Source organism: Capra hircus, chromosome 15 (genome assembly GCF_001704415.2).
Source record: "Capra hircus breed San Clemente chromosome 15, ASM170441v1, whole genome shotgun sequence".
NCBI classification, from domain to species: Eukaryota; Metazoa; Chordata; class Mammalia; order Artiodactyla; family Bovidae; genus Capra; species Capra hircus.
In genome coordinates this window covers 1,350,691-1,409,785 of record NC_030822.1, presented here as the reverse complement: position 1 = coordinate 1,409,785, position 59,095 = coordinate 1,350,691, and the positions used below count along the sequence as shown (strand labels likewise).

Genomic DNA, 59,095 nt, shown 5'->3' with positions numbered 1-59,095 from the left:
CAGCCCCGGCCGCCCCAACGCCCGCACCGGCGCCCAGGCCTGCCCCTCGTCCTTCTTCCCGCTGACCCTCCTGGGTGACCTCAAGGTGTGCGTCAGCAGTGACTGGGAGCTGGGCGCGGCCCACGCGGTCCCCTTCGGGGGTTTCTTCAGCTGCAGGTGGGCAACCCCTTGGCGGCCCGGGCGAGGGGCCAGGACCCCGAATTGAAGGAAGTCTTCAACCTGAACGTCGCCACGGATTACCCCATGACCTGCCCGGAAGGCTACAGCCAACACCCAGCTTACCTCAGCAGCGGCTGCCAGGTCCAATACTGCCTCCGGGCTGGGTTCCTCTTGAACCCGCAGCAGCTCATGGTCCGGTTGCCGCCCTTTGTGGCCCGCCCCAGCCTGCTGGGCAACAGCAGCGGCCTCAGGGCCTCGGTCCTGGTGGACGCCAGCGGGCAGCGGGCCTGGGTGAAGCTGCAGGGCTCCAGCCTCTGGCGGCAGACCGATATCCACGACCCATCCGTGGCAGCCCAGCTCCTGGATAAGGGGGGTTCCCGGCCCAGTGCTGGGACCATCGCGAGCGCCTGCCTGGGGGCCGTCTTGGGCGTGATTGCTCTGGCTCTGGGGGTAACTTGGGGCTTCAGGCGCTACCAGAAGCGGGGTTACAGGAGATTGCCGGAGGGCATCCTGGCAGAGGAGCAGACAGTCTATGGGACTGCAGAAACCGCTGAGAGCCCCACTCCGTCTGGCTGCTCAGAGAATGCCAACAATTCCGTCTAGACTTGGCCCAAGCGGCAGCACCCTTCGCCCCTGGTCAGGGCTTCAGTCCACTCTGTGTCCCCGTGAACTGGGTAACCAGATGTCTGATACCTCCTCGCAGAATGGGCCCCCTTTCTCAAGGTACAGGGACTGAACGGTGCTTTCTCAAGTCATGCCCCAAATCACCTAATTCAAGCTCAATTCCTGGAACAATCTCTTTCCCTAAAGCCTTCTTGAGAGCAACCCCACTCCCCTCCCCGCCATTCTTCTTGCCATATTCTTATGTTGGGCACTTTCTTTGTTGCAAAGAGCCAATAAACCCAACTTTGCTCAAATGCAGGTGTGTTCCTGGTATTCTTTGGTGGGGGCTGGGATGGGGTAGGAGGGGAAGCAACAGAGAAGGTAGAATCAGTATTGACCCCAGGATATATGGCGTAGCTTCGTGTTAGATTTTTTTTTTTGTAATTGTTATAAAATTCATTTTGTCCATTCATTTCCCCAGAATCATTGCCTTGAACCCCAAAAGTTCCATCTTGGACTCGTTTTAAGTTAGGTCTGTTATTTTTGTTTTCCAAATAGGGGCTGACCTACTTGTGGATGATGGAATGAATTAGGTTGTTTTTTAATCACATTTTTAAAGCAATTTTTTAAAAGAAATCACAGTATATTGCATGAAACAGATACAATGTTTATATAATGTTATATTTTATAATGTTATATTTTGTGAAATAAGTTAATCACATAAAATTGCCCAGATCCAACCATTTTGACTCACCCTAAAATGGCAGGTATGTATACACGCACATACGTATGGGATCCCAATGTAAACTATGATACAAGCTATGATCACCGTGGGAGAACTCTTCCATCTCATCCTCTGTTCTGAGAAACTCAGCTTTGGAGAGCTGAGAGTCCTCACCCACGGTGGAAGACGTCTCCGCTTGCATATTCTGTTTATCTCCGGTACACCAAAGTCTCCCGGGGCCAGTGTTCCATTCGTGATGTGCTTGCAGCGAAAGGCGCATCGCGATTTAAGCCCAGAGTGTGGGTGGGTCTGCAGCTGTCACAAGGACAAACTCAGAGTGTCCCAGTAAACCGTCGGACCTGCAGGACCAAGTCCAGATGGTTCCCTCATGTGGGAATTTTAGAGCCAAATCTGAAGGCACTTGGAGAGGCCCTAGGTAGCAGCAAGTGTTGCCCCCCTAGGGCGGACAAGACCTGTATTTCCATGGTCTGAGTGACCTAGGTGAGTCGTCTTACTTCTTGCCGTTTCACCAACTCTAGCTACACAGTGGACTATTCCAGGGTCCTGATGGGGTGGTATTGGCACAAAGTCTTGAGTCCCGAGAGAGCAGACAACAGAAATCCAAGTGATTCCGGGATGTTCGAGCTATTTCCGCTGCTCCTATACATGCACATTGGAATAGGCTGTCAGCTAAGAACTGACTGACCGGTGGCTCTACTGATCTTTCTCCAGACTTGTGGTCATTACCATTTATAGAGGCTTTCTTTACATGAACATTACCTTTATGATAGCATCTTACTTTGTCTTCACAAACCTTAAGTAGGTAAGTAGTTCTCATGATATGAGTGAGGAAACTGAGGTTCAGATGTTGACCTGCCCAAAGTTACATGACTCAAATATTAAGAACAATAATTGTGGGACATTGCTGGCTGCCCAGAGGTTAAGACTCTATGCCACTAAAGCAGGAGGCATGGGGTCAATCCTTTGTTGGGAATCTAAGATCCCACATGCCTCATGGCATGGTCTGAAAATTAAAGAAAAGAAGGAAAAAAAAAAAAGGCTCATGCCTTCTGAGTATTTAGAATGTGCCCTTTGGAAAGATTATTTCATTTAATTATTTGCTGAGGACCACAATAAATCCACTGGCTTGGTCTGGGGCTGATATGCGCCTCTGGAAATTCCCTATACCTCAGTTTGGTCTTCTGTTCAATGTAGATAGCATGTTAAATTCTCAGGTTACTTGAGAAGATTAAATCAGCGAATGGATGCAGTCCCTTGAAATAGCTTGTTGTTTTTCAGCCTCTCAGTTGTGTCTGACTCTTTGCAACCCCATGGACTCCAGCACGCCAGGCCTCCCTGTCCATCACCAACTCGTGAAGCTTACTCAAACTCACGTCCATTGAGTCGGTGATGCCATCCAACCATCTCATCTTCTGTCGTCCCCTTCTCCTCCCTTTCCCAGCTTCAGGGTCTGTTCCAGTGAGTCGGTTCTTCACATCAGGTGGCCAAAATTAAATAGCCTGGCCTTTCTCAATCTGGAACTGTTGACACCAGCATTATGGGGTCTGACTTGCCACTGCTTTAAGAGTGGCATTCCAGAATCAAATCAGACAAACTGGGTTTGAGTCCCAGCACAGCTACTTCCTAGCTCCGTGACTATGAGAAAATGGTCTCACCCCTCTGAGAACTAATCTCAGCTGGTAAATGGGGATGATCATAGACTAATGTCATACGTTGTTCCGAGAATTAAATGAGAAATGCGTGGAAGTCCCCTGGTATGGGCCTCTCATCCAGCAGCTCCCAGTGAGCTGTCTCATCATGAGGCCTCAGGACACAAAGGTGTATGTTTGGGGCTCAGTTGAGTGGATAAGACACTGACGAAACAGATCACCTGCAGTAAAATGTCATAGAGCTTCCATCGAAATATTATGGGAGGACGTATGAGGGTCACAAATTCTAGTTAGGGGGTGGTGGTGGTGGAGCGCTCATAGGAATTCTGGCACGGGACTGGACTCTTGGGTCAACTTGGCATATTTTTGGGTTAGTTCTGTTCTACTGACCTGGGAAGATCCTTTCAACAGAAGGTGAATGCCCATTTCTGACGGTCTCAATTCATTTCCTGCAACCATCCTCCAGACTTCAAAACCTGAGCTCTCTCCAAGCAGGGCGGGGGTTGGGGTGTAATAAAAGGATTTGGTGTGGAATAAATAGTAAGGGGGCAAATGGACCACCCTTTAAGACTGACTATGTGAGGGATCATCCAAATCTGGACCCTTGTGGAGACCAAAACGAAGCTCTATAAATAACTACACGAAAGTGAAAGGGTTAGTCGCTCAGGCTTGTCCAGCTCTTTGTGACCCCATAGACTGTATAGCCCATCAGCCTCCACTGTCCATGGAATTCTCCAGGCCAGAATACTGGAGTGGGCTGCCATTCCCTTCTCCTGGGGATCTTCCTGACCCAGCGATCAAACCTGAGTCTCCTGCATTGCAGGCGGATACTTTACCATCTGAGCCACCAGGGAAGGCCAAATAATAATTACCTAGAGCCTCTTGATTGAAAGACGCATCACTCTAGTTTTTTAAGTTATTTGTTGATTTGTTTTTGGCTGCACTGGGTCTTCGCTGGGCTTGGGCTGTCCCTAGATACGGTGAGAGGGCCTACTCTAGCGGCGGTGTGGGGCGTCTCGCGGAATGACGCTCGTGGAGGCTGGCTCGCAGGGACGACGTTCTGGGGGCGAGCTCCAGGCCCTCCGGCTTCAGTCGTGGTGCACAGGTCCAGCTGCCCCACGGCCTGTGGCATCATCCTGCCCCAGGGAGCGAGCCTGTGTCCCCTGCGTGGGCAGGTGGACGCCCAACCCTTGGGCCAGCTGGGAAGTCCTCACTCCGCTTTTGGAGGTGACTGTATCAGCCAGCCGGAGAAGGCAGTGGCACCCCACTCCGGTACTCTTGCCTGGAAAATCCCATGGAGGGAGGAGCCTGGTAGGCCGCAGTCCATGGGGTCGCCAAGAGTCGGGCACGACTGAGCAACTTCACTTTCACTTTTCACTTTCATGCATTGGAGAAGAAAACGTCAACCCACTCCAGCGTTCTTGCCTGGAGAATCCAGGGAGGGCGGAGCCTGGTGGGCTGCCGTCTATGGGGTCGCACAGAGTCGGACACGACTGAAGCGGCTTAGCAGCAGCAGCAGCAGTATCAGCGGCACAGGCGGCTCTGTCACCCTGAGCCTCTGCCGTGTCGCACACTCTCTCTGCTGCACACGCTGCCTTCCATGGCATGTCCAGTGATGACGGATGGAATCCTGCTCATCAATCCAGACTGGGCTCAGGGCCCAAGAGCCCAGGCTCTACAACAAGAGCAGCCGCCAGGATGAGAAGCCCGTGCCCTGCAGCTGGTCAGCAGCCCCTGCTCGGCAACTCGAGAATGCCCGTGGGCGGCAACGGAGACCCAGCACAGCCAAAAGCCAACAAAGGAAGAAAAGGACTAGGGTCAAAGGTCACCTCCCTGAGGCCGCAGGAGAATGCATTTCTGGTTGCCCTCTCTCCTCCACCCCACATCACCGTCTCATCAGGGAGTCGCTCAGTCGTGCCCGACTCTTTCCACCCCATGGTCCTCCAGGCTCCTCTGTCCATGGGATTCTCCAGGCAAGAACACTGGAGTGGGTTGCCAGTTCCTTCTCCAGGGGATCTTCCTGACCCAGGGATTGAACCCAGGTCTCCCGCATTGCAGGGCGATTCCTTACCGTCTGAGCCACCAGGAAAGCCACACACTCCTTCCATCTCCCAGGAAGAATCTGTCCTAACCTCTTTAGCATGTAATTGTAAGCCTGACCCTTGGCATGAGTTCTTCATCCAACCTGATCAGAAGCTCCCTGAATCGGGGAAGGGAAGGTGCTGTGCTCACTGGACTTGCTTCCAGAGCTCAGTGTCAGACAGAACACGCAGTGGTTGCTCTACGCGTTTGCTGGATGAAAGAAAACCAGAAGAGATCTTGGGAAGCCCCAGGTGATGAGACTCAACCGTCAAATCCTTTTAGGTTCCTTGCCCTTCTGGGATACTTACATATATTATGTCACGAAGGAATGAGATTTAAGCCTTATTTTGCCCAGTATAAGTGCTTGAATAAATACAATGATCAATATAACTCAATTTTCATTGACTCAAGATATTCAAGGCAGATAGACAAAAAATAAAAAACATGGGGAAAGGGGAGGTGCTGGCCGGGGGCCCCCGAGTCTCCAGGTTCCATTCAGAACTCTGAGGAGCAGGGTGGAGGGGCTGCTGAAACTCCATCCCAGCTGAGAATGGAACAGGGACTGAGGGACCACGTGCCACCCGGGAGGAGCTCTTGGACATCACACAGCGCCTCCTCCTGAAACAGGCTTCTCTGGGACACCGGGTGCTTTCGATCTCATGCTAAGTCCCACAGAACAAAGAGGTCTCTCTCCTTATTTTGACCTTCAGAGAGCTTTGAGCCAAATTTGGCCCTGTCTACAGCATTCTTGTTACTAAACTCCATCTTGGTTCTAATTTTTCTGCACTTCTATTTCTTCTTAGCTCACTTTTTCAAATTTTATAAGATTTATTTTTTATTTATATTAAAAAACCATATGTTATTTTAAAATATAAAGAAATGGATAACAGCTGAGCAGTCACAAGGGTGAACCTGGTCAATTCTGAGCCCCAGCTTCCACACCCACTCTTTATCTCAGCCACAATCTCATCACCTGAAGCTTTAGGCTTGGTCTGACTCATCTTGTACTGACTGACTTATACTGCACTGACTCCATAGAGATGGACTGTTGTAAATCAGATAGCTTTCTGGTTATCTCAAGGAGTTCCTGAAAATCTGACAGTGAAGACTAATTTTAAATTTAATTGTAAAGCTATGATGTTGTTTTCTAAACAGCTTAGAGGAGCAAAAAAGAAGGCTGTGTGTTTGTTGTAAAAAGAATATTTCGGCACTGAAAATCACTCAGTTGTGTCTGACTCTTTTGTGACCCCACGGACTGCAGCATGCCAGGCCTCCCTGTCCATCACTATCTCCCAGAGTTTACTCAGACTCATGTCCTTTAAGTCAGTGATGCCATCTAACCATCTCATCCTCTGTTGTCCCCTTCTCCTCCTGCCTTCAATCTTTCCCAGCATCAGGGTCTTTTCCAATGAGTTGGTTCTTAGCACCAGCTGGCCAAAGTATTGGAGCTTCAGCTTCAGCATCAGTCCTTCCAATGTACACCCAGGACTGAGCTCCTTTAGGATGGACTGGTTGGATCTCCTTGCAGTCCAAGGGACTCTCAAGACTCTTCTCCAACACCACAGTTCAAAAGCATCAATTCTTTGGTGCTCAGCTTCTTTATGGTCCAACTCTCACATCCATATATGACCACTGGAAAAACCATAGCCTTGACTAGATGGACCTTTGTTGGCAAAGTAATCTCTCTGCTTTTTAATATGTTGTCTAGGTTGGTCATAGCTTTTCTTCCAAGCAGCAAGCATCACCATCTGCAGTCACCATCTGCAGTAAGTTTGGAACCCAAGAAAATAAAGTCTGTGACTGTTTCCACAGTTCCCCCATCTATTTGCCATGAAGTGATGGGACTGGATGCCATGACCTTAGTTTTCTGAATGTTGAGCTTTAAGCCCACTTTTTCACTCTCCTCTTTCACTTTCATCAAGAGGTTCCTTAGTTCCTCTTTCGCTTTCTGCCATAAGGGTGGTGTCATCTGCATATCTGAGGTTATAGGCAATCATTAAGTTATAGGCAAACAAGTCAGCAAAATGTTGGGAAGCTCAAAAATCGGACTAGATTGTGAGGAATCTTTGCTGTGCTTCATGGCTTGGAGAGTGCAGAGTAGGGAAGCGAGTGTGTGTGTGTTAGGTACTCAGCTATTTCCACCTGTTTGTGATCCCATGCACATCCCCATGAGCTTCTTCAGCTAAGAGCACTGGGGTGGGCTGCCATGACCTTCTCCTGGGGATCTTCCTGGCCCAGGGGTTGAACCTGGGTCTCCTGAATTCCGGGCAGATTGTTTACTGCGTGAGGCCTGAGGGTAGGCAGAGTAGCAGGTAAGGAAGATGCGAAGACCTTTCACTCTTTATTTAAATCATTGCCGTGGTCATTCTTAAGGTGCTTCTAAGGTGGATGACGCTTTACCAAGTGAGGAAGATGAAAACCACTGAAGAAAACATAGGAAAGAAATCACTGCTACTTGAGCTGGGAAAAGATTTTTCCATGGGATACCAACAGCACCATTCATAAAAGAACAAATTAATAAGTTGACTTTGAAGGAAACCAAAATCTTATCCCAAATAGGCTCCTTGACATAATTATTTTTATTTAAATTCAATTACTGACTCATTTGAAAAGACCCTGATGCTGGGAAAGATTGAAGGCAGGAGGAGAAGGGGACGACAGAGGATGAGATGTTTGGATGGCATCACCGACTCAATGGACATGAGTTTGGGTAAACTCCAGGAGTTGGTGATGGACAGGGAGGCCTGGCGTGCTGCAGTCCATGGGGTGGCAAAGAGTTGGACACCACTGAGCGACTGGACTGAACTGAAGAAGCAGCAAACAGAAATTGTGTGTGTTAGTCACTGAGTCGTGTCCAACTCTTTGTGACCCCATGGATTGCAGCACGCCAAGCTCCTCCGTCTATGGGATTCTCCAGGCAAGTGTATTGGAGTGGGCTGCCATTTCCTTCTCCAGAGGATCTTTCTGACCCGCGTATCGAACCCAGATCTCCTGCACTCAGGCAGATTCTCTACCATCTGAGCTATAGGGAAGTCCCAGCAAACAGAAAAGCTCCTTTTTTTCTGCTTAAAGGCAGAATCTAAATTCTATTTTTTCTAAGCCAGATTCTTATCAGCCCAGAGGAATCTGCAAACAAACTTTGCCCCATAATTTTCCTCCCGTATATTTAACTTCTCATATTTTGCCCTCCTTGGAAGCCTAACTCTTCCTTCACCCTGTCATTTCTCTACAAATTTGTTACTCTTGCTGAAGACACTACATAAGCCAGAATTCCAGGGTACCATTTTGAGTTACTTTTGGTTTAGACTTCTCCTGAAAGATGTGCACTTCGTGTTTGAATAAACTGTGTGTTTTTCACTTTTGGGGTTAACATTCTGGTTTCCTTCAAAGTCAACTTAATAATTTGTTCTTTTATGAATGGTGCTTTTGGTGTCCCATGGAAAAACCTCTTCCCAGCTCAAGTAGCAGTGATTTCTTTCCTATATTTTCTTCAGTGGTTTTCATCTTCCTCACTTGGTAAAGCGTCATCCACCTTAGAAGCACCTAAAGAATGAACACGGCAATAATTTACAATACCAAACATCTGGTCCTCAAGAAATAGCGTGTTAGCTCTTCAGGTAGAGCCGTTGCCAAGAGGTCCTGATCCCTTCAACACTACAGTTGCTAACTGGGGACTGAGTTTGCCAGACATACGACCCTCATCCTGGTCCAGAGTGGGCTCAGATTATGCACTGTTGTCACCATCCTACCATTGTACCCCAGGGAAACTCAGTCTCTCCGCCTCCCCCCCACCTCAAGTTCGGGTTTTATTTATTTATTTTAATTGGAGGATAATTGCTTTAGAACCATGTATTGGTTTCTGCTGTACAACAACTCGAATCTCTGTATGTACCCACATATTCCCTGCCTCTTGAGCCTCCCTCTGCGCCTCCATTCCTCCCCTCCCGTCATCACAGGGCTCGGAGCTGAGCTCTCTGTGCTGAACAGCGGCTTCCTCCACCAGCTGCCCGCTTCGCGCGGCCGTGCACAAATGCCAGCGCGCCTCTCTCCCTTTGCCCCGCCGCCTTCCTCCACTGCGTCCACAAGCCTGGTATCTCAGTCTGTCTCCGTTCTTGCCCTGCGAATAGGCTCGCCAGTACCGTGTTGCTGACTCCATATGTAGGCATCACTATACTGTATTTACCTTTCTCTTCCTGACTCACTTCACTTTGTATAGCACAGCCCCTTTCCTCTATTCTCTAACATTAAAAGTCAAGAATCACACGAGGACTTTCGGTGTGTAGCAGGCGTTCTGGCATTTGAGGTTGCAGAGCAATCAAGTGGGCGACCAAGCGCCATCTCTTAGGCACAGCTGTGCCACCTGCATAGGGGTGCGTCTGACTCAGAGGCTCCTGTTTCCCACATCAGCTCCTTCCTGGGTCTGCGAGTGGAACCCCAAGGCCTTCTCCCTCCGCTCTGCCCGGGAAGCTGGCCCCTGTGTGTCACTAACTCAAGGTAGGTCCTATCCCTTTGCCGTTTCAACAGCTATCAGGATACCCAGCTTAAAAAAAGAAAAGAAAAGGATTTGCAGAGACCCCGCCGTTTCTCCTATATGTTTTCTCCTCTTCAAACACAATCGTAGTTTAAGGGCGGGGGGCGGGGGGGGCATTTTCTGTCTGTTAAATGGTTTTATGTCTGCATTTATTTCAAGGGAAAACATATTCTATTGCGGCGTAGTTGACTTACAATACTTCCATGGTTTCAGGTGTACCACACAGTGGTCCAGAGTTTCTGCAGATTGTATCCCATTTGAAGCTGTCACAAGAGAATGGCCACATTCCCTCTGCTGCGCCACACGTCCCTGCAGCTTCTTTATTTTGCACCCCGTAGTTTGTCCCTCCAACTCCCTACCCCGCCCTCCCCCTTTCCTCATCCCCATGGGTGCCCGCCAGTTTGTTCTCTGTATCTGGGATCCGTCTCCGTTTCGTTATATCTGCTCCCTTTGTTTTACGTTTAGCTTCCGCATATAAATGATTACACACAGCATTTGTCTGTCTCTTCTGACTTATTTTACTAAGCACAATACCCTCCAATTTCTTCATTTTATTTTTTAAGTTTTTTTTTTTCTTTTTTGGATGTGGACCATTTTTAAAGGGTTTTTTATTAATTTCTTACAATATTGCTCCTGTTTTATGTTTTGGGTTTTTTTTGGCCCAGAGGCACGTGACATCTTAGCTCCCTAACCAGGGATCTAACCTACACTCCTGGCATTGGAAGAAGAGGTTCCAACTACTGAACGCCAACAAGGTGCCTCCATCCGTGTAACTAGCAAGATTATTATTATTATTATTCCACGTCTGTTGCGCTCTTATTAAAGTTGTTGCCCTTATCCTATTGTACTACCACACCGCGAGCTCCTTGAGGTCAACAAGCTGTCCTATTCTTCTGGGTTTTCCTTCGCTTCCTGCAGAGCCACACCACCAGCAACTAACACACCAAGCAGAAATACACAAGAAGGTGCTTAGCAACAAAGGAGCAGGTGGTGGAGAGGAAGGAAGCCCGTCCTCCAAGGCTCCCGAGTCTGTGGAGTGAGGTTCGTGTAGTGTTTCTGGAAACAGTTGGTTCAGATGCGAACATTTTTAAATAGGTCATTTTGATGCAGAATTTCATTCACAGTTCTCTTGAAATCTCAGATCTGGCCAAAGCAGACCTTCTGCCCACAAGGCAATAATCAGCCAGAGCTCAGCAAGCTGCTGTCCCTCGGGTGGGTCACGTGTTGTCCTGAATGCTAAGGAGTGGAGGTGAGCCCACCACACTCACACCACTGCTTAGTAATTCATCCCCTGTCCGCCACCAGGAAGAATGTGAGTTTCCTTCACTCGTGCCCTGGGGGGAAGTCTGACCTGAGCCCAGGGAAGCTTTCTAAATTTACCTTCTTAAAGAAATGCTCTGCCTCTGCCAGCTTTCCTCCGTTTTTGCAATGCATCCTGCGTTGGAGAGTGAAAGTCGCTCAGTCCTGTCCGACTCTTTGTGATCCCATGGACAAACCAAAAGAGTTGAAGTAACTCTTAAGAACAGAAGACACACACATGCACTAACTTCAATAGAAAAAACAAATACATGTAAATAACCCACAACATGAACTGGTTAAAGGAGGTAACATGATCAGACTCAATAAACGAAGGAAAAGCCTTTGATGGAATGATGCTTATTTAGGGCTTCCCTGATAGCCCAGTTGGTAAAGAATCCGCCTGCAGTGCGGGAGACCTGGGCTCGATCCTGGGTCGGGAAGGCCCGCTGGGGCAGGGCACGGCTGCCCGCCCCAGTGCTCCTGGGCTTCCCTGTGGCTCAGCTCTGCTGCACAATTTGCTCACCTTGTTGTTGTTGTCTAGTCGCTCAGTCATGTCTGACCCTTCGTGACCCCGTGGACTGTAGCCCACCAGGCTCCTGTGTCTGTGGGATTTCCCAGGCAAGGAAATGGGTGTGGGCACCCATTTCCTTTTCCAGGGGATCTTCCCAACCCAGGGATCGAACCTGCGGCTCCTGCATTGGCAGGCAAGCTCCGAACCCACTGAGCTACCACACTAGACAAGGTCAATTTGTCCTTTCACTTGTTTTCCTTCTGGGAATATCCTGCTTAAACAGAGCAAAGGGTGATTTTATGTAAGTCCCCCCCGCCTCCCCCCCGCCAAAAAACGACCCAGTTTATTCCGGCATTGCAGAGGAATTACATTTCAAGACAAGCAAACTGTGGTTAACAAATAGGCAAGTCCAGAAAATGAAAGGAGAGCATTCTTTTACGGAAGAAAGGGGAAAGTTAGGAGGGGCTGCTCTGAGCAGAAATTCGTTGGAGAAAGGGACAGTTGGAAGCGGTGGAGGCCCTAACTGGCTGCAGAGCAGGGCAGCCTGCTGTTGCTGGGTGAGAGAGCAAATCCTCCTTGTCCCTGCTGATCCACGCAAGCTGCAGTGACGAGCATGGGCCTGAACGCCCTCCCTTCACGGCTTCCAGCTCCAGCTTTGAGTAAGCATTCTTTAATTCATCTTCACCCTCCTGAGGTGTCAGGGGACCTACACTGACGGCATCATGCCTGCATGTCCCACATGGAGCGATTAGCCCAGCTCAGACCCGCTGAGTCTGCGGTTCCATGGCCAATGCACTTTTCAAGAGAACAGGTGGCAGACTCAGGTCTTGCAGGAAAGCAGTTTTTATTTGATCTGAATCAGGGTCAGAGAAGGCCCAGCTCACCAGATTCTGCAGATTCAACGTGCACCAACGAAATGCCTTTCACTTGGAAAATACCTGCGAAGGCTGGAAAGCTGGACGCACACGACTCGTGCAGTTCACCCAGATCATGCTTGGAGCCCTCATGTGTGGTGACCTGAGATCCTCAGGAGAAGTGGAGTGAGGGAGGTGTGCATAGAACCTCTGCAGAGGCTGTGATGCTGTGAATCGTTGCCCAGGCCAGACTCCTGGTGCTGCAATTGTATGAGAACCACGGGCAGTTTATCCTTAGTCCCTCATCTCTCCCCTCCTCATCTCTTCAGGCTTCTCTCAAGGATCTCAGGGTCTTTATGCTGCCCATTCTGCTAAGTGTGTGCAAAGTTACAAATTCCTCCCAGAACCCTCACATTCCCTCAGAATAGCTTGTCTGGGGATAATGAAAGCAATATGGTAAAAAGAAGACTATCCTCTCAAATGCATGAGTATGGACTTCCCTGGTGGTCTTGTACCTAACTAAGACTGCTACTGCTGCTAAGTCGCTCAGTCCTGTCCGACTCTTCGCAACCCCATGGACTGTAGCCTACCAGGCTCCTCCATCCAAGGGATTTTCCAGGCAAGAGTACTGGAGTGGGGTGCCATTTCCTTCGCCAAGGAATGTTGCAGGGAGGAAGCCAATTCTGACTCCAGATTCAAAATTGTTTCTTTGACTTGATTTTCATTGTTTTATTATTATAATCATACTTAGTGGCCTCCCTGGAGGACCCTGCCCCTCTGCTTGACAGGAAAGTGCCTTTGTTCAGCTCTTGGAGAGACAGTTGTCCCTACCCACCTGTGAATAGAGATTAACACACCCCATCCAAAGGCTGATCATTCCCTTAGAGATGGTTTGCAAGACTGAAGACCCTTTCACTTTACTTCCCCACTGCCTCTCCCTAAGTGCTCCCAATTCAGGGGCCCAGGTTCGATCCCTGGTCAGAGAATGAAATTCCCCCCTGACACAGCTGGAAGATCCCGCAGGCTGCAACTAAAGACCCCAAACGCTGCAGTGAAGAACCACACAACCAAATGAATGGCTGACTGAATGAGTGAAGAAAACAAATGTATGAGTCGTGAGTGGAAATAAAGGCAGTGAAATGATCAGCAGAGGTGGAAAACGCCAAGAAGAGAAGCTGCCTTCGCCAGCGGAATCCCCTTTATGGATCTGGAGCCCCACTTAATGGTCCCAGAGAAGGAAACGGCGTTGCTGGGGGCCTGGACCATCATGCAGGGTGATCCTGAGTCTCCCTTCTCCCAGCTCTTCTCATTGCCCTGAAGTTTCTTGATCCTTTTCTAGAATAAAGCTTCAGCCAAAAGGCTTGCCTTAGACGGTATCCAGATGCTGAGAACATTGGAGAAATCCCAGAGGGGAAAGAAAGTCAAAGGCAATATCATATGTTATCTCTTATACACAGAATTTATATGAGAATTTGTATAAGAGATGTCTAAACTTTCATCCCTGGATGTCACTGGGGCTGCCTTGCTGAGTGAATTTTGGCATTTTGGTGGGGATGGGAGGAGCCTGAGATCCAACATGTACAGGGTCCAGACCTTCCGCAGCCGCTGTCTGCTGGGATTTGATGGGAATCCTGAGACCTGGACCCCGAGCGACCAGCCTGAGAGCTGTGAACGCCTGGGTACCCAGGAGCTTACCCTGGATCTTCTCCTCTCCCATGCCTTCTGCTGTATCAGATCCAGGCTTTCCCATGCATTCCCATGTGGACCAGGACACCTGCTTACACAGAATGTCTGCCAAACCTGAAGCAGATGGACGTGCTCTGTGGATAGCACCTGAGGAATTGTGTGCCCTTGGAAATTTCTCCAGGGAAAGCAGGGATGTCAGATGAGGACCTGAGGGTTGGGGAGCAGTTCCCTGGAGGCCCAGGGGTTAGGATTCGCTGCTTTCATTGCTGCGGCCTGGGTTCAATCCCTGCTTGGGGAACTAAGATTCTGCAAGAGGCATGGTGTAACCAAAACAAAATTAAAAAGCGAGCAGCGCAGACCCGGGACTGCCATGTAATTACTGGACATGTAGGTAAACGAGCCTCTCCAGTGGCTCACTGATGAAGAATCTGCCTGCCAGCGCAGGACATGCAGGTTCGACGCCTGGGTCAGGAAGCTCCCTTGGAGATCTCTTGGAGAAGGACGTGGCCACCCGCTCAGGATTCTTGCCTGAGAAATCCCATGGATAGGAGAGCCTGGTGGGCTACACTCCTTGGGTCACAAAGAGCTGGACACGACTTAGCCACTACACGACAACATATAAGTAAATATGGAAGACACTAAACTTGCTTACTTGTGTTTCTAGAGCTCCTAGCCAGTGTTTCTCATATAGCCGATGTTCAATAGATCTTCTCTAATGAAAAACATTTAATTAAAAGAAATATTTGCTTAATGTAATTTAAGAACCCTCCAAGCACTGTGGATACATATAAAAACAGCATAAGCAGAGTACGTTGATTTCCTTGAATAAATAACATCTTGGGAACACGATGGTGTGCAAGCTGTACTTAAGCCAAGATGAGATTAAAAACATCCCTGCAGGTGGAACCTGGGCCCCGGGGCCTCTGGGCCAGATAGATCACTGTGTATCCCTGGGATGTTTCAACTGTGATCAGTAAGTATTGGTTGGAAGGAACTTTCATTTATCTCTTCTGGGAAGAAGACGGTGTGTTCTATGAGTCAGAAGAAAAATAAAATGGTTTGGTAACCAAAACAATGACAGGTTATGACAGAGACGATGATCTATGTGCGCACGATTTTCTCTCTTTTAATTGTGGCAAAAATATTACCCATTTTTTAAATTTTTTACTAAAACAATGGTGAGATATTACATTTCCCAGTAACTCACATAGTTAAAGAGCCTGTGATTAATTACTTGCCAAGGAGGGACTTCCCTCCTGGTCCAGTGGCTAAAACTCCACCCTCCCAATGAAGAGGTCCCGGTTCCATCCTTTGTCCAAGGAACTGAATCCCACATGTGGCAAGTAAGAGCTCTCGTGGTGCAATGAAGATCCGGCACAGGCAAATAAACAAATATTAAAAAGAATAAATAAAAACAGAGGAAGCAAGAAGAGCCAGAGAGAGGCTGTGGGCAAGACAGTTCAGTTCAGCTCAGCCGCTCAGTCGTGTCCGACTCTCTGTGACCCCATGAACCGCAGCACGCCAGGCCTCCCTGTACACCACCAACTCCCAGAGTTCACTCAAACTCAAGTCCATTGAGTCGGTGATGCCATCCAACCATCTCATCCTCTGTCGTCCCCTTCTCCTCCTGCCCTCAATCTTTCCCAGCATCAGGGTCTTTTCCAATGAGTCAACTCTTCGCATGAGGTGGCCAAAGTATTGGAGTTTCAGCTTCAACATCAGTCCTTCCAATGAAAACCCAGCACTGATCTCCTTTAGGATGGACTGGTTGGATCTCCTTGCAGTCCAAGGGACTCTCAAGAGTCTTTTCCAACACCACAGTTCAAAAGCATCAATTCTTCGGCGCTCAGCCTCCTTCACAGTCCAACTCTCACATCCATACATGACCACAGGAAAAACCATAGCCTTGACTAGACGGACCTTTGTTGGCTAAGTAATGTCTCTGCTTTTGAATATGCTGTCTAGGTTGGTCATAACTTTCCTTCCAAGGAGTAAGCGTCTTTTAATTTCATGGCTGCAGTCACCATTTGCAGTGATTTTGGAGCCCCCCAAAACTGTCACTGTTTCCCCGCCTGCTTGCTGTGAAGTGATGGGACCAGATGCAGTGGTCTAGACATAAACCCTTACCTAGTCTTGGGAGGGACTTCCTTTCGCTCTTGCTGTGTCCTGTTCCAAAGGAATGAAGAAATGTTCACTGTGTGAAATGAACAAATGAACAAATTTTCACAGTGAAAAGCAAGCTATAAAATCAATAAACTTTATTTTAAAGTCCTTGTCAATGGGAACAGTAACACAAGTGATGGGTCACTGTGCTGCCAAGCAGTTCAGAGTGGATGTAAAGTTTTCCACACTCTGTCTCCACTCACATGGCTGAAAACAAACAAACAAACAAACAAACAAACAACTTTGCAGGAGGTGACGGCGAGCACTGGGGCCTCTGTTCCCAGCTGGAAAATGAGAACGTCTCCGGCTCACCAAACAGCCTGCCGAGTGGTGTCGCTTGCTGTCTGCACTGCCCTCTGCTGGTCGGTGGTGCCCATGGCACGGAGGAGCATTCCAGGCTTTCAGAATGGAATCCACTGGGCCATTTATTTCATTGTCACTGACTTTTAAACACCGGGAGGGGGTGGGGAGGGAAGGTGGGGCAGGAGAGGGCGGGATATTTACCATGTTGGGTGATAGCTCAGGATTCCCGTCAGATCCCAACATATGGAAGCTGGGAGGGCAGGATCCTGTCCGTCAGAAATCTCAGGCTCTCTAGCTCAGTTTGGTTCAGTCGCCCAATCATATCTGACTCTCTGTGACCCCGTGGATTGCAGCACGTCAGGCCTCCCTGTCCATCACCAACTCCTGGAGCTTGCTCAAACTCATGTCCATTGAGTCGGTGATCGGTGATGCCATCCAACCATCTCACCCTCTGTTGTCCCCTTCTCCTCCCGCCTTCAATCTTTCCCAGCATCAATCAGGGTCTTTTCAAATGAGTCAGTTCTTTGCATCAGGTGGCCAAAGCATTGGAGTTTCAGCATCAGTCCTTCAGGACTGATGTCCTTTAGGATGGACTGGTTGGATCTCCTTGCAGTCCAAGGGACTCTCAAGAGTCTTCTCCAACACCACAGATCAAAAGCATCAATTCTTCAGTGTTCAACTTTCTCTCCTTACCACCAAAATGCCAAAATTCACTCACCAAGGCAGCACAGGGATATCCAGGGATGAAAGTTTAGACACACCTTATATGAATTCAACATGTGAGAGCTAGCACACGATATTTGCCTGTCTCTGTCTGACTTACTTCATTTCATGTAATCATCTCTAGGTCTACCCGTGTTGCTGCAAATGACGTTGTCTCATACTTTCTTTATGGCTGATAAACATTCCTAACTTTATGGATGAGAAATGCTAATCTGCTTTAGCCATCCATTTGTTGTTGGACACTTAGGTTGGAGAAGCAAGATGTTTTCTTCGGCCCTGGGGCAGTTTTCAAAGGCCATTCCTGTTGACCCCTACCAAAACTCTCGAGTTCTGAGCGGAAAGAGAATGACAACATTACCATCTTTGAGATGAAGACGCTAGATGAAGAAGATGAAGAGTGATTTGGCCTAACTCCCATAATTGATAAGTGGCAGAATCAGTCCTTAAAAGACAGAATTATTGAACGCTAGTCCTGGAAAAAGCGTGCAAATCATCTGACCCACACATTTCATAATATACAGAAACAGATCTCTGGAGAAAAGAAGTAACTCTTTGTGGTCTCAGATCTAGTTTTAGAATTATTTTTTAATGGCTATTTATAGAAAATAAAATGCTACCTCCTTAGCGCCTGGCACCGAGTCTGGCTATTAGCAGGCATCGAATGAGGAGCAACTGAGCACCGATGATTCTAAAGTCTCCTCCCACGACCCCCTTAGTCCAGAGAATATTGATCGTAGCTGATGTCCGTACAGATGTCGTTTGGGAAACGCTGGTATACGATTTGGCACGTTATTTAGATAAATACCATGCCAGCATGCGCCGGGTGCTGAGTCGCTTCAGTCCTGTCCGGCTCTGCGACCCTATGGACTGCAGCCCGCCAGGCTCCTCTGTCCATGGGACTCTCCAGACAAGAACACTGGAATGGGTTGCCATGCCCTCCTCCAGGGGAACTTCCCAACCCAGGGATCAAACCAGCTTCTCTTACGTCTCCTTTGTTGGCAGGTGGGTTCTTTACCACTAGCACTTGCCTGGGAAGCCCTACCCTATCAGTATATCTTCCCTAATATCTGAGACAATAACCAAAGCTAACGTTGGACATAAGTTTGCACACTGGTTTGACTTGAGAACCTGTAAAAATCACCACTGACTTGAAATCTCATCTGAAAGAGAGGGGACTATTTCAGAGTCAGACACATGGGAATCAGGTGAGCCTCGGCTCTCCTATTTGCCAGCCTTTGCTCATCCTTTCTAGGCCTCTGTTCCTTTGCTCATAACCACTGAATATTGGCATCTCCTTCCAGGGACATTATGAGGGTAAGGCGAGTGGACGTGACCCAGGGGGTTCTGGCCCCATGGGCTGCATTAGAGGTTGAGTTTCACACTTGCCCACAGAAGGTCGCATCTCCGCCTTCATGAACTCAGGATGTTTTTGGCTTGTTTCCACTCATGGATTTCTCCCATGTCCTCAGCATCTGGATACCATCTAAAGCAAGCATTTTGGCTGAAGCTTTATAAAGGACCAAGGAACATTAGGGAAATGAGAAGAGCCGGGAGAAGGGAGACTCGGAACCACCCTGCATCATCACGTCCTTCCCTGGGACCATTTAGCAGGTCCTCAGATCCATAAAGGGGATTCCACTGGCAAGTGACAGCTTTTTCCTCTTGAGGTTTTCCCCTTCGGCCGGTCACTTCACTGCCCTCATTTCACTAGCGACTCACACATTTATTTTATTGGTTCACCTGGTCATGCTGTTCTTCGCCGCCTGCAGGGCCTTTAGCTGCAGCATGCGGAGTCTATCAGTTGCGTCGTCTGGGGTCTCGCTCTCCAACCAGGGATTGAACCTGAGCCCTCTGCTTTGGGATCCTGGAGTCTTAGGCACTGGACCACTAGGAAAGTCAACACTCATGCATTTGAAAGGTTAGAACTTTATTATTATTTTTTATATCAACGTTCCTTTCATTATCCCCAGATAAGCTATTCTGAGGGAATGTGAGGGTTCCGGGAGGAATTTGTAACTTTGCACACGCTTAGCAGAATGGGCGGCATAAAGACCCTGAGATCCTTGAGAGAAGCCTGAAGAGACGAGGAGGAGAGAGATGAGGGACTAAGGATAAACTGCCCGTGGTTCCTGTATGATTGCAGCGCCACGAGTCTGGCCTGGGCAACGATTCACAGCATCACAGCCTCTGCAGAGGTTCTATGCACACCCTCCTCGCTCCGCTTCTCCTGAGAATCTCAGGTCACCACACATGAAGGCTCCCTTTCTTTTGGCCGAGCGTGTTTTGGGCCACACTTGGCCCAGATTGTGTGAGGCATGTGTATGCAGCTTTCCAGCCTTCGTAGGCATTTTCCAAGTGAAAGGCATTTCACTGATGCACAGTGAGTCTGCAGAATCTGGTGAGCTGGACCTTGTCTGATCCTGATTCAGGACAAATAAAACATGTTTTCCTGTAAAACCTGGTTTTGCAATCTGTTCTCTTGGAGAGCTGGGCATCGACCCCTGAGCCACAAACTCAGTAGGTCTTTCTTCAGTGCGTGCATGCTCAGTCATGTCTGACTCTTCGTGACACCACGGACTGTAGCCCGCCAGGCTCCTCCGACCGTGGAATTCTCCAGGCAAGAATGCTGGAGAGGGTAGCCATTCTCTTCTCCAGGGGATCTTCCCCACCCACAGATCAAACCCGAGTCTCCCACATTGCAGACAGATTCTTTACCGTCTGAGTCACTAGGGAAGTCCTCAGTAGGTCTGAGCTGGACTAATTGCTCCAGATCAGAAATGCAGGCATTATGTGGTCAGTGTAGGTCCCCTGACACCTCAGGAGTGTGAAGATGAATTAAAGAATGCTTACTCAAAACTGGAGTTGGGAAGCCATGAAGGGAGGGCGTTCAGGCCCGTGCTCGTCACTGCAGCTTGCGTGGATCAGCAGGGACAAGGAGGATTTGCTCTCTCACCCAGCAACAGCAGGCTGCCCTGGTCTGCAGCCAGTTACGGAGAAGGCACTGGCGACCCCCTCCAGTGCTCTTGCCTGGAAAATCCTGTGAATGGAGGAGCCTGGTGGGCTGCAGTCCATGGGGTCATGAAGAGTCGGACACGACTGAGTGACTTCACTTTGACTTTTCACTTTCATGCATTTGAGAAGAAAATGGCAACCCACTCCAGTATTCTTGCCTAGAGAATCCCAGGGATGGGGGAGCCTGGTGGGCTGTCGTCTATGGGGTTGCACAGAGTCAGACACGACTGAAGCGACTTAGCAGCAGCAGCCAGTTAGGGCCTCCACTGCTTCCAACTCTCCTTTTCTCCAGTGAATTTCTATTCAGAGCAACCCCTCCTAACTTTCCCCTTTCTTCCTCTGGGTTGTCTCTGTTTTAACCAGTTTGTTTCTCCTGAAATCCTTCCCTGTATGGGCAGTCAGTCGCTCAGTCATTGTGACCCCGTGGACTGTAACCTCCCAGGCTCCTCTATCCATGGGATTTCCCAGGGAAGAATACTGGGAGTGGGTTGCCATTTCTTTCATCAGGGGATCTTTCCGACCCAGGGATTGAACCCACGTCTCTTGCATCTTCTGCGTTGGCAGGCGGATTCTTTATTACTGAGCCATCTGGGAGGCCTCAGTTCCTCTGCTCTTCTGGAATAAACTCTCTTGCTCTCTCTTTTTTTTACAATGTAAACTTGCCCTTTGCAATGTTTAAGGTTGATATTTCGAAAAGAAAAGCAAGTGAAAGGGCAAACTGCCCTTGTCTAGTGAGCAAATAGTCAAACAGGGAGATATAACGTGTTGCAAAAATATCTTTACCAGGAGAAAACTTAACAGGGACAGAAAATTTAAAACGGTGAGGGGAGGCAAGTAAATTTAGAAAGCTCCACTGGACTCAGGTCAGACTTTCCTCCAGGGCACGAGTGAAGGAAACTCACATTCCTCCTGGTGGCGGACAGGGGATGAATTACTAAGCAGTGGTGTGAGTGTGGTGGGCTCACCTCCACTCCATGGTGTTCAAGACAACACGTGACCCACCAGAGGGGCAGCAGCTTGCTGAGCTCTGGCTGATTATTGCCTCGTGGGCAGAAGGTCTGCTTTGGCCAGATCTGAGATTTCAAGAGAACTGTGAAAGAAATTCTACATCAAAATGACCTATTTAAAAATGTTCGCATCTGAACCAACTGTTTGCAGAAACACTACACGGACCTCACTCCACAGACTCGAGAGCCTTGGAGGACGGGCTTCCTTCCTCTCCACCACCTGCTCCTTCGTTGCTAAGCACCTTCTTGCATATTTCTGCTTGGTGTGTTAGTTGCTGGTGGTGTGGCTCTGCAGGAAGCAGAAGAACAGGACAGCTTGTTGACCTCAAGGAGTTCATGGTGTGTAGTACAATAGGATAAGGGCAACAACTTTAACAAGAGCGCAACAGATGTGGAACAACATTCAGCCATAAACAGAGGGATCTTGCTAGTTACAACATGGACGGAGGGCCTTCCCCGATGGTTCAGTGTCTGGGATTCCTTCCAACGCAGGCGCTGCAGCTTGGATCCCTGGTTGGGGAGCTAGGATCCCATGTGCCTCTGGGCCAAAAAAACCCAAAATATAAAGCAGAAGCAATATTGTAACAAATTCAACAAAGACTTAAAAAAAAAAAAACTTTAAAAAGGCAGATGGAATTGGAGGGTATTATACTCAGTGAAACAAGTCAGACAGAGAAAGACATACTGTATGCTATCTCTTATATGTCGTTCAGCTGCTCAGTCGTGTCCGACTCTTTGCAACCCCATGAACCGCAGCACACTAGGCTTCCTGGTCCTTCACAATCTCCCGAAGCTTGCTCAAACCCATGTCCATTGAGTCGATGATGCTATCCAGCCATCTCATCCTCTGTCATCCCCTTCTCCTGCCTTCAACCTTTCCCAGCATCAGGGTCTTTTCCAATGAGTTGGCTCTTCACATCAGCTGACCAAAGTGTTGGAGTTACAGCTTCAGCATCAGTCCTTCCAGTGAACACCCAGGACTGAGCTCCTTTAGGATGGACTGGTTGGATCTCCTTGCAGTCCAGGGGACTCTCAAGAGTCTTCTCCAACACACAGTTCGAAAGCGTCAGTTCTTCAGCTCTCAGCCTTCTTTACATCTCAGAGAGAGAGAAAGTAAATTGTCCAAAGCCCCACAGCTTGTCCAAACCCCAAAGCCCCGTGAGTTTCAGGTGAAGCAGTCTGGCTCTGGAGGCCGTGCACTTACCCACCACACTTGACTCTCCAGGGCCACAAACATTTGGCTCACAAGTACCAAAAATTGGGTAGATTCAAACACCTTTATTTTCTCACAGTTCTGGACTCTAACAGGCCAAAATCAAGGTGTGGGCAGGATGATACTTCCTCTGAAAGCTTTAGGGGAGAAGCCTTCCTTGCCTCTTCCAAGCACCTGGCTGCCACCAGCCCTCAGTGTTCCTGGGTGGGTTGATGCCTCGTTCCAGTCTCTGTGTCTCTCCACGGAGCTCTCTCTGCTCTCCCTGTGTGTCCGCGTCCCCATGTGGCCCCTCCCCTCTGTATGTCTCTCCCCTGTTATGAGCCCTCAGTGTTCCTGGGTGGGTTGATGCCTCGTTCCAGTCTCTGTGTCTCTCCACGGAGCTCTCTCTGCTCTCCCTGTGTGTCCGCGTCCCCATGTGGCCCCTCCCCTCTGTATGTCTCTCCCCTGTTATGAAGAGACCAATCAGTTCAATCCAGTGTCTCTCCAGCCTAACTTACTCACCACCAAGGACTCTGCAGGTGTGCCTTCCTTAACGCCCTATGCTTTCCCATTTGGTTCTGTCCCTTTCCCGCGTGTCCGTATGTGCAGGAGCTACGTAATATCATGGAGTTGCACCATAGTTGACATTTCCTTCCCTATTGCTAGACCCTGGGATTTTGTTCTGTTCTTGCTTATGTTTGTGTAGCTTTATCAAAATCTGCTAAGAGCTCTTTTCATTTTTGAATTGTTTTCTTTGGATGAATTTCCTCTTCTGGGAACAATTGGGTCAAAGATTCTGAGTTTCTCCCCGAAGGCATTGCCTGTTGCTCTCTTCTGCCAGCTCACAGTGAGTCTGTCCAATGTCATGAAGAATCTCAGTCTCAATTGTTCTCAATCTACCTTTTGTTTATGAGGCCCAATGCTTGGCTGTTGGCTTGAGTGGGCATCCCTGGAGGGTGCTCCGAATCCTATACGTTTCAGGAAACTCATTACTATCACACCCTGCAGATTTATTTGGAAGGTTATTGGAGTATAGATGATTTACAGTGTTGTGTTAATTTCTGCCGTACAGCAGAATGATTGATATATGTGCATGAATATGCCTTTTCCTATGCTTTTATCTTGTGGTTTATCACAGCATGCTGACTGTCTTTCCATGTGCTGCACAGTAAGGTCTTGTCATTCATTCTGTATAAAGTAGGTTGCCTCTGCTAATCCCAGACTCCCAGTCCTTCCCTCTCCTCCTCCTCCTAGCAAGCGAAAGTCTGTTCTCGATGTGGGTGAGTCCTAGTTCATAGCTGCGTCCATCTGTGTCGTACTTCAGGCTCCACAGGTAAGTGAAGTTCACTGTGTGTGTCTTTCTCTTCCTGCCTGACTCTGCTTCTCATGATGGTTTCGAGGTCCATCTGTGCTGCTGCAAACGGCTATTTCATTCCTTTTTATGACTGAGTGATGTTCCGTTACGTGTATATTCCCCACGTCATTTTTCTGCATTCATCTCTTGGTGGACATTTAGGTTGTCTGTGTCTTAACTATGTAAATGGTGCTGCTATGAGCACAAGAGAGCATGTATATTTCCGAACGATAATTTTGTTTGGGTGTATGCTCAGGAGTGAGATTGTTGGGTCAAATGAAATTGAAAGTGAGAGTGAAGTCACTGAGTCGTGACCGACTCTTTGCGACCCCGTGGTCTGTAGCCCACCAGGCTCCCCTGTCCATGGGATTCCAGGCTCCTCTGTCCATGGGATTCTCCAGGCAAGAATACTGGAGTGGGTTGCCATTTCCTTCTCCAGCGGATCTTCCCCACCCAGGGATCGAACTCAGGTCTCCCGCACTGCAGGCAGATGCTTTACTGTCTGAGCCACCAAACCACCCATTGGGTCAAACGGCAACTCTGTTCTCAGTCTTATGAGGAACCTCTGCACTGTTGTCCAGAGGGGCTTCACCAGTTACATCTCCCTTCCCACCAAGAGTGCAGGAGGGCTCCCTTTCCTCCACACCCTCTCCAGCATTTATTATTTGCAGACTTTTTAATGATGGGTATTCTGACCTCCCAGATTTGACTTGCGTCTCTGCATCTTATATTTATGTAACTTTCTTGTGAACTACCCTGAGGTAAAAGATAAGATCGGCCTTCATGAATTCTACATTTTTTAATAGTCTTCAGTTCAGTTCAGTTGCTCAGTCGTGTCCAACTCTTTGTGACCCCATGAACCGCAACATGCCAGGCCTCCCTGTCCATCACCAACTCCCAGAGTCCACCCAAACCCATGTCCACTGAGCTGGTGATGCCATCCAGCCATCTCATCCTCTGTTGTCCCCTTCTCCTCCTGCCCTCAATCTTTCCCAGCATCAGGGTCTTTTCAAATGAGTCAGCTCTCCACATCAGGTGGCCAAAGTATTGGAGTTTCAGCTTCAACATCAGTCCCTCTAATGAACACCCAGCACTGATCTCCTTTAGGATGGACTGGTTGGACCTTTCTGCAGTCCAAGGGACTCTCAAGAGTCTTCTCCAATACCTCAGTTCAAAAGCATCAATTCTTCTGCACTCAGCTTTCTTTATAGTCCAGCTCTTACATCCATACATGACCACTGGAAAAACCATAGCCTTGACTAGATGGACCTTTGTTGGAAAAGTAATGTCTCTGCTTTTGAATATGCTGTCTAGGTTGGTCATAACTTTCCTTCCAAGGAGTAAGCGCCTTTTAATTTCATGGCTGCAATCACCATCTGCAGTGATTCTGGAGCCCCAAAAAATAAAGTCTGACGCTCTTTCCCCATCGATCTGCCATGAAGTGATGGGACCAGATGCCATGATCTTATTTTTCTGAATGCTGAGCTTTAAGCCAACTTTTTCACTCTCCTCTTTCACTTTCATCAAGAGGCTCTTTAGTTCTTCTTCACTTTCTGCCATAAGGGTGGTGTCATCTGCATATCTGAGGTTATTGATATTTCTCCTGGCAATCTTGATTCCAGCTTGTGCTTCCTCCAGCCCAGCATTTCTCATGATGTACTCTGCATATAAGTTAAATAAGCAGGCTGACAATATACAGCCTTGACATACTCCTTTTCCTATTCCAGTCTGTTGTTCCATGTCCAGTTCTAACTGTTGCTTCCTGACCTGCAGATAGGTTTCTCAAGAGGCAGGTCAGGTGCTCTGGTATTCCCATCTCTTCCAGAATTTTCCACAGTTTATTGTGATCCACACAGTCAAAGGCTTTGGCATAGTCAATAAAGCAGAAATAGATATTTTTCTGGAATGCTCTTGCTTTTTCCATGATCCAGAGGATGCTGGCAATTTGATCTCTGGTTCCTCTGCCTTTTCTAAAACCAGCTTGAACATCAGGAAGTTCACAGTTCACGTATTGCTGAAGCCTGGCTTGGAGAATTTTGAGCATTACTTTACTAGCGTGTGAGATGAGTGCAATTGTGTGGTAGTGTGAGCATTCTTTGGCATTACCTTTCTTTGGGATTGGAACGAAAACTGACGTTTTCCAGTCCTTGTGGCCACTGCTGAGTTTTCCAAATTTGCTGGCCTATTGAGTGCAGCGCTTTCACAGCATCATCTTTTAGAATTTGAAATAGCTCAACTGAAATTCCATTGCCTCCACTAGCTTTGTTTGTAGTGATGCTTCCTAAGGCCCACCTGACTTCACATTCCAGGGTGTCTGGCTCTAGGTGAGTGGGAGTGATCACACCTTCATGATTATCTGAGTTGTGAGGATCTACTGAGGATGCAGCTGAGGGCAGGGTGGCACAGCGCACGTTTCTGCTGGTCCTCGTGATCTTGGCACCTCCCTTCAGGATGCCCAGTTCTTTGCAGGCCAGACTGTTGCCTCAGGGGAAAGTCTGTTTGCTGGTGTGCCAAGCTGTTCCTCCTGGTCGGGACGGGTTAAGGGGAGAGCTTCCTGCCCCAGTCCTGCAACAGCCTGAGCACCAGAGCCGGCAGCAAACAGCACCTGCACGAGGGTGATCACCTGGTCAAGAACCTGCTTCTGCTGGTCTGTCTAAGCTTGAAATTTGGCTCTGCAATTGGAGGTTAAGGCCCCAACTCACACACACACACACACACACACACACACACACACACACAATTGAGATTTAATTTCTTGAGTAGTCAAGAGAGCTTGGTTTTTATATTGGGTGGCTTTTGTGTGAGAGTTGGTTTTTTATATTGGATGAGGGCAGAGTTGTGTGCAGGGGTTGGGCGGCAGGAGTGGCTTAGGTGGTCTTGCCCAACTCTTTGGTTTTGTTGTATGAAGGGGCATGCTCAGGACCCTGCTTTGCCTCCCGACACCCTGGTCTTTTTTTTTTTTTTTTTTCACTCCTGGCTCTAGGGGTAAAGAACATGCCTGCCAGTGAAGGAGACATAAGAGACATGGATTTCATCCCTGGCTCAGGAAGATCCCCTGGAGGAGGGCATGGCAACCCACTCCAGTATTCTTGCCTGGAGAATCCCCAAGGACAGAGGAGCCTGGTGGGCTGTGGTCCACAGGGATGCAAAGAGTTGGACACGACTGAGCAACTTAGAACACAGCACACTTCAGAAGCAGCAACTGAGTGTTTTTGGTCTTTTCATACCTTTTGGTCCATGCTGCAATTTAGTTGCTCAGTTGTGACCGACTCTTTGCAACCCCATGGACCACAGCACGCCAGGCTTCCCTGTCCTTCACCATCCCCTGAGTTTTGGCCCATGATTTGTCTCAATTGCACATGCACACAGCTATTTTTAGTCCCTTAAAATTTGGTCCTCAAAATAGCACCATTGGCATTACTTCAGAATTATTAGACTCCACACAGACTGCTTTTTAAAACAATATGCATTTCCTTTGCTTATTTTGGCCGATGTCAGGCCTTGATCATGGCTCTTGGACTCTCTGTTGCCACTCACAGGTGCCTCTCTAGCTGCTGTGGCCCCTTGGCACGTGGGATCCTATTTCCCTGACCAGGGATTGAACCCTTGCCTGCTGTATTGGAAGGCAGATTCATAGACAGTGGACCACCAGGGAAGTCTCAAAGAGCTGCCTGGAACCCCAGAACAAGTGCCTTCAGAATTCGTGGTGTGGGCTGAAAGAGCTATTACAACAGAATAATTTCTACCACAGTGTCGTGGGGAGGAGCCAGTTCTGACTCTCCCTACTGCAGATCCCCAAGCCCCTCTTCCCTGGCTGACTTCAGGGCCTTTCTGGGGGCGATGCTTTAGCTGGTGCTCAAGTATAACAAGCAGAGCTTTTATTTTGATGTGTTAAGAAAGCTGTGGTGTGGTGTTAAGGACCGTGGTGGTCCCAAGTCTTAAGCTGGTATCATTCTCTTTCCTTCTTTTTCCCTTCAAGTAGGCGCTCTTCCTCTGGCAGTGTTAGGACAGTCTTCCCAGAGAGACTCAGAGGTGAATTGTCTGGTGGCCTCACCAGTGAGACTCCCGCAAGACCCTTAGTCATGTTACAGAGGATTCAGATATCTTGAAATAATGTACTGCTGCAAAGAGACAGCCCAGTCTCCTCCCTACGCAGAGCCTCCCCGACTTCTGTCCCTGGTAAACCGAGCTCCTCTCTCTGGTCCGGGTGCACCCACCCTCTCCTCTCCCTATATTGCTTTCATGGACCACATAGATTAAGCTTCCACAGCCAAACAGAGAATCTCTTTATTACATGTGGACTGGAGGAGGGGGATTAAGAAAGCTCAGCTTTCAGAAATGTCAACTAAAAACTGTCACTTGCTATCTGGTTCTAAAGGATGGTCATTAGCCACTGTAGTTGCTGATCTTAAACACACCCCTTGAAAAGATTTCAGGATGGAGATCAAGAATGAGGCACTCATGCTCTGGGAAAGCTGGCAGAACAGGTCTTCAGAGAGTTAGACATTTTCAGGGAAAAATTCTATGAACCCCAATTCTTGCATCTTTCCATACTCATAAAATCACTAGAATCATTCACCGAGGTATCTGTTCATCATGCCTAACAGTGATCTACCAAGAAGCGTGCTTGGTTGCAAGCGCCCCTGCTCTAAAATCACATACATGCTGACCTCCCTCTACCTTTTAGTTTTTTTTTTTTAACTTTTTATTTTATTTTGGAGTATAATTGATTGGACTGCAAGGAGATCCAACTAGTCCATCCTAAAGGAGGTCAGTCCTGAATATTCATTGGAGTACTGATACTGAAGGTGAAACTCCAATACTTTGGCCACCTGATGTGAAGAACTGACTCATTTGAAAAGACCCTGATGCTGGGAAAGATTGAGAGCAGGAGGAGAAGGGGATGACAGAGGATGAGATGGTTGTATGGCATCACCAACTCAATGGACATGAGTTTGGGTAGGCTGTGGGAGCTGGTGATGGACAGGGAGGCCTGGCGTGCTGCAGTCCATGGGGTCACAAAGAGTCAGACACTACTGAGCAACTGAACTGAACTGAACTGATTATGTTAGTTTCAGCTGTACAACAAAATGATTCAGTTAGACATACACATGTACCTCTTTTTTATCAAATTCTTTTCCCATTTAGAGTGTTACATAACATTAAGCAGAGTTCCCTATGTTGTACTGCTGCTGTTGCTGCTAAGCTGCTTCAGTCGTGTCTGACTCTGTGCGACCCCATAGACGGCAGCCCACCAGGCTCCGCCATCCCTGGGATTCTCCAGGCAAGAACACTGGAGTGGGTTGCCATTTCCTTCTGCAATGAAAGTGAAGTCGCTCAGTTGTGTCCGACTCTTGTCGATCCCATGAACTTCAGTCCACCAGGCTCCTCCACCCACGGGATTTTCCAGGCAAGAGTCCTGAAGTGGGGTGCCATCACCTTCTCCACCTATGTTGTACAGTAGGGCCTTGTTGGTTATCCATTTTAAATATAGCAATATGTACCTGTCAATCCCAAATTCCCTATCCCTCCCCCCCTGCCTCCCCACAGTAACCATAAATTCTTTCTCTAAGCCTGTGAGTCTGTTTCTGTTTTGTAAATAAGTTCATCTGTATCATTCTCCCACCACAACCCCCTTACCTCTTTGGAGGAATTCCTCAGTTATCTGAGGGGCTGTCTCACAGGCTAGTCCTCAGCAAACCCTATGATAAATCTGAAACCCACAGCTTTCACCTTGTGCATTTTTATTGATATTTCAGTCGACAGGAACAATTTTTTCTTGGCTGAGTTGGGTCTCCTTTGTAATGTGTGGGCTCTTCCTGATGTCTGGACTCTTTGGTGGGGGCATGCAGGCTTTCTCTAACTGTAGCATGAAAGCTTAGCTGCCTCTTAGCATGTGGGATCACAGTTCCCTGACCAGACATCAAACCCATGGCCTCTGCATTGGAAGGTGGACTCTTAATCACATGACCAGCAGGAAGGTCTTGACAGAAACAATGTTAGTATCTCTTTTCTGGCACAGTGTTGCTGAAACTCAGCCTCTGCTCCCCAGTGCCAAACAGCAACGTGCAGAGTTCCGAGTGAAGCAGAAACAAGTAGCTTTCATTGTTTGACCAGACAAAGGAGGCCAGAGTGGGCTACTGCCTTGGAGACCATGTGACCCACGCTGGACAGGGTAGAGAGGGGGTTTATAGTGTTCAGGGAGCAGGGTGTGGTCAGCATGGACAGTTCTTGGATCAGTTGGCATCAGAGTGAAGTTTCAAGCATCATCAACCTTCTCGGTTCAACCAGTGTAGGATCTTTGTTCTTGCGGTCAGTGGTTTTCATTTGGAGGGGGTCTTCTTCCTGTAAAAACTGCTTAGGAATGTGTGCCAGGCCTTTGTCTATACCTTTCAGGGAACTGTGAGTTCAGTGATTCTGTTATGTGGCAGAATTTTATTCTAAATTGTTACCCATTCCCTAACCCAACAGTTACTCTTTGTTTCTAAATCCTCACATTTTCCAATCGTTAACTCTTGAGTCAGCATTTCACTTCAAAAGACAAGGACACAGGGGTTTGCACAGATTCAATAGATATTGCAAAAAAGGATACTGATACCAGTCAATCGTTCTCTTTTAATTTTCTATACTGCAGTGTGTGTGTGTGTGTGTGTGTGTGTGTGTGTGTGTGTGTGTGTGTGTAAATGGCTTCTCCAGTGGCTCAGTGGTAAAGAATCCACTTTCAATGCAGGAGACTCAGGTTTGATCCCTGGGTTGGGAAGATCCCCTGGAGAAGGCAGTGGTAACCCAATCCAGTATCCTTGCTGGGAAATCCCATGAACAGAGCTACCTGGAGGGCTTCAGTCCATGGGGTCACAAAAGAGTCAGATACGACTTAGTGACTAAACAATAACAACACCTTTATAGATAGACAGAGAAATGCATAGTGTATTTGTATAACATATTTCATGTGATTATAATATAAGGCTTAAGAAATGACTTGAGAGAGGAGGGTTTTCAAAGATCTACTTAAAGGACAGGCCACTCTCCAGCCAATTAAAAAGTCATAGAAAGCCAGAGGGGGGAAAATCATCATAAACCCCGCAAAATATTACAACGCTTCTGGCAAACTGGAAAGAGTTAATGAGCTAGGAGTCCCAGGAAGACCAATATAGAAAAGCATGCGACCAAGTGTGAATCACAAGGATGCTGAAAGCATCCAGGCACCGACAGCTGGGTGCCTGGTCTGTTTCCTGCTGAGGAAACAAGGAAATTCTGGGACGTGTTTGAGCACAGAGACTGAGTCTGTCCTGTTCACCACCCATCGCTGCTCCCTCAGAGCTCAGGCCACCTCACCACCCTTCATTACACTGGGTTCTCTCTCTCTGTCGGCTCCTCCAGCCACATTCTGCATTCATTCAGTGCTCTCTGTGTTCAGGGCCGCTTTACAGAGGCACATAGTTCCACTGGTTCCAGTCGCAGGGCACGAGGATACTCTGCATGTTGGAGCATACTCTTTGCATGATGTGATTGGCCTTGTCTACGTGGGAATACAAGGGGAAGCCAAGCTTGTCCAGAGTCTGGACGTGGACACAAGAGAGGTATGAGATGAGCCCCTGGGCCCGGTACTCAGGCAGGGTGCCTGCCATCCGCAGCTCTCCCGTCTGGTCCATCAGCATCCAGGACACAGGGGTCCCCTCGGGCCCCAGCAGGCACGAGCTGGGGAAGGTCTGGATACAGCGCTCGATAAACCTCCGGCTCCTTTCATTGCCACCGAAATACCAGAGCTTGTTCACCAAGACAGCATGGGCAGGATCCAGGGTTGAGAGTGTCAGCATCTTTGGGTGGCTATTGGGAATTAAAGGAAAGAATAGCCATAACATCAAAACGGTGTACAAGCCTTGTGTCCCTGTCCTTTGAAGTCAAGGCTTTTACTTTAGCCTCCCAGGCTTGCCCAGAATCTCAAAAGACTATCTCAAGGGTTCATGGCCGAGGGGGCTCCCCTGGTGGCTCAGGGGTAGAGAATCCCCCTGCTGGTGCAGGAGATACGGGTTTCGGTCCCTGGCCTGGAAGAGCCCATGTACATGGAACAGTGAAGGCTTTGTGCCACAAGAACGGAACCCACACTCTAGAGCTCATGGGCAGCTACTGAGTCCACACACCCTAGAGCCACGCTCTGCACAAACAGAAGCCTGTGTACTATGACGACAGAGTAGCCCCCGGTCACCGCACTGAGAGAAAACCTGCCCAGCAGCAGTGACCCAGCACAGCCAAAACAAATAATTAATAAAACCTTTTTTTTAAAAGAGTTACTGGAGAGATCAAATCCCGATGGAGGAATAGAAGGACAAGCACTCGTCTCCTACTGCAAGAGCGCCAAAATCGCAGCTAGCTTTTGAACGCCATTGACAGGAGGACGCCGAAACCCACCAAAAATAGGCTGCCCACGCTGAAGAAGCTGAAGCTGAACGGTTCTATGAAGACCTACAAGACCTTCTAGAATTAACACCCAAAAGAGATGTCCTTTTCTTTATAGGAGACTGGAATGCAAAAGTAGGAAGTCAAGCGCTACCTGGAGTAATAGGCAAGTTCAGCCTTGGAGCACAGAATGAAGCAGGGCAAAGGCTAACAGAGTTTTGCCAACAGAACGCACTGGTCACAGCAAACACCCTCTCCAACAACATAAGAGAAGACTCTACACATGGACATCACCAGATGGTCAACACCGAACTCACATAGATTATATACTTTGCAGCCAAAGATGGAGAAGCTCTATACAGTCAGCAAAAACAAGACCAGGAGCTGACTGTGGCTCAGATCATGAACTCCTTATTGCAAAATTCAGACTTAAATTTAAGAAAGTGGGGAAGACCAGTAGGCCATTTAGGTATGAAATAAATTAAATCCCTTATGATTATACAGCAAAAGTGGTAAACAGATTCAAGGGATTAGACCTGATAGACAGAGTGCCTGAAGAACTATGGACGGAGGTTTGTAACACTGTACAGGAGGCAGTGATCAAAACCATCCCCAAGAAAGAGAAATGGAAAAAACCAAAATGGTCACCCGAGGAGGCCTTACAAATAGCTGAGAAAAGAGAAGCAAAAGGCAAAAGAGAAAAGGGAAAATATACCCACCTGAACGCAGAGCTCCAAAGAAGAGCAAGGAGAGACAAGAAAGCCTTCATCAGTGATCAGTGCAAAGAAATAGAGGAAAACAATAGAATGGGAAAGACCAGGGATCTCTTCAATAAAATTGGAGACACAAAGGAAACATTTCAAGCAAAGACGGGCACAATAAAGGACAGAAACTGTAAGAACCTGACAGGAGCAGAAGAGATTAACAAAAGTTGGCAAGAATACACAGAATTATACAAAAATGGTCTTCATGACCCACACAAAGGTGTGATCGCTCATCTAGAGCCAGACGTCTTGGAGTAGAAAGTCAAGTGGGCCTTAGGAAGCATTACTATGAACAAAGCAAGTGGAAGGGATGGAATTCCAACTGAGTTATCTAATATCCTAAAAGATGATGCTGAGAAAGTGCTGCACTCAATATGACAGCACATTTGGAAAACTCAGCAGTGGCCACAGGACTGGAAAAGGTCAGTTTTCATTCCAATCCCAAAGAAAGGCAATGCCAAAGAATGCTCAAACTATCACAGAATTGCACTCATTTCACATGCCAGTAAGGTAATGTTCAAAATCCTTCAAGCTAGGCTCTAACAGTATGTGAACCAAGAACTTCCAGATGTACAATCAGGATTGAGAAAAGGCAGAGGAACCAGAAATCAAATGGTCAACATCTGTTGGATCATAGAAAAAGCAAGAGAATTCCAGAAAAACATATATATCTGCTTCATTGACTACACTAAAGCTTTTGACTGTGTGGATCACAACAAACTCTGGAAAATTCTTAAAGATGTCTGAATACCAGATCACCTTACTTGCCTCCTGAGAAACCTGTATGCAGGTCAATAAGGAACAGTTAGAACCAAACATGGAATAATAGACTGGTTCAAAGTTGGAATAAGAGTATGTCAAGACTATATATTTTCATCCTGCTTATTTAAGTTGTATGTAGAGTACATCATGTGGAATGCCAGGCTGGATGAAGCACAAGCTGGAATCAAGAGTGACAGGAGAAATATCAACAACTTCAGATACACAGATGACACCACCTCAACGGCAGAAAGCGAAGAGGAACTGAAGAGCCTCTTGATGAACGTGAAAGAGGAGAGTGAAAAAGCTGGGTTAAAGCTCAATGTTAAAAAAAACTAAGATTATGGCATCTGGTCCCATCACTTCATGGCAAATAGACGTGGGAAAAGTGGAAAAAGTGATTGACTTTGTTTTCTTGGGCTCTAAAATCACTGCAGATGGTGACTGCAGCCATGAAATTAAAAGACATTTGCTCCTTGGAAGAAAAGCTATGATCAACCTAGACAGCATATTAAAAAGCAAAGACATCACTTTGCCAACAAAGTGATGCCTATAATCAAAGCTATGGTTTTTCCAGTAGTCATGTACAGATGTGAGAGTTAGACCATAAAGAAGGCTGAGTATTGAAGAGTTGATGCTTTTGAGCTGTGGTGCTGGAAATGACTCCCTTGGGCAGCAAAGAGATCAAAACAGTCAATTCTAAAGGACATCAATCCTGACTATTCATTGGAAGGAGTGATACTGAAGCTGAAGCTCCAATACTTTGGCCACTTGATGTTAAGAGCCAACTCACTGGAAAATACCCTGATGCCGGGAAATATTGAGGGCAGGAGGAGAAAGGGCCAACAGAGGGATGAGATGGTTGGATGGCATCACTCGGACATGAATTAACCAAATTCTGGGAGATAATGAGGAAAGGGGAGCCTGGGGTGCTGAAGTCCATGGGGTGGCAAATAGCTGGACACCTCTCAGTGTTTGGACTGCAACAGGAGCCCGTAGACCCCAGGACTGGCTCATCCCAGGCTAAACAGCGAATAGGGAGGATGCACAGCCCCACCCATCAGCTGAGAGTCAGACTGAAGTTCTCCTGAGAGCCAGAAGATCTAGGTTTTTCCACCTCCCATCAGCCTCATCCACCAGAGGGCGTGTAGAAGAAGTGATCAGTCAGTCCTGCAGCCACCAGAACAAAGCCACAACCACAGAGAGTCAATCAGCACGAAACGGGGGAGAATTATCTCTCGGATGAAAGAACAAGATGAAACCCCAGGAAAATCACTAAATGAAGTGCAGATAGGCAGCCTTGCAGAAAAATAATTCAAAATAATGACAGTGCAGATGACCCACGTTCTTGGGAAAGGGAAGGGGAAGATGCAAGAAGTGTTTACAAGAGACCTAGACGAACTAAAGCACAGACAGAGAGGAGCAGTACCCTGGGAGAAACCAAGAGCAGAATAACTGAGGCAGGAGAGCAGGTAAGCGGCCTGGAAGACAGAATGGCGGAATCACTGCTGTAAAATGGAATACAGGAAAAAAGAGTGAAAATAAAAATTTAAGATAGCCCGAGTCCCCTGGGACAGCACTAAACACACCAACATTTGCATTATAGAGGTCCTAGAAAGAGAAGAGAGAGAGAGATAAAGGACCTGGGAAAATATTTGAAGAGATAATAGCCGACAACTCCTCTAATATGGGAAAAAGAATAGTCAACCACGTCCAGGAAGCACCAAGCCCCAGGCAGGCTAAATCCAAGGAGGAACACACTGAACACACTATAGTACTCAAACTGCTGACAAAAATTACAGACAAAGATAAAGTATTAAAAGCAACAAGAGAAAAGAATGACAAATAACATACAAGGGAACTCCCATAAGGTTATCAGCTGATTTCTCAACAGAAACTCCGCAAGCCAGAAGGGAATGGCATGATATATGTAAATTGATGAATAGGAATAGCCTACAACCAAGAGTATGCTACCCAACATTCAGATTTCACTCATTCAGACTCTCATTCAGATTTCACGGAGAAATCAAAAGCTTTCCAGACAAGCAAAAGTTAAGAGAATTCAGCACCAGCAAAACAGCTTCACAGCAGATGCTAAAGGAGCTTCTCTGGGCGGGAAGCCCAAGAGAAGGCAGAGACTTAAACAATTAAGAAAATGACAATAGGGTCCTCCATATCAATAATCGCATTAACTGTGAATAGATTAAACGCAACAACAAAAAGACCCAGGTTGGCTGGATGCATGCAAACATGCGGCTGGATTCACTTCCACTTACCACGTCACTCCACTTAACCCCCGAAACTGTACGCAGTTATTCTACCCTGGTAGATTAATCATGCTTCCCTTATGGCTTGCCAGTGTAATTATCTTTTATTTTCAGTCTGGCTATTACTTGTGAAAACTGATAAACACCTTTCACTACTGTGATTACGTGGCTAGTGCTCATTTTAATGCCAGTGCATCACGATCGGTCAACAGAAAGTAACAGACTTCTCTATCACTAAAACTACCACTTAGTAGAAAAACTTGTGATCACTTTTTAAAATCCAGCTGCATATCAGAATTGTCTTGGAATTTCTTGGACAACGCAAATCTGCCCAGAGTTCCAGATGTGACTGTAATGAGCTGCCATGTTTAGAAACAGCTGGCCTAGGCGGTGTTTCACTTCTATGCAGTTTGTTTCACTTTCTTCTGTTTCGCAGTCGGTGATCCCATTTCATTCAGCTGATGGTCTCCAACTTCCCCATTTCCTTCTTTGCTGTCCTTTCTCTAGCCTTCACCGAGTGCAGTAGAAAAGCTTCTGTGTACTATATAGACATACATATATTAAGCATGATATACAGAGTTTAGAAAACATGAAATTTTGCTTAAATATTTTGACGTTTTTGGTTCCATTTGTTTGACTAGGTATGAATAGCATGTTAGATTTCTAATTCATATTCACTCAAAATTTTGACATAGTTTCATATATTCTGGCATCTAGTATTATTGCTAAAAATCTAGAAAGCTTATTATCTTTTGTTATTAAAAACTTTTGAATGAGGCTAAAAACTTCTAATTCAAGTATGAAAATATAAATAGGTATTATGTTGTAAAAAACAACAGGAGATTAACATGTAATACAGTATTATTAAAGTATAGATTTTACTCAAATTTTAGAAAATTTTATGCTGGTGTCTATTATTTATTTTCACGCCTTAGTCAAGATTCTACATTGTGTTTAGCTGCATTGAGTAGCTTCAGCTGCGTGCAATGAATCCTGATAGATTCCCTTTTTATTCTTTCACTAATATTTTCCAGCCTTCCTCGTCATGGTTTCTTAGACACACTCATCATATAAAAGTGGACATTTAACTTCTAACTACATGGGGTTTAAATTGTCCTTGATGTTAATTTCTTACATTGATACTAATTTCTCATTTAAATGCTTTCTTCTCTGCAATCACCCTCTGTGTTTTTTCAGTCTTTTAACCTTCTTGAGGCTTTCAATGGCTAAGTCAAAGATCTCTCTCAGTAAATGTCCCATTGCATTTGAAAACATGTGGGTTATTTTCAAATTTCTTTCGATGTTGATTTTGAACATAATTTCACAGTGAGAAGAGAACAGGCCCCGTGTGATTTCCATACCTTTAGACCATGAAACTTTTTCACCTTGTTATATATCCCACTGTCTCCTCATTTATAGTCTATGGGAACTTGAATAGAATTTGTACCCTGCTGCTGTGGAAAGTTGTATAAATCTTAATTATGTTGAAATGGTTTATAGTGATTTTCATGTCTATTACATCCTTCTAATTTTGTGTCAATTCATTTATTAATTTTTGAGAGTTTGATGTTGAAACTCCAACTAAAAATCTTAGTTTATCTACTTAAAAAAATCACTTGTAATATATAGTGGAACAATAGGTAACTTTCTTCTGTACTTTCCAAGTCCCCTGTAAACATGTCATCATACTGTCATAATTTTAAAAATAAAAAAAAATTTTTTAAGAGTTAATGATTAGGATCTGTAGCTATAGAAACAGAATAGCTGTTGACTTAGAAACTATTAACAGTTTAGACTAGAGGCTGGCCACAGAGCCGAATCAGGGAAGCGACATACAGATAAAGGCCTGATGCACATTCCCAAGCCTTCTTTACAGGAAGCAGACCCCCTCCAGATGAGCGCTTCTGACCGCAGGAACATAGACTCCAGCCTGGTCAAAACCAGGAGGCTGATTTTGCTTGTAACTTCTCATGGCGGCAACCAGAGAGCCGCGCACAAGGTGACCGTGCCCTCTGCAGCCCTCCTGCTCATGCCGTCTTAAGCTCCTTCCCTGAAAACCACTTGGCGGTCGAGTCTTTTGAGCTCGAGCTGCCCATCAGACCCCTGGACACACTGCTCCCCTCACCCTATGTAAGGAGCCAGCCCCCCAGCCTCAGCAAGCAAGGGGAAACAGTTGCTTGTTTTCACCCCCCCCCTGCTGCAGCAGGGGCATCTGTGAAGCTCTGCTTGAATTTCTAGTCAGGCTTCTAATCAATGTCTGTTGCTTGGAGAAGGCCAAGCACCCTGGTCAGTATCAAAGTGACATGCCCAGAGCCACCAGAATGTGGAGGAAGCAAGGATGAATTCTCTCCTAGGGGCTTTGAAGGGAACACAGGCTTGCCAGCTCCTGGACTTGGGATCCTGGCCTCCACAACCAGAAGGATAGCTTTCTGCTGTTCGAATCCACCCCAGTCTATTGTGCATTTTCGTGACTGTCCTAAGAGACTAATGCGCTGGCTACTTCAGCAGTAACAGATACGACGTTTTCGGTTCGGTTTTGTTTTATCCTGCCATGTGGCTTGTGGGTGTGATCTTAACTACTTCTCAGACCAGAGGGACTAAACCTTGGCAGGCAGTGAAAGTGCGGAGTCCTAACCGCTGGACCGCCAGGGAATTCCCCAGAGCAGATTCTGTCAGACTTACCTGGGTTTGTGTTTATCACCATTGACTGATACACTTTTTGCCTCCAGCAGAGAAGTAGCCAATTTCTTTCCGGCCTCAGAGGTCATATAGAGAAAGCACTGTGTTCGCTTGACCTTGCCCGATTTAGTAGCTGCAAGGTTTTTTATCACGTCATCCAAGCTGGACTGTGAGCCTAGATGGAGGAAATGAAGAATCGTATGAGATATCATTGTTCATTTAAACGTCAGGAAAAAGCCATCCAGTGACTGCAAGGTTTGTGGGTTTCGAATGATTAAAGCTCACGTTCCATCATGAAAAGACGTCTATGGGATAATAGTAAGTCACTCTCACATTTAAGAGAAATACATTTGCAAAGCTGAAATAGAGACACAGACGCAGAGAACAGACATATAGATTCCAAAGGGTCAAAGTGGAGGACGGGGTGAACTGGGAGATGGGGATTGCCGCATATGCAGTACTACATATGAAGAGATGACTAACGAGGGCCTACCGCAGCGCGCAGCAAAGTACGCGGTGCTCTGTGGTGATCTAAACGGCAAGGAAATCCAAAGAAGGGCTGATGCGTGTGCATACATATGGCCCATTCACTTTGCTGTGCAGCAGAAACTGACACAGCAGTATAAAGCCACTAAACTCCAATTAAAAAAATAAAAATCGGGCTGACACTACAATTGCTGAACACGTCACAGCACAGTTACGCTCATCAAAGGCGATGAGGTAAAGATAATCACCGACACTTGTTGAATTTATTTAACAATTCTATGCTGTAGGTTGCTGCTATAATGGTCCCAGGTTTTTCTTCACTATCTGGACTTTTTTCTGCTGACCTGACTTCTGGGATTGACTGTGAAACTTGTTTGGGCCAAGGGAGCGATAGCAAATGTGATGCGGAAGAAGCTTGGAAAGTGACTGTGGATGGAGTTCGCCTTTTCTCTCTGCTCTTAAGAGCCTTGGGTGACTGCTGTATATACGTCACCCAGGCCACTGCACGGCACAGCCAGCAGCCAGGACAGACGAAGCCGGCGTTAACAGCCGGCCTCCAGATTGTGGCTAGCTTAGTCCTGCCAGCTCACGGACAACCCCCAGCTGACTGCAGTCTCATGGGTGACCCCAGCAGAGACCAGCGGAAGAATCATCCAGCCGAGTCTCGTACAAACTGCTGAACCACGACATGGGAGCTAATAAACAATTGTGTTTTGCGGTCACTGTTTTGGGGTGGTTTCAAAACCCGACTGATAAAACCAGGCTTGGTGCCAAGCATTTCTTATTCGAGAGCTCACTTAATCTTCAAAACATACCCCTATGTTTTGGGTACTATTATAATTGCTATTTTTACTCATCAGAAGACTGATCCACAGAGCTGTTGTTCCTTGTCTTAGACCACACAACTACTAACAGGCCTAACAAGGTCACAACTTCAGCTAGTCTGACTCCAGAGAACACATTTTTTTATTTTTTCGGCTACACTATAAGGCTTGTGGGATCTTAATTCCCTCACCAGGGATCGAACCTGGGTCCCTGGCAGTGAGAGCAGAGTCCTAACCACTGACTGCCAGGAATTCCCAAACATATTCATGGTCACTAAACTCCCCCTCTGTAGTAAGGATGAGATAGACTCCTGGAGGTGAGGCAGACGGGAGTTCTGCTCCCGTATCATCGATCCTGGAATAAACCATGAATTTTTGCTGTTGTTCAGTCGCTAAGTCGTGTCTGACTCTTTACGACCCGTGGGCTGTAGCACGCCAGGCTTCTCTGTCCTCCACTATCTGCCAGAGTTTGATCACATCCATGTCCATTGAGTTGGTGGTGCTTTCTAACCATTTCATCCTCTGCCACTGTCTTCTTTTGCCTTCAGTCTTTCCCAGCTTCAGGTCTTAATTCCAATGAGTAGAATCAGGTAGCCGTGAACTTTTAACTATTAAGAAATTCTATTGCTCATGATTTCCTGTGTAAACCCCATACCTGGCAGTCTTTAAGTTCTAATTCACTATTGTTGGAGGAGGTCATCAAGAAGACACGTCGCCCTTAACTCTGGAGGCAACTGGAGGCTTCCCCCTCTATCCCCTGTCCTTGGAAGGGGTGTTCCACTTGCCTTCCAGAAACTGCTCCAAGGACACAGCCTTGAGACAGAAATGTGGTGTTCACATATCTGGACTGGGCACGTGACTAAATCCAGATAAGGCCACTATATACTTTTTTTAAGATTTTGGCAGGCAGATGAGGGGATCCCCTGTCCTGCAGTCTCCCAGGACAAGCCTGGAGGTGAGTTCTCCTGCTCATTATCTTGCCCCGCCAGTCTGGAGTGGCCTGCCCCTTTCTTAGCCTCTCCCTGCCGTGCGCTCATAGGGGCATGGCTGCCGGTCTCCACCCGGGAAGCTCCCTAAGAGCTCTGTGAACTGGCAGCTATGGAGGTGCTGATGGCACGGCCGGCTGAGTGTCTGGGATTGCAGTAAAGATCTAGAAGGCATGTGTGTGTGTGTGTGTGAGAGAGAGAGTATGTGTGAGTGTTAGTCACTCAGTCGTGTCAGACTCTTGTGACCCCATGGACTGTAGCCCACTAGACTCCTCTGTCCCTGGAACTGTCCAGGAAGAACACGAGTGGGTTGTCATTTCCTGCTCCAGGGGATCTTCCCGATCCAGTGATCACACCCAGGTCTCCTGCATTGCAGGCAGATTCTTTACCTTCTGAGACCCCAGGAAGCCTGCTATAGGGGATACAGAGGTGCCACTCCAGAGGAAAAGGGACCCTGCAGATCCTGACACGGGAGAGTCCGGCAGCCCGCCCACATCCTGGCCACTTACTTTGAATCTGCAGATGTTGCTTCCAGTTGATGACTTCTGGTGAGCCAAGGAATTCCTGACATTTCTTTGGGTCCTTGGAGTAGACTTGATAAGTATTGGTGTAGTGATCAAGGTCATCTGTCATCTCCTGTTTGGGTCAGGAAAGTAGAATCAACCAAAATGCATCTGTGTACTGATTGCCATACTAGTTCTCAGTGTTCTATTATGATATTTTAAAAATACTAAAATATTAGCATTTTTTGTTGTATTGATTTTATTGAAGGATTATTTACATTATGAGATCAAGTTAAGAACTCCCTTATTCAATTAATAATGAAAAATGTCCTGAACAAAATTACTTCCAACTCAGTTATTGCTCTAAATTTTCAAACCTAACAAAAATAATCTGTTTAAAATTACTTTCCACCCCTCCATGACATGCATGAAGAAGCTTGAAAAGCGACTGACCGCTGAATCTTGCTGTTTCCTGCTGCTCTCGAGAACCCTGAGGCTTCTGTGTGTTGCCCAATCCACTTCCATAAGTGTGGTCAATAAACAGCAAAACCCAAGCTAGCAGCTATGGCCAGACTTGGGACTGCGATTTACCCAGTTCTACCAGTTCAGTAAAATAACAATTGAGAAGCAAAATATTTGGCCAAAAGAATACACCCTGCTTTAGGACAAAGATGTTTAGATTATGTGGGCTATGAACATGTCTTTATTGAAACAGAGACAGGCAACAGGTCACACGATTCTTCCATACAGTGTGAAACCAAGAAAAGATGATGAAATCGACTTGCTTTCTTTAAAAAATATTCAAGGGCTTCCCTGGTGGTCTGGTTAAGACTCCATGCTTCCACTGCAGGAAGCACGGGTTGGGCTGGGGGACACGCGTTCCATCCCTGGTCGGGGAACTAAGATCCCACATGCTGCACAGAACGGCCAAAATACAAAAATCATGCTGTTGTAAAACCAACAACAATCCCATCAGTAAACAAGCATACTCATTTAAGTATATCTAGAGAAATTATTAAAACTGACACAGGAGGATAAAGGAATAGATAAGAGGAGAAACTTCCTTTACCTCGTGCAGAATCAGAAAGCTTTTTCCCCCATAGCTGGAAAATATGCCACACAACTGCACTTCCTGTTCAGCAAGGGTTACTTCTGAGCAAACTGTATTTTTAAGAGTAATGCCACCAAAAATGTTGGTATAGGAGACCCCAGACTCTGTCCCTCACAAGGGTCAAAAATTAGACAGATCAATAATTAGACCAATTTTGCCTGCTACCCACACACACACAAAAGGCTATGAGAGAGCCCTGGAGTCCAGCAACACAGGAGAATTAAAAAATTGAGACTAGCTGCCCCCAAAGAGAAGAAAGACAGTCGCATTTCGCCTGCATCATCGCATTCACCAAGCCAGCATTGCCCAGTGCCAAGAGGGAACTCGCCAGCTAGAAAGAGCTCTCTCTCTCACCAAGAGAGGGAGCAGAGGATGAAGGAGCAGCTTCCCCAGCCTTCTAGAGCACCACACCAAGGTCCCACTCCAGTTTCATCCCACCCAGACTGGCCAACCTGAGATGAATAGAGGTGGTTAGAAACAAGAGAGAAATGCAAGGCTACCGGCAGCAGCCGTGTGCTGGGGGTGAGTCACAGCTCACCCTGACCTGCTCTGCAGGAAAACCCAGCAGTTTTTGCCCCTGCAGAAATCAACAGTCAGCTTTGGACCACCTGCAGACATCATCAAATTTTGCGCCACCAGTATTCACATGATCTGTGTCAGCCACCCGAGACCCTTCTCCCACCTTCCCCGACCAGCTCCTACCGGAACCAGGTCACTGAGCCCACAGGCAGCTCTGCAGCTGCACCAATGCAAGCCGACATCCGCCACCGAGCGCACGCTGGGGGCTGGCCCCTGCAGCTGTGTGCTTGCGTGCCACTCAGCAGGTGACTGTCACTGGCCTCCACTGCAGTTTGACAGTAAGAGACGGACTGCAGTCACGAGAGAGTCCACCGATAGCGAGGGTCCCCACGGCTGTCTGTGGGCCTGCATCGGGCCTGCACCCCAGCACTGACCTGCAGCTGCCCCCCCAGCTGCCGCCTGCATGCCTCCATCCCCAGTCTCCAATTGCTGCGCCCTCGTGGCAAGACACTGTATTGAGTGCCAACAGCTAGGCCCCCACAGCTGCCAGTGCGCCTGAGCTGGTCCTGGCCCTGCTGCCTGCCGGGGCTCCCGCCATAGCGTGTCTGTCTGCAAATGGCCCAGCCACTACCCAAGAGTCTGCTGCTGGCCCCCACAGCTGTGTCTGAACACACCACCAACGGCAGCCATGACCACACCTGCCCTGGCCTGTAGCCACTGGCCTTGGAGGCGTCACTGAGGACCCCGAAAGCCTTGAAGCCACCTTTGACCCCCCGAAATGCTCACTAAGGATCACACAGTTGTCAGCGTGGATCCCAGTAGCCTGAATGGAAAAGCCATCACTCCCGAGCCCTGGAGACAGTTCCCCCACAGCCCCTGCACTCAGTGCCCTGCGCCACTAGACCTGGGGCCGCAGCACACGCTGGAGAGCCCCAGAAAGTCACTCAGTCATGTCCGACTCTTTGTGACTCCGTGGACTACAGCCAGATCTCTTCTGTCCATGAGATTTCCCAGGCAAGAATACTGGACTGGGTAGCCATTCCCTTCTCCAGGGGATGGAACTCGAGTCTCCTGCATTGCAGGCAGATTCTTTACCATCTGAGCCACCAGGGAAGCTCCTACCCACGAGAAAATGTTCCCTTACCAAAGTCAGTCCATAACGTATGGAAGATTGTTTCTTCAAAAGTTCAGGCACCTATGCAAGGATATAGGGCTCATAAAGATCCCGATGTGAAGATTTGACTCCTTGGAAAAGACCCTGGTGCTGGGAAAGATAAAAGGTGGGAGGAGAAAGGGATGGCAGAGGATGAGATGGTTGGATGGCATCACCAACTCGATGGACATGAGTTTGAGCAAGCTCCAGGAATTGGTGATGGACAGGGAGGCCTGGCATGATTCAGTCCATGGGGGTCACAAAGAGTTGGACACAACTGAGCAACTGAACTGAAAAAATCAGGGAAATTTGAAACCACCAAAAGAATACAGTAAACCCCAGCAATTGGCTCCAAAGCAATGGATACCCAGGAATTTCCTAACAAAGAATTCAAAATAATTTTTCAAAAGATGCTCAGAGAGCTATAAGATAACACAGTAAAATAATTTAACAGTATCAGGACAACAATACAAGAACCAAATGAGACGTTCAGAGATGGAAAACATAAAAAAGAACCAAAGAAAAATTTTGGAAGTGAAGAATAGTAGGAGTATACTGAAGAATTCAATAGAGAATTTCAGCAACAAACTAAACCAAACAGAAGAGAGAATCAGAGTCAGACCAGGTGAAATTATCCAATTGGAAGAGCAAAAAGAAAAAGAATAAAAAACAGTGAGGAAAGCCTGTGTGACCTACGAAAGTGAAGTGAAAGCCATTCACTCATGTCTGACTCTTTACCACCCCATGGACTATCGAGTCCAAGGAGTTCTCCAGGCCAGACTACTGAAGTCAGTAGCCTTTCCCTTCTTCAGGGGATCTTCCCAACCCAGGGATCAAACCCAGGTCTCCTGCATTGCAGGTGGATTCTTTACCAGCTGAGCCACCAGGGAAGTCCATATGTCTTGAATACACCTAAATTAATTTCATGAAACCCTTTATCTATAGGATACCTCAAAAGAACCAATTTGTGAATTTATTAATTTCCAGAAGAAGAAGAGAGGGAAAGAGGGAAGAAAGTTTATTTAAAGAAATAATGACTGAGAACTTCCCAATTCTTGGAAGAAATTCGGATATACAAGTTTGAGAAGCTAATAGGTCACCAGACAACTTAAAGAGGACCTCACTTAGATACATTAGAATAATATTGTTGAAAATCCCTTAAGGCGGCTATTTGTTAGTCGGTTTCTCAGAGACCTCGCAAGCCAGGAGAAAATAGGGCAATATATTTAAAGTGTGGAAAGAAAGAAACTGTCAACCAAAAATACTTTACCCGTCAAATTTGTTCTTCAGAGACAAGAGAGACTTTCACTAACAAATAAAAACTGAAGAAATTCATCACCAAAAGGCATGCCTTATAAGAAATGTCGAAATGGGAACAGTTCTCAGAACAGTTCCAAATAATCCTCTTAAAATAGGCAGAGGAATTGAATAGACATTTTTCCAAAGAAGATATACAAACGGCCAGCAGATACATGAAAAAGTGCTCTATATCACTAATTAGCAGGTAAATGCAAGTCAAGACCACATACATAGCAGAATGCTGCTGCTGCTGCTGAGTCACTTCAGTCGTGTCTGACTCTGTGCAACCCCACAGACGGCAGCCCACCAGGCTTCCATGTCCCTGGGATTCTCCAGGCAAGAACACTGGAGTGGGTTGCCATTTCCTTCTCCAGTGCATGAAAGTGAAAAGTGAAAGTGAAGTCGCTCCGTCGTGTCCAACTCTTAGCGACCCCATGGACTGCAGCCCACCAGGCTCCTCCATCCATTGGATTTTCTAGGCAGGAGTACTGGAGTGAGGTGCCATTGCCTTCTCCGACACAGCAGAATGGTTATCATCAAAAAGACAAGAGATGACAAGCATTGGGGCGGGGGGCGGCAGTTTGGAGAAAAAGGAACCCTCGTGCACTGTTGGTGGGAATGTAAATTAGTATAGCCACTATAGAAATGGTATGCTGGTTTTCCCCCAAATTTAAAACAGAACTGTCCTAGGAACATGGAATCCCATTCTGGGTGTGCATCCAGAGGAAATGGAAACAGGACCTGGAAGAGACACCTGTGCTCCGTGCTGAATAGCCACGACATGGAGACACGGATGAATGGACAGAGAACACGCGGCTCGTCTGTACACTGGGATATCAGTCAGCCCGGAGAAAGAAGCAAATCCTGCCGTTTGTGACACGGGGGTAGGCCTTGCATGCACTGTGCTACATGAAATAAGGCAGACAGAGGGAGAAGAGTGTGTGTGATGTCTTTTATGTGTGGGATTGTAAAACACTGAATCATAGAAGCAGAGTTGAACGGTGGTTCCTAGAGGCTGGGGACGCCAGGAGGGGGCAGTGGGGAGATGTTGGTCAAAGGGTACAAACTTCCAGTTATAAGACAAGTAAGTTCTGAGGATAAAAGGCACAGAATGAGGACTATAGCTGATGCTGTTTTATATGCAGTTGGGCATTGACCAGTGCAGGAGTTAGGGACAGCAGCTCTCCACACAGCTGAAAATCTGCACAGAGCTTTACAGCCAGCCTTTGCGTCTGCTGTTCTGCATCCACAGATTCAAACATCATCAGACGGCAGAGTACTGAAGCATGTAATTATTGGCGGAAAAAATATTTAGGTGGACTTGCGCAGTTCCAACCCATGTTCTTCAAGGGTTAACGGTACGTGAAGGTTGCTGAGAGAGCAGGTTTTGAATGTTTTTGCTAAAAAATAGGATGGTCATTATGAGACAGGAGGGAGTGTTACCTCAAGTTTTGGAGGGAGTCACTGCACTGTACGCGTACATCAAATCTGCAACGCTTTAGATCTGACAGAGTCTTATATGTCGATGATCGCTCTTCAAGTTGGAAAAGTCTTATTTTTAACACTGTATTTCTGAAAGCAGCTCAGATTTCTATCAATAATTAAAAGTCTTCATTTTACATTGTTATTTAATTTGGTTTCTTGAATATTTATTACCCATTTCACTTCCATATAAGTTATATTAAATGATAACATATTTACATTACAATTTTACGTGATATTTTAGAATATAATTATACATTTTATTTTTTAATAAACTTAACTATTAAATAAACTCAACTATTCAATTTCACCAATTAAAAAATTATCATACAATATGTAACCAACAATTCCAACTATGTAATTTGCTCCTTAATTTTCCTTAATTCACTCTTGTTTCAGACTTTATCTCTTGCAACTGCTTTGAATGAAGTTCTGCTCTGCCACCATGTAAAAAATCCTATTTATATTCAACGTCCAATTTCGGTAAAATTTCTACTAAGCATCATTCCCCTCCCTGCAGCCTCTACCACGTGCTTTTCTCCCCGCTGCCTGGTTTTATTTGCTTAACTGATGATCGTAGGTGATATCACGGTGCAACATCTCAATGGGAAGAGACCATCACAATGAGAAGTTGTGAGTTAGCATGAATGCGTTGGTGTGGTTTCAAAAGTGGTGTTTTCACAAGGTGTGAAATATTTTTCCCCCTTAGGTTAAGAGTTTAAAATGGGCTTGATTTGTTACATGTAGAAATCCAGCCTGGGAGATGCTTCTTTGATGCCTTTCACAGAAGATCAAGCTCTTGTCTACACCATCAACATAACTCTGCCTTAGTACAGCCTCCCACTGGTTGCCTCTATTCCCACAAACTGGATGCAAGAAATGACAGTGTTTGGTCCTAAGCAGTAGCGGGACCAGTAGTTTTGATTCTGCCCATTTCACACCACGGGGCCCTAGTGGTTCAGACAGTAAAGAATCCACCTGCAATGCAGGAGACATGGGTTCAATCCCTGGGTTGGGAAGATCCCCTGAAGAAGGCAATGGCAGCCCACTCCAGTATTCTTGCCTGGAGAATTCCATGGACAGAGGAGCCTGGCAGGCTACAGTCCACAGGATCGCAAAGAGTCGGACACGACTGAGCAACTAGCCATTTCACACCATGCTGTCATTTCCCTATGGATTTACCTATGATCTCCTCCAGGCTGTGGACTTTTTGAAGATAAGGACACGCTGACTATGTCACCTCGGTTTATTTCTCTATTCCCAGGGTCTACCATATTGCCAAGTGCATGGAAAGTACATAGCGAATATGAACATAAATACCTATTCATTCCACATCTGGCCCCTTACCTGCTCCTGAGGGCGGATAACCACTGTGTTAAAATCAGGCCACTTGTCCACCAGAGCCTTTAGCTTGAAAGGGTTTCCCTGGTTTATGTGGAAGGTGGTCCCATAAACCTGCAGTATTACAAGAAAGTGAGAGGATGATCTCATTAGGAAGAGATGGCAAAGTGCAGTTCCTGCTGCGGCTGCTGCTGCGGCTGCGGCTGCTGCTGCGGCTGCTGCTGCTGCTGCATCGCTTCAGTCGTGTCCGACTCTGTGCGACCCCAGAGACGACAGCCCACCAGGCTCCCCTGTCCCTGGGATTCTCCAGGCAAGAACACTGGAGTGGGTTGCCATTTGCATAGGACAAGGTTTATTTTTATGACATAATGGAATTTTTTAATTGGAAGGTACCTAGTAAGAACTTCAGCAGACCACTGGTGAGATTCTAAGTTTTCCCCCAATAAATATATCTTTTAAAAATATTCACATAGAAGATATGCAAACCAATGGAATTTATGAACAGAAATCATGAACTCTCCCATTATAGAATTTAATAAGATCTTTAACAGATTTACATCTGTTCACGTATGTGTGTACATGCTAAATCCCTTCAGTCATGTCTGAATCTTTGTGACCCCATGCCCACCAGGCTCCTCTGTCCATGGGATTTTCCAGGCCAGAGTACTGAAGTGGGGTGCCATTGCCTTCTTCAGTAGTTTTCTGAGGATTCATCCAAATTGTTGCAGGTATCCGTAGGTCATTTCTTCTTTATCATTTAATAGTATCCCATAGTACTCTTGCCTGGAAAATCCCATGGACGGAGGAGCCTGGTAGGCTGCATTCCATGGGGTCGTGAAGAGTCGGACATGACTGAGTGACTTCACTTTGACTTTTCACTTTCATGCATTGGAGAAGGAAATGGCAACCCACTCCAGTGTTCTTGCCTAGAGAATCCCAGGGACGGGGGAGCCTGGTGGGCTGCTGTCTATGGGGTCGCACAGAGTCAGACACGACTGAAGCGACTTAGCAGCAGCAGCAGCATCATAGTATGGATGTACCACAGTTCATTTAGCCACTCAGCTATGGGAGGACATGTGAGTTGTTTCCAGCTTTTGACTATCATGGATCAGATTGTTATAGACATTAGGGTACATAGTTCTGTGTGAACATAAACTTGCATTTCTCTAGGGCAAATGCTCAAAGTTGTCGTCGCTGGCTGTGCGCTGGTTGCACGATTGGTTAGACACTTACAAATGGTTTTTAAGAGGGGCTGTACCATCTCACATTCCAAGCAGTGATGTATGAGAGATTCAGTTTATTCTTTTAATAGGATCTGAAGTTGAGGGCCTGTTTTGCTCAAAACATACAGGTAGGCTCTGGGACTTCCCTGGTGGCTCAGACGGTGAAGCGGCTGTCTACAGTGCGGGAGACCTGGGTTCAATCCCTGGGTTGGGAAGATCCCCTGGAGAAGGAAATGGCAATCCACTCCAGGACTATTGCCTGGAAAATCCCATGGACAGAGGAGCCTGGTGGGCTACAGTCCGTGGCATTGCAAAGAGTCGGACACGACAGAGCGACTTCACGTTCACTTTCAGGCTCTGGAGAGTTGAAAGGGAATAAATGGATTATATTTCTGGCCCCAGGAGTAACCAGGGGGGAAAGTTAGTAAGTTTTCCTGGCCTTAGATCCATCTTCCACAATACAGGGAGAAGACTGACTGCCCCTCCTACGGGAGTTTCGAGGCTGACATGAGTCCACAGATAAGTCCGGCAGCTGCGGTGAAGTGAGGGCTGGACGTGCTTTCCGTTGCCACTGACGACCACGCTGCCGTTGTTCTGGCCTTGAGGCCCCTCTGGCTGCCGCTGGTGCTGGCAGCGGTTCTGTGATTAAACTTCTATCTTTAGATGTGAAAGCAGCTCTTAAAAGCAGTTCAGGGAATTCCCTGGTGGTCCATAGTTAGGACTCATATGCTTTCTCTGTTGAGGACCTGGATTCAATCTCTAGTTAGGGAACTGAGATCTGACAAGTCATTCAGACAAAAAAGAAAAAGAAAAAAATGAAAGAAAAAGCATTTTCCTCCTTTCATCAATCCTCTGAATGTTAAAAGTGAAAATATAAATAAATCTGCATAAATCCAGCCATTCTGTAACAAATACCATTGCCTTAAAGTAATGAATAGGAGATAATTGTTTCTAAATCTCTTCCATGCACACTTGGATTTCAAGGAAGTAAGATTTGACCTGTTTAATATTCCAAGAAGATACATGGTGGTTAACTTCACCTCAGGCACAGATGTTTAAAAATTAGTATGTATTTAGATCAATCTTTGAAAGAGAATTCAAGGAAATATTTTTGAGTCCTCAGAGGGTAGTGTTTTTGTAACTTAAAATTATTGCGCAAGTCATATAACTGAGAACGCTTCCCTCTTCCAGGACATGAGTGTAATACACTTCCCTTGCCAAGAGACGGTGTGAACTACGTGAGATGCGGTGTGAGTGAGTTCTTACCACAGAAAGAGCACTCGGTAAGAGCTCATTCTCTTCCTGACCTCTTTGGTTCCCTAAGAATGCAGCCCTCTGCTTCCCTAAGAAAGTCCCAAGCTCACCTTTAAGGATTCAGGGATGCTCTTCCTCAAGGATTTTTCTAGCATCTGCAGCATCTGTGGGCCTTGTAAGTGGAGCATCTTGGCAGGTACCTTAGCCTGGTGAGGACCAAGAAATATCGAGGAATGAGAAGGTGCCGAACCAACAGGAAAAGATCCACACAGCGTTACCTGAGTTTTAGAAGGTAACAGGGAGGATACATTTGCCTAGAGTAACTGCCTTGCGAGAGGGAGAGGTATCTAGATCGTTTCCGTGTCTTGCTGTTCTACAATTGTGAATTTCTCCTCTTATATTTTCTTTCAGAAATCTTATAGGTTCAGTCCCTATATTTGGGTCTACGGAAATTTCAAGTGAACTTTTTGCAAGTGGTATGACGTAAGAGTCGATATTCTTTCCCCCAGGGTAGATTTGTTGTTGATCAGTTGCTAACTCGTGTGCCAACTCTTTGGAAACCTATGGACTGCAGCACGCCAGGCTTCCCTGCCCTTCACTGTCTCCTGGAGCAGAAACTGGTTATTTAGTTACTAGTTACTGCAAGGACTGTCCTTTCTCTTTTGAGCTGCTTTGATGCAATTATTGAAAAGCAATTGAGTTTATATGTATGCATTGCATCTCTCAAGTTTCTATTAGTTTAATTGCTCTATATATCTATTCTTATGATTTTTTTTTTACTACTGTTTTTGAGTACTGTGGCTTTATACTAAGCCTTGAAATCTGATAGTGTGGGTCCACCAACTTTTTTAGATGCTTTTTGCTTAGGTTTTTTGCAGTTCTGTTTAAATTTTGTAATAATCTTGTGAATTTTTATTAAAAATTTTCTGACATTTATGTTGAGATTGCAGTGAATCTGTAGTTTAGTTATATAAGAAGTAATATCTGAAAAATATTGAATATTTTAGTCTATGAATGTGATGTATCTCTTCATTATTGTAAGTCTTCTTTAAATTTTTTAGCAAAGTATTTTAGTTTTTGCCTATCTTCTGTTAAACTTATCCCCATTCATTCCCTCCTTTGGATGTCATTATAAATAAATACAACAATTCCCAGGTGGCGCTAGTGGTAAAGAACCCACCTGCCAATTCAGGAGAACTAAGAGACACCAATTAGATCCCTGGGTCGGGAAGATGCCCTGGCGGAGGAAATGGCAACTGACTCCAGTATTCTTGCCTGGAAAATCCCATGGACAGAGAAATCTGGGGGGCTACAGTCCATGGGGTCGCAAAGAGTTGGACACAACTAAAGTGACTTAGCACATAAATAAACATATAACTGTAAATTAAGTGATATTTTGAAGTTTTAAAAAATTTGTTGCTTGTTTATAGAAGTGCAATTTTTCTATATTGGCTTTGTGTAGTGTGACCTTATTGAGTTAACTTATTACCTTTAGTTTTGTTGTTCAATGGCTAAGTTGTGTCCCACTCTTTGTTACCACATAGACTGCAGTGCCAGGCTCCCCTGTCCTTCACTATCTCCCGGAGTTTACCCAAACCCATGTCCATCGAGTCAGTGATGCCATCCAACCATCTCATCCTCTGCCATCCCCTTTTCCTCCCGCCTTCAATCTTTCCCAGCATCAGGGTCTTTTCCAGTGAGTCAGCTCTTCCCATTAGGTGGCCAAAGTACTGGAGCTTCAGCATCAGTCCTTCAATGAATATTCAGGGTTGATTTTCTTTAGGATGGACTGGTTGGATCTTGCAGTCCAAGGGACTCAAGAGTCTTTTTCAGTACCACAGTTCGAAAGCATCAGTTCTGTGGTGCTCAGCTTTCTTTTATGGTCCAACTCTCACATCCATACATGACTACAGGGAAAACCATAGTTTTGACTCTATGGACATTTGTTGGCAAAGAAATGTCTTTGCTTTTTTAATATGCTGTCGAGTTTGTTATAGCTTTCCTTCTAAGGAGCAAGTGTCTTTTAATTCCGTGGCTGCAGTCACCATCTGCAGTGATTTGGGAGCCCAAGAAAAGAGAATCTGTCAATGTTCTGCTTTTTCCCCTTCTTCACACCATGAAGTGATGGACCAGATGCCATGATCTTCATTTTTTAAATGCTGAGTTTTAAGCCAGCTTTTTCACTCTCCTCTTTCACCCTCATTCAATAACTCTTTAGTCTCTCTTTGCTTTCATCCGTTAAATTGATACCATCTGCCTATCTGAGGTTATTGATATTTCTCCCAGCAATCTTGATTCCAGCTTGTGATTCATCCAGCCTGGCATTTTGCGCAATCTACTCTGCACAGAAGTTAATTGAGCAAGGTGACAACATACAGCCTTGACGTACTCCTTTTCCAATTCTGAACCAGTCATTGGTTCCATGTGTGGTTCTAACTGTTGCTTCTTGACTCTCACACAGGTTTCTCAGGAGATAAGTAAGGTGGTCTGACACTCCCATTTCCTGAAGTCTTTTCCACAGATTGTTTTGATCCACACAGTGAAAACCTTTAGCGTAAGCGGTGAAGCAGAAGTGCGTGTTCTTCTGGGACTGCCTTGCCTTCTCTGTGATCCTACCAGTGCTGGCAGTTTGATACTGGTTCCTCTGCCTTTCCTAAACCCGGCTGTACATCTGGAGACTCTGGGTTCACGTACTGCTGAAGACTAGCTTGAAGGATTTTGAGCATTACCTTCTAGCATGTGAGGTGAGTGCAATTGTACAGTCTTTGGCAGTTGGAGCACTCTTTGGCATCGCCCTTCTTTGGCACTGGAATGAAAACTTATCTTCCCCACTATTGCCCTCAGTAGTTGTGTATTTTTGCAATTAAAATTTTCTATATATGTGATCACATTTTTTTGCAAATGAAGATAATTTTATTTCTTCCATCTGTATGTGTCTTGTTCCTTTTCTTTTCTTATTGTACCGCTTAGAACTTGCAGGAAAATGTTTTATAGGAGGTGCTATATGAGCATTCTTCTTGATATTAGGGAAAAGTATTTATTTTATTACTTAAGTTTAGCTGTTAATTTTTCATCGATCACCTTTGTCATGTTGAAAAAGTTGCTCTTTAAGAGGTTTTCTTAAAAATCATAAATCAATGTTGATATTTGTTAGCCATTCTTAATACATCTATTGGGATAATTATATGATTTTTTTCTTGTTGACATGTTGAATTTTAATTATTATTTTTGAATGCTAAATGATAATATATTTTTGATATAAATCCATTATTCATAAGGTATTATTTTTATATATTGTTGGATCAATTTTATATTATTTTAAAGGATTTTTGCACCTATGTTTGTGAATGATTGATCCATATTGATCTATATTCTTATTTTCTAGTAAAGTTTTTATCTGTTTTGATATAACATTTATGTTCAGAAAATACAAATTGGGAAAGAGTTTCCTCCTCCTCTATTTTCTTAAGAGAATTGATATTTCTTCTTCAAGTATTTGTTGATTTCAACAGTGAAGCCATCTGGATTTGGAAATATTTTTATTTACAATTAAACTTCTCTGTGGAAATGTTTTAACTACAAATTCAATTTCCTTTGTAAATATATGGCTTTTCTGATTTTTGAGGTAACTTCTGGTTATTTAGCAGGGTCTTCTCTGGTGGCTCAGACAGTGAAGAATCTGCTTGCAATGCAGGAGACCCACGTTTGACCCATGGGTCGAGAAGATCCTCTGGAGAAAGGAATGGCAACCCACTCCAGTATTCTTGCCTGGAGAATCCCATGGACAGAGGAGCCTGGCAGGCTACAGTCCATGCGGTTACAGAGTCAGACACATCTGGTTATTTATTTAAGTCATTAGAGGAATTTTTTTCCATTTCATCTAAGCTGTAGGATTTATTGCACAAAGTTATCTATGTTTTCTCATCCGTTAAATGTCTGTGGGATCTACAGTAGTGTTCCCTCACTCATCACTGACAGTCCTGGCAATTCATGTTCTTTTTCAAAACTTCTTGCTCAGTTTAGAGCAGGGTTCCCTAAATTTAGCACTATTTATATTTCAGTCTAGATAAGCCTTTGTTGGGGGAGGCAATTCTATGCATCACAGAACGTATAATAAAATAACATCACTAGACTCTATTAACTAGCTCTCAATAGTAACACTTCCACTCTTAGTTGTGAGAAACAAAAATGTCTCTAGGCATTTATATCATCTTTCTGACCCCAGGATTTGTTGTTGCTCAGCCACTAGGTGGTGTCCAACCCTTTGAGACCCCATGGACTGCAACACACCAGGCTCCTCTGTCCTCCACTATCTCCCAGAGTTTGCTCAAATTCATCTGCATTGAGTCAGTGATGCTATCTAACCATCTCCTCCTCTGCGGCCTTCTCCTTTTGCCTTCAATCCTTCCCAGCATCAAGTAGAAGTCCAGCATTCCAGGAGGCAAATGTGACTTTTTGTCTGAAAGCCTCTTATAAGAGACAAAATGAGTTTGATGCCAAATTTCTAGAGTTGTAATATTGCCTCTTAAGAAACCTATATGCAAGTCAGGAAGCAACAGTTAGAACCACACATGGAACAACAGACTGGTTCCAAATAGGAAAAGGAGTATGTCAAGGCTGTATGTTGTCACCCTGCTTATTTAACTTCTATGCAGGGTACATCATGAGAAACACTGGGCTGGAAGAAACACAAGCTGGAATCAAGATTGCTGGGAGAAATATCAATAACCTCAGATATGCGGATGACACCACCCTTATGGCAGAAAGTGAAGAGGAACTCAAAAGCCTCTTGATGAAAGTGAAACAGGAGAGTGAAAAAGTTGGCTTCAAGCTCAACATTCAGAAAACGAAGATCACGGCATCTGGTTTCATCACTTCATGGCAGATAGATGGGGAAACAGTGGAAACAGTGTCAGACTTTATTTTTTGGGGCTCCAAAATCACTGCAGATGGTGACTGCAGCCATGAAATTAAAAGACGCTTACTCCTGGGAAGGAAAGTTATGACCAACCTAGACAGAATACTGAAAAGCAGAGACATTACTTTGCCGACTAAGGTCCGTGTAGTCAAGGCTATGGTTTTTCCTGTGGTCATGTATGGATGTGAGAGTTGGGCTGTGAAGAAAACTGAGCACTGAAGAATTGATGCTTTTGAACTGTGGTGTTGGAGAAGACTCTTGAGGGTCTCTTGGACTGCAAGGAGATCCAACCAGTCCATCCCAAAGGAGACCAGTCCTAGGTGTTCATTGGAAGGACTGATGCTGAAGCTGAAACTCCAGTACTTTGGCCACCTCATGTGAAGAGTTAACTCACTGGAAAAGACTCTGATGCTGGGAGGGATTGGGGGCAGAAGGAGAAGGGGACGACAGAGGATGAGATGGCTGGATGGCATCACTAACCCGATGGACATGAGTCTGAGTGAACTCCGGGAGTTGGTGATGGACAGGGAGGCCTGGAGTGCTGCAGTTCATGGGGTCGCAAAGAGTCGGACACGACTGAGCAACTGAACTGAACAGAACTGAACGTTGTTACAATACTGCAAGCCATTTAATATGAGGCTGTTCTGTTAGGCAGGCACACATACACACAGTGGAAAGTACCAGCATCCTCACCAGCAACAGCAAAACATGTTGCCTTGTTAATGAGTAGATTGAAAACTGAAGAGGCTCTAGAATACTGCCCAGTCATCATGAGCTTTCAGCTTTGGCAAAGGTCAAAGCCAACACACAGAAAAATAATAGCACTTCAGAGCCAGCCATCGTGACTGGAAATATTTGCAAAATGTTGAACAATTTAAACAAAGAAAGCAAACTCTAGTTAAATAAAACACTAACAAATAGAAACAAACAGGGCACGTCCTTGATGTCTAGCACTCGGAGAAGGTTACGTAAACGATGATCTCAGTACACTACGATTCTAGGAGCCATTGACATAATAACTATGACACGCACGGGAGAATCCTAAAATCAAAGGAGAAAATGTAAAACACAAAACAGTACCTGATCCTTGATTACACCGTGTAAATCTCTGCTTAGACACAGTCAATATGCAACATAACATGAGAACTGGAGGGAGGCAGAGAGAGAAACTTAGAAGGGAAAACAAGACGGGAAAAGCCACTTAATGCAAACCGAGAGAGTGGCACTGACCTGCACACTCGCCCATGTGTGAATTAGATGGCTAGCTGGAAGCAGCTGTGTAACAGGGAGCTCAGATCAGTGCTGATGACTTCTGGGGGCCATGGGGTGGGCGGGGAGCCTCACGAGGGAGGGGACCTCATGTGTGAGTGAACATGGCTTAGTGTCCCACTGTTTGGGACCCGGTGGACTGCAGCCCCCCCAGGCTCCTCTGTCCAAGGAATTCTCCAGGCAAGAGTACTGGAGTGGGTTGCCATTTCCTCCTCCAGGGCATCTTCCCAACCCAGGGATTGAACTCAGGACTCCTGCATTGGAGGCAGATTCTTTACCATCTGAGCCACCAGGGAAGCCCAGGGAAGGGATACATGTTGCAGATAGCTGATTCGCTTTGTTGTACAGCAGGAAGCAACTCAACGTTGTAAAGCAGTTGTATTTCAACTTAAAACAACACTAAAAAAGCCATTTTATGGCCATAACATTATTGATAAAATATTTTACGTTATTTTTCTTTTTCACGGGATCTGAATTAACGAGCGTGCATTCTAGTCCCCGTGCTTCTGCCTGTTTCCTCTCTGACTCTGAAGCGACTACTTTGCTTTCTTGGTTAACCTTTATCTAAGGAACAAGCTACCTCCTGTAGAATGTTTCCTAAAAGAGTAAACAGAACCACGTCTGCGTCATGCCTCGACACTGTGGGTGTGTCAGGTGAATGCTGCCTGGCTCAGCATCCTTCCTGCACGTGTTACTACCTCTCCACTCACCCGCCAACTCCCAAACCCCCTCCGTTCTATTCATTTGCTCAGAACGGAAAGCTGGCTTCGTCCTTCCAAGAAGTCGTTTTCTTTTTTTCCGCACAGTACGTCCATCATATACACAGTAGAGGCAATGCATTATTTCTCAAATCAAATAGGCTCCCTCCCCTTTGGCATAAATATCAATCAATAAGCTTGGCACTTCCTGTCTAAAACCGACAAGAGCATCTGATTTTTCCTACCCTCTTGTGGGAAGAAAAGGGAGGAGGTGAGTATCAGAGAGCAGCAATTCTCTCCGCTGAGGTGAGTCCTCACCTGGAAAGCTGTCTCCGCAGAGAAGAGTCCCGAGGAGCCAATGAGAAGCAGCAGCCTTTTCCAGAGCGTGAGATGCTCGTCTCCCGGCACGCCCAGCCAGGAGCTGCCAAGTGTGTTGTGGTAGTTTCCTACAGAAACAGCTAAGCTGGAGCTGTCAGTGTGGACCCTTCCTCCTTGAACAAGAAGGGAGATGGTTCAGGGAGCTGGTGCGGCCTCTCCTGGGCCTCTGGGCCCTCCTTCTGGGTCACATGTGCTGTTGTTTCTGCAAATCCGGGAGTCTGGTTGGAACTCAGCATTTGTAATCCTACTGTTTACCAGTCATGCCTCTATGACCAAAGCAGCTAATACCTCTTGGCCTCTGTTTCCTTATCTATAGGTGAGATCAATAACACTGCCTACACTTAGTAGGTTTCTGCTTTGTTACATTAAACAGGCTAACATTTGTGAGCTGCTTAGGGAAGTACCTGAGAAATACAAGATATGTATGTTAATGTCTCTTAAATGAAAGAGAACAAAACAAAATTACGCACATATACCGTGTAAGCTGCCTGGGTAAATGTGTCTCTCAAAATATTGAGTGAAAGCCTTTTTTCCCTGTGGTTATAGATCCAGTCCCTTTTGATGCGATCATTCTAATGTGAGGCGCTGAAGAGAAGAATGTCAGAAAGAGGTGATATACTACTCCGTCCTTAACAGTCCTGCACAGTGTGAGTTTTTGTTATAAACATCCCCACCGAAGCTCTCGTTTATGTTGACTCAAGGTGGCTCTTCGTAACTAGCTCATTATATATAAGTGAAGATGCTCATGTACTGGGTTAGATAAGGTTTTGCCTTCACTTGGGATTCCTGGTATTCAAGGAAAACAAATTCATGTTTAAACGTTATCAAGGGATTTCCCTTGGAGTCCAGAGGTTAAGAATCCACCTTGCAAAGCAGGGGAAGCAGGTTCAATCCCAGGTTAGGGAACTAAGC

General features: G+C 46.2%; 2 protein-coding genes across 2 annotated transcripts in view; one reads left to right on the top strand and one right to left on the bottom strand.

Annotated features, from left to right (window-relative positions):
- The window catches only part of LOC108637593 (macrophage-expressed gene 1 protein-like), a 1,701-nt gene extending 1,496 nt beyond the window's left edge, over window positions 1-205 (top strand). Inside the window, exon 1 of the mRNA XM_018058863.1 lies at window positions 1-205. This exon is cut by the window's left edge and continues 1,496 nt beyond it. Within this exon, the coding sequence (XP_017914352.1) occupies window positions 1-205 (205 nt within the window).
- Window positions 30,752-58,346, bottom strand: LOC102175500 (glycine N-acyltransferase). Its single transcript, XM_005690294.3, has 6 exons — window positions 58,124-58,346; window positions 51,031-51,126; window positions 48,450-48,557; window positions 41,545-41,671; window positions 38,743-38,914; window positions 30,752-31,700 (listed from the first exon to the last, which is right to left on the bottom strand). Exons 2-6 carry the CDS (start codon window positions 51,106-51,108, stop codon window positions 31,298-31,300), a joined length of 888 nt encoding a protein of 295 aa, XP_005690351.2. The 5' UTR covers window positions 51,109-51,126; window positions 58,124-58,346; the 3' UTR covers window positions 30,752-31,297.

What these genes read in the sequence shown, in the direction of transcription:
- LOC102175500 (XM_005690294.3), bottom strand. Translation starts at nt 51,108, where the DNA reads ATGCTCCACTTACAAGGCCCACAGATGCTGCAGATGCTAGAAAAATCC. An exon ending in GCATCCCTGAATCCTTAAAG is followed by an intron (nt 48,558 to 51,030) that starts GTGAGCTTGGGA and finishes GTAATACTGCAG; the next exon opens with GTTTATGGGACCACCTTCCA. An exon ending in GCAACATCTGCAGATTCAAA is followed by an intron (nt 38,915 to 41,544) that starts GTAAGTGGCCAG and finishes TCCTCCATCTAG; the next exon opens with GCTCACAGTCCAGCTTGGAT.